The sequence below is a fragment of the Anarhichas minor genome, unplaced genomic scaffold (genome assembly GCF_050575085.1).
Source record: "Anarhichas minor isolate MPS153535 unplaced genomic scaffold, ASM5057508v1 ptg000003l, whole genome shotgun sequence".
In the NCBI taxonomy this organism is placed as follows: Eukaryota; Metazoa; Chordata; class Actinopteri; order Perciformes; family Anarhichadidae; genus Anarhichas; species Anarhichas minor.
The window spans coordinates 6,849,745-6,921,144 of NW_027466449.1; the positions used below are offsets into that span (position 1 = coordinate 6,849,745).

The window sequence follows — 71,400 nt, forward strand, 5'->3', positions numbered from 1 at the left end:
TTGGGGCCCCTGGGCAGTTTCCTAATTCCTAATCCAGTTTTAAGTAAAATATTCTGGTAGTTTTTCCATCCTTGCTAGTTGAAAAGGTGAAAAATCTTTACACAGACTTTTATTATCTTGCCAAAAAGTTAAGTTGAACTTTTTTCAGTGTGTGAACCCAGGGGATTCCCTAAAGGGGCCCAAGATCCACTGGAAGTTTAATGAGAGTGAGGGTAACGTGATGAAATTGTGCAGCGCTATTTAAGTTAAAAGTGTGTGCGTGTGTGTGTGTGTGTGTGTGTGTGTGTGTGTGTGTGTGTTGTGTGTGTGTGTGTGTGTGTGTGTTGTGTTGTGTGTGTGTGTTTCTGCCAGTGAGACGCCAGGGGGAGCAACAGTTTCGGTGTGTGTGTTTTTTCTCTGGGACGCAGTGAACTACCGTACAGGCGAGGTAAAGGCAGTCACGTGACCCCTCGTTTCCCATTATGGCGGAGGGGCAAGCCGTGCGGATGGACCGTCTCTCCCACTCTGATGCTTGTTTTGTGTCTTGAGGGAGGGCGTTGTATTTTTTATTTTTTCTACGGGCTGCTTCCTTTTCAACCAGACGGCACTCGTGTTTATCGGCAAAGGCATGGCAGACCGCGGCGTGGATCTGTCCGCCCTGCCCAAAGAGGTTAGAGACCAAGTGGCGGAGTTGGATCTGGAGCTGTCTGAAGGTAAAGGAGGGAAGAGGGGGGCTGATGTGTGTGTGTTGGGGGGGATGCTATAGCAGATTTTCAAGCTAGTTATGTGTCTCAGCTGCCTGGTGCTAACCAGCATCGATTAAAGCAGTACATTTCCTCCCTTTAGTCTACTTAACAGTGTTTAATACTTGACTGAGAGCTCACGTCAGGCTCGAGTCTAAAGCTAGCTCATTCTGTGCTAACACGGGATGTGGGCACGCGAGCTAGCAGTGCATGACAAGCAGCAGGAGGAAGAGAAAGGCTCCCATCCATTTCCTCGTGTCTGCTTTATCTCAAACCATTCAAAGCAAAACGTCGATTTAAAGACTAGTTTCTGTACCACAACTCCACATTCGCTTACTTATTGAATGTCAAAAACCAAAGCTCAGTGTGTGTGTGTGTGTGTGTGTGTGTGTGTCTGGATGGCTAGAGGCAAGGTCTGGCCATCACTGCTTGACCCTACTCCTGTCATCTTGGTTATACTTCTTCATATGGTGGGGATTTTATTCATCTGTGAACACTTGATGGCTTCCAATCTGACATGATTTACTAGCTTTGTACTTGGCATCTGTGTTCAGGTTTCAGCTGAAAAAAACAAACAGTTTTATTGCAGTAAAAGCTGTGAGTCACTGTGACCAGTGTTGAGGTGTAATGACGGGGCTCTCAGTCATCATCTGCTCTGTTGTCATAGAAAGATACAGACTGTTATGAATGACTGTCAGTAATTAACATGGCGCGTGACTTCAGTGGTCAACGAGATGTACACACAGACCCTTACACGCCTGCGTGAACCTGCTATAACTGGAATTATAGGTGTACCCACGTGCGCTGCTAGTCATGGGTTTCACTACCCTCAAACCTGTGTGAGACCTGTGTCAGGTGTACGCCGTGTCTGCTCTGCCCTTGTGGATTTAGGTGAGTGATGGATGTGTTTGTAGTTTGCAAATATCTCAACCATTCATTCATCCAAAGCATAGCGCAATCAAACCCCCCCCCCCCCCCCCCCCGGGGGCCAGCTGTTAGCCCCTGTCCTGCTCTACACCCACTGTCACATCCCAATGACAGCATCCCCCTTGTCCCCCTGCACAGCACCTGGGCTACATTCTTCCTGCTCGGCGACCGCTATGTGTCGACTTATCCATGCTGATGGACGTCTGGTTATTTTAGGAGTGTGATGTGTTTTCTGAAACTGATACCCAGTATTTGATATTCATTTGTGCAACACTCTTAATATAAATGCAGATCAAACATTTCAACCATGTCTGTAATGAGACGGTAAGACATGGTTTGTTTGCAATTGAGGGTTTTGTTACGTGTCGTACTTCCATAAAAAAAATATGAATGCATATTCACAAGCTAATTACTGTTAATTGTAAGAATAATAGAGTGGGGCCATTGATGCCTTTTTTACAGCTTATGTCAGCAAATATTGGAAGCTTATGTATTGCTTTTGGGATGTTTTATGCCATTTATACAAAGGGTTTAAACTTACAGGCTGACCATTTACCACACTTGCATCATAGGACATTATAAAGCTTATATGATTTGATGTGTGTGTGTGTAATTTAGGTAGATAGATTATATATTGTCTGCTGTGATTTTGTCATTATTATACTGTAGTAACTTTCCCTTTAGCATCGCTCATAGTATTGTGGCCAATGATGACTTTTGCCATACTGTGAAGAAGGTATTTAATTAGCTGGATTAGCCAGAAAAAGACATTTCTGTCAAGTTTTTTTTTTTTTTTTTTTTTTTACTTTTAAACATTAATACTTTGTCCATTTATTTTTCCAGGGAATGTATTACATCACAATCCGTAGGATTTTGTCCACCCCTTTGTTAATAAGCACATATTTTAGATTCCAACCAGGCACTAAGAGGCATATTTGCTGAATATGTATGAACTGAACTCAAAATGTGCTTGTGGTGATAGATTACAGTAAAAAACATCACTTTTATTTTTGGCAACTCTCATGTGGTAATGTAGTGTTGAACAGGAACTCTTCCTTGTTGAGAAACATATGAGACTTGAGGCGGCCATGTTTACTCATTGTATGTTTTCCACATATTGTCTGACGACATAGCCGCTGAATGCTTTCTGGATTGCAGCCCGCTAGTATTGAATGTAGTTGAGTACATCGTTGTCTCACCTAGCAATGATAGCCAAACATTTTAAGGTTTGCAATATTTTAAATTCATGTGTATGTAAGCCAGCTCTCCCCTTCAGGACTGCGGCATGCCATCACCTTTATGCGCAATTTTTCTGGCTCCATAACAAGCGCTCCTCTGAACCAAGTGGAAATGCCTGTTCCTGCGTTGCTCGAATAAGAACACAGGCCTGCCAAATGGCCTCTTAAAAAACAACCCAGTTCTGCTAGCCCCCTGTGACCATGGGGACACAATGAGGACCATTCAGCTGGTCTGAGCCGCCGTGGCCAGGAGCTCCGCTGCCATTTAGGCCATTCAGCTGAACCCGGTCTTTGTGTGCACGTTGGAATTAGCTGCCTTTTTTATAGGACGAGTAGGGAGGGGCTGGTGACTGGTCATACTTGACAGGATGACGTGTAGTGTGTGTGTGTGTACTACTGAGGGAAGGGGGTTCGCCATTCTGCTGAGCCAGCCAGCGGTAGAAGGTCATGTCTGGTTCTACCTGGTTAACATCCCGCACCATGTGTCAGGCATGTTGTACAGTAGTCTGATGTTGCTGACACAAGCAAAATTCAACACAGTTTAGTTTTTCATCGGTGAGTTAGTAGCTGGTGGTCATCGGCAAGTTTTGCCATTAAAATACAACTTGAAATGAAGTCTTCCCAGTCGAAACTTTTAAAACTCAGGAACACTGACTCTGGTGCACATGCTTGCCTGTGTCTATGAACAGATACAGTTTTACTCTTTGTTTGCATCTGGGATCAGTATGTGCAGACAGAGAGACCAGATTGTTGCCAGTTGCTTCCGTTCTAGGCCAGTTAACCAGCCAGCCAGCTTTCAGATGCAACAGAAGCAGGCGTGTCTCAGTTTTGTATGAAGCGAGCCGGCCCTCAGCAGAGGATGACGGCACGGATATGGACCCAATCTGTATCAGCCATCCATCTTCCTGACCCGAGCCACCAGTGATGACGTGCAGGACAAGGCCTGATGGATCCTTGAGGAAGACTTTCCTCCCAACCAGGGAGGAAGACTGTGAAAGGGTATCTTGTATCTCTCGGTGTTAACAGGGTACGCAGCAAACTGTTGTTCTGGTCAATAGTCGGGCAAAGGGCTTATTTTGAGACCGATTTACAGACGTGTGATATACTTCCTCAAACTGGAACATGTAGTGCAGAGCTCTTGTTTACAAGCTGGGGGTCTAAAAGAGGAATGAGGGCCTTTTACACTGATTGAAAAGCTGAAATCCCTCCTCAGATTCAAATCATTTGGCAGCATTTGGCTCTTGCTGACCTGAAACAACATGCTTTGTTTGTTACAATCTCTACCAAATGTTAGAACACTTCACCTGCAAATACAACTGGGCAATATGTACAAAATTGACATTGTTAGAATGACAGCATTATCGCATCAATATGTTAACAATACGTTGTCTGACTAAAGACTGTTAATTTGCGTTTATTTCACTTTGTTGGAGAATTGACCATCTAGAAACAAGTGGAAAGGGGACGATGACATGCAGCAAATGTCCCCAGACAAAGCAAATGGGGAACATCACAGTTAGAGACTACTTGACTACTTCCTGTGTTTTATAGTGTTTTTCTGGAACACAATGCTGTAATAAAAAAAAAAAAGGATGTTCTTATGTCTTTAGACATGGCAACAACTGTGAGCCATGACACCTCCTCATGAGCGTTTTCTAACATTATTTTAAAGATTGATGATAGACAGTAAAATGAATTTGTTTCCCAGTCTTATTGCAAGACAACTTAAAACCTGCCACTATAAGTTCTCTCTGCATTTAAATGAGCTTTGAGCAGTGTGTTATTTCTCTGTTATAGAGAGATATAGATATTTGGGTGTTCTTCTGTTGGCGCCCAATAGGTCAGAATCCCAAAAAATGGACAAATCATCTTCCTTGTAGCTGCGGAGCCAGGGCCTCAGGTCCAAGCAGATGGTTGTGTGCTCTTGGCAAAGGTCTTTCTTAATGCGTGTTAGTGTGTGTGTTTGTGTTTGCGCGTTCAAATGTGTGTTTCGCATGTGTTGTAATACTGTTATACTGTGAATAGTTAATGATGGCTGCATTCCCTCTTCCTCCTCCAGACCTGTTGTAGTCTGAATTATTCACATGCTCTCATTAAATATCAGGACGCCCTCACAGAGCGCTGTGGGTGTGTGTGGTTGGTAAGCGTGACTTCTTTACGCTGCCCTGGTAGAAGTTGAGGCATGCATAGGAAGAATAAAAAAAAAAAAAAAGAAAAGCCAACCGGCCTCCTTTTAGAATTAGAGCCAAGAGATGCATTGACATCCCACTCATCCCCCCCCCCCCCCCCCCCTCCAGACCTGCACATCTCTCTCTGCTGTAGAAGATGCTCAACTTGTTGAACTAGCTCACATGTGGTGTCAGGCAGGGCTTGGCAATATGGCAGCTAGCGTATGGTAACTGTACGCAGTATTACATATAAAACCTTCAGATTGACGCTCCATGAAATGAACTCTTCCACTCTTATGTATTGAAGTTCATCTGGTAAAACCAAACTATTCTTATTTGTTTTTAATCACATTTACACACTTGTGGGGGGGGGGGGGGGGGGGGTAGCCAAGTTAATGTAGTTACCTACAGTTTATTACACTCAATACTATCCTTCATCTATTGGCGTGATATTGTGGCCTACCTATGGATCTTGCAGTTCGTTGTAAGGTGTAACAGTTTCCGTGCTTGTTGTAAATCTGTGAGTCACTGCGGTTAGGTGTGTCCTCTCCTCTCAGGGCACATCCATGCATCACAAAGTGAGAGAACCTGTTTTAGCCTCTTGTCTCACCGGGCTGTTTACTCAGTTTTGATGCAAATGGTGACTCATCGGAAGTGAAGAATGACTGGGGATTTTGTGGTATCAGACCCTTTCTCCCAGTGTGTGTACAAGAACCACCTTGATTCACCGCTTGACCGACCCCGTAATCCCAGCTGGGCTGATGGTGACGCTTCCTCTCTGACGTTGCGTTGCACAACCGCTCTGAGCTTTTGTGGCCTGCAGTCATTCAGTCAGGGGCCCAGGCTGTGACACACCACACAATGTTGACTGATTTATAGCCTCATAGGCTAAAATGACGAACTCATTGATGGCAAAACAGAAATCTTGTTGTCTTTTTGTTGCTGTCAGACAGTGGGGAGCCGATGCAGAGTCCCTCCAATGTATTGCCAGGGCTATCCGCTGCCTGGCGGGCCATGTGACTGTGTTAATGCTGAAGAATGCTCTTGTGAATATAAATAGACCTGGCTGGCAAGACAAATTCGTTTTCATGCCTGAGGAGGAGAAAACAAGCGTCTCTTTGACACAAAAGCACCGCCATTATTTGCAGCGGAGGCCGCCCTCTCGAAGTCCCAAGGAGTCAGTCCTAATTGTGTGCATTTCTCTCTCGCCGAGGCTAACGTTCCTGGCAAGTAGACAGGCAGCCGGTAGCAAACACTTGCGCATCCAACCGCTAGATGCTTTGGCTGCTACATGTGGGTCACTGCTGCGTCCGTGGGTTGTGTGGGAAATACCGCGGTCGGATGAGAACGGCCCTTCTCCGGCCAATCGGCCGGCTGCCTGACCCAAAGGAGAAAGATGCTATAGGTCTGCTAATTGTTAAAGCATCATACCGGTGCTTTTAGATGTTCTTAGAATGTGTCCTACGGATTGTGTATGCTTCAACATTATTACTGGTGAAATAATGCTATGAGTTTAAGTACTTCATTTAAGTGAATATTTGGTCATGTTACTATTATGTGACTGTAAATGTCCACATGGTTTGTATTAGATTTAGAACAGAGGGGTCCTTTAAAGGAGGCTAAAGGGACGTTTCTGATATTTGGATCAATAAAGACTGTTTTTCCTTTTAGTTACTATGATTGGGTATATGTACTCTAAAAATGACCAGAGCTCTGACCATAAACCTGCTGTCTGTTGTAAATCAGGTTGCTCAAAGTCCCTTTCTGTCTCTTATTTGGGCTCTCCAGCTGATCAGCTGATCATTGCAGCCTTTGTAGAACACAGGGTATTTTCTCAGCAGCTGGTCAGTTTCTATATATGAGAGCGCAGGCCTGCGTCACAGGAAGGGCTGATGGGAAACCAGAGCTCAGGGGTAAAGCAGTCCTGCTGTATTATGTACAATAAAAGTTTCCAAAAGGTCAACGGCTCTCTCCGTCGGTCACTTATTGGCTAGTTGTATTTATTTTCTTTTGGATTCGTGCCCTGCATTTGAATAGTTCTCTTCCTTATTCTTGTGCGGAGCCAAAGGGTTATCGAAAAAAATACCAGCGAGTAGAAGTCCTCAGGAAGCTGATATGTAGCTCCACTCTTGGCCCCTCAGAACACATTGTGTTGGAGCTTGGCTTGAAGTCATCGCCCCCTTTAATTCAACTCCCTGGAGAAATGGGTGGGGCTTCAACCTCTTAATCCTCAACTGTCAATGTGTTGTATGTTCATAGCCTTTAGATTAACAGCTACTGGCCTGAGATTGAGATTGGTTATTTGCTGTTAAGTGTGATCTTTATAGTCATTACTGTTATGAGTATTGGGACTGAATTTAGTCATACTAGCATTGAATTAAACTCAGTTTAGATGGTTTGTGGAGCCTAAGATGAGCCAGTAGTGACAGTGTATCGACACACTCCTGTATCGGTGGGAGGCCTTCGATCTACAGCAGGTGTGTGTTGTGATCTACAGCAGGTGTGTGTTGTGCTACATGCTCCCACAGACGCTGACGCCACACTGATGACTGTTATTTGGATGTTATTATAATCAGCTGGCTGTGATTGTGATGAAACGGCCTTTATAATTAAAGTTGTATCCTAAGATTATCCATCAAAGCTTTCCCTTTTAAACTGTGTGAGAACGTCATGTCTGACTCTACACAACTATGTTCATACTACTGTACGTGTTGAAAGTTTACAATTCTGAACAGCATTTGTACATCATTTTCTAAAAAACACTCGACCATTTTGGAATAATTGTGGTTACATAGTTGCATAGCGTAGAGTGTGCCTGTAAGACTGCATTCCCTCCAAAAGAAAACATGGCGATCATTTATCAGTGTTTTTACGGTTCAAACTGTCAGACTTCCGTTTTTAAAGCATTCACTTTGCAGTGAGTTTTAAGATCTGTTTTTGGTGGCTAAGCTCTGACGGCGTGGTTTTCAAAAGCACCTGCGTTAGTGAAGATACATTTCTTTAAGTTGTGTCCGGATCAAACCCACCGTTAAGTCTCTCGCCTTTCCTTCAGTCAGTACTCCTCCATCTAATCCCCTTACCTGCCCGTGTTGAAGCGAGTAGCTTGTTGCCAACACCGCCTCACTAACATCCCCCTGTGACCTCGCACCTTCACTTCCACGTGAAGTGTTTTCACTGACGCAAAAGAGTTTGTGTATTCTAGAGCTTTGACAGGACAATTTTACACCACATTTTCTTTTACACTTGCTGAACGTCCCCACACTTTCCGAGCGGCGATAGATGCCCATCATGATGACAGGCTGTTTAATGACTGTGAGCGGTGGGCGGCGGTGGGAGGTCAGGAACCATGAGCTGTCTGGAGAGTGGAGAGTGCTTTTAGTGTCAGCTGCAGACTCAACACCTCAGGATGGGAATGTTTCTCACAGGCCACTCCCCTTTCTTGTTATGAGATCATAATAGTGATTTAATGAGTCAGCTGCCTGGTTAAAATCCCTCTTATATTAATGTCCTATTTTAACCCGTCACCCATGAGCAAGTAAGCAGTCAAGGAGCATCACTGGTGCAGAGATGAGACATAGACAGGATGTTGCTCAGCCAAGCTCAGTTTGTATGCCAGGTGTTGGACAACATGTGGCCGACAGAATGTCAATTCAGCTGATGTGTAAGTCTCAGTGAACCAGGTCTGTGGCACACTTCTAACCCCCGTATGTCTCTCAACTACAACAACACCACCACCACAGTACAACCCGATACCGCTGACTCACTTTCACTACTCAGCACACTCTGGAGACCAGCAATGCCCGAAAACACTGGTCCCTCATGCGGGTAACCAGCCAGGACGACCTCGGTGTCTCCTTTGTTCTTCCCGTTATTTACAGTGCGATGAATGAAGTCTGAGTCGACCTACTGACCTGGTTACACTTAAAATAAACGAGCTAGAAGAGAGAGTGACAAAGTGGCTTGCACAGGTCGAGTTATACAGCGGAATAGGCCTTTTTCCTCACACCAGACAGTTTAACTTGTCATAGTACAAAAAAAAGCACAGGTGCTACTAATAATATGAATGCTGACTACTTAATCCTATTATTACAGCTGTGCTTTAACCACTAAGGTGGAGAGAGAGAACGGTATGGAATGCAACAAAGGGCCCACAGCTGGAATCAAACCTGGACATTGCGGTTACATGACCTGCACTGTGACCACTCGGCCACTAATGCGCTCCAGTCGCTATTATTCTCGAGCTATTCTTTATGCACAGTGACTAGTGGTGTAGTGACTTTAGGTAGTCTCACTCACGTGTGCACCCACAGTAAGACATGCACTCTGCCAGCTAACAGCTCATTAAGGTTGTAGTGTGACTGAAGAACTAAATACTCTAACCTTCTACTGGTACTAACATACCACCCACTTGTGGCTGTCCGACCTCCGTTGTCTGACGTCTGCTGTGAACCGTCTGCGGTTGCTCACCGGTCTTATCGCTTTGATGGAGTCTTGTGCTCTGAGTTTCTATAAAACAGCGTATCGCCGCCAAGACTGTACATCATGCCTGTTTTTTGGGGAAATGCTGCGACCCAAATCAGTGTGTGACATTTTTTAGTTTGGCTTTCTCAATGCTGTTACTGAACCCCGGCTCACGACTCCACTTCACTCACACAGCTGGCTCAAGAGTGCCGTCTCTGCCAACATGAAATGCACAATGTGATAGAAGTAATGGAGGAAGTAGGGCAGTGCTCAGTCTGCACTTAAACAGAATATGAATGCTTTAAAAGCTTGGAAGGAGCATTAGTTTTATTTCTTTGGAAAAACAACTTCAGGATGCTAACCGTCCAATCTGAAGGTGGATGGAGCCCGGTCTTTATTTTGATCCTAACACAATCGGGCTGAAGTGTTTTCATCCCGTACAGGAAGGTCTGATGTGATGAAACGATTAGCTGTTTGAGTTGGAGTTTGATTTTAAAATCGGCCAGCGTGTGTGTGTGTGTGTGTGTGTGTCCGTGTGTGTATGTGTCCGTGTGTGTGTGTGTCCGTGTGCTTGTTTGTCTTACAGTGATGAAGGCGTTTGTGAGGCTTAGCTGAAGGAATATGTGATTGTGACTTTGATGTGTTATGTACTTGTTGTGAGTCTTTGTCTTTATCTTTCGCTCTAGTTTCCTCTAAGCCCCACCTTGCTGCTTTCCTACCAGTGCCTCTGACATGGATTCACTTTCATTTTTCGGTACCACTACACACCTTTTGTTACATCCTCTGTGCTGCTCACTCCCTTAACTCATTACCTTCTGCGATGGCGAACGCAGGTGTTACACATCTTTGATCGTCAGCTGTTGGACTTTTTCCACTTGAGCCGATCTCTGCCAACATGCAGATCTCAGTCGGCTTCTTCTTCTCTTTTAAGGTTTTCACAAGAAACTGTCTGTATAGTAAGAGGGGCAGCAATGTGATCTGGCACAGCAACAGATGGACAATAGAAATGATCCAATAGGCCAGTTATTCATCATACTTATCATACCACGAAAACAAAACGCGTTTGTCCCGGTGTCTGGTAAGATAGAGAAAACGAATGGTCTCGTTCATGTTTATGACAAACTGTATGATTGAATGTACATTTAGAATCAGCTGGGACAGTCACTGCCAGCTACTTCATCAGATATTTAGTAGTTGGACACAGTGATAGATGATAACTAACCACATGTTGCCCTCCTCAATCATGATTTGACAGTTCAGTAAACTGTTAACCTGATGAGTCCTCCCTTTATGCAACCAAATGCACACCACTTCCACTGGAGATTGTGTCGAGAGGAATTACACGCCTTCGGCTTTTTTCTCAGCTGGACGGCAGATTTCTTCTTCCATCTAGAGATTACTTCATCCTGCATGTCTGCCAGGAAACCCCCGCATGGGCTAACTGGGTCCCAGAGGAATTGTAGGCCTGCCTTTGGAGTGGAAAACATTGGTCCTGGAGTGGAGAGGCCTTTGTATAAATGTTTCAATCTCTTTCCAGACACGAACAAACGATCCCCTCGACTGAGACCTGATTGTTGCTGATATTTGATAACTGTGATTCAGCTGCTGAGTCCCCACAGACACAGTCAAGGCTGTGGATGCCTGTTCAGTCTGTTCTGGTCAGTATTATACTAATTAAAGTTCCATAGAGCAAAGAAAAAATGCTGTATTTGTTACGATACTGCGAGGATGACAATTGACAAAGCAAGTCTTAAAATGCATACAACCTGATCAAACCAGATTTTTCATGGATCAATAAATTGGCTTATTATTATCTTTAATAATAGATTCATAAAAGGCGTTATTTTGCTTGCTTGACTAAGACTCCAAAACCTAAAGATAATCAATTTAGTATCACCCGAGACAAAGATAAGCAGCGAATCCTCTCAATTCTGTCACTCGACTAATCGATTTATAGACTAATTGTTTCAGCGCGAGTTGAAAAATTAAAGAATAAATCCTATACGCGGATGCTAATCCGGGGGTTTGTGAATTTACTATTTTTCTTCTTGTCTTGACTGCTTCCATTGAAGAGCCTGAGCTATGGAGATGAGCTTGAAACATCTACTTAAACTGATGTCCAGGTGTCATGAAATGGCCTTAGTGTCAGACTCATTCATTTGCATTTCCTGCCGAGTGCTATTTACCCGTGTTGTCAGCACAGCCTGCTCGTTGTTGTTGTGTTTCTGCTCTATAAATAAGATGCTGTGGGGGACGTTGGTTCCTCTCTCAGCCCCTGTGTTTGTGTGTTTCGGTATGTAAATGTACGAACTGTGACTGTGACTGTGTGAGAATTTCTGTTTGTGGTTTTGCTCTGTGTTTCCTCTCGCTGTCGTGTGTTCACCAAGACCCGACACGAGACCGGCTCTCTCTTGTTGGTACCTCGTGAGATTGAGTTGTAACAGCGTTGCATTTTTAGCATCTCATTTATCACAAGACAATAAACCACTGATAAAACAAAGACGGCTTTGTGCAGATCAAACCAGTATCGCTGGCTAAAAACCCGACCATGACCTCAGAGATAGAAAATAGCTCTCTGTTACAGGCTCGGAGGAGAGCCTCACTTCAGACATTTTTCTCATCTATCCTTCTGAAGTCCACACTAATGTCCAGATGGAGCGATGTAATCTGTTAGGTTAGCTGTAATCTCAGATTACAGATAAGGATAAAACCCAAAAGTGTGAACGCTGGGAGATGCTCACATTTATTTATCTATCTGTTTTACTCTAGGTAGTTCTTCTCACTGACTTGCGTGTCTTTGTGTTCAGTCATGTGTGTTTCGGTAACCTGTGTGTGCCTGCAGGGAGAGGAACTGATACTATGAGGCAAGAGGAAATGGTGGGTGACAGAAACGGTCATGTTGCTTCCAACCGGAGCTGGATACCACCCGACTAATCTGACCACAGTAATTACAGGACTCCACCAGTGGGGGGGATAAATACGTGTGTGTGTGTGTCTGTGTGTGTGTGTGTGTGTGTGCAAGGAAGTCACAGTGGTCTTAGCTTGCTAAATTTACAGAAAGCGACAGAAACCATATTTAGTGAGATAAAATTATCCGTGTTGTTGCCACATCCTCACCAGAGAAGCGGGAACTGGCTCCGTGTCTTTGTCTTAGTATGCCCAACACACGGACACACAACACACATGCTGTACTTCACTGGCTTTGATCTGTTCCTGTGTGTGTCGGGCAGGTTGGTGGATGGGCAGGTGTTAACTGGAGTCTACTCTCTCTCCTGTCTGATGGCATCAACTGATAGCTCATCGTTCTGTCTAATGGAGGACACATTAGCCCAGCAGTGACCTCTGACTGTTATTGAAACCCCCCGGAAACCGTGCTGGCTCCTCGTTCGTATCGTTTAGCTTCACTGTTGGGAGTGTTTTCATCATCTGGTCGCCGGGTTGCTGGCGTTCGTATACTGCCATACTCCACTATAACCCAGCGCTATGCTTTAAAAACAACTAAAGGCTCTTTCACTCGTGCTTTTTCAAATTGCTGGTGGGCTTTTAATTCAAGAAAATGTCCTCTGACCACTAAACAGATGGAAAATAAGCATTTTCCAAAATTGGAACAGTTTTTCACGAGTCGAGTCGTATCAGTTAAGAAGTAAAAGGGACGTTGCGTCGCAGTAAAGAAGTTGGCAGCAGGTGTTACTCTGATTGAAGGAATAGCCGGGAAGCACACTGGCTTTGTTATTGGAGTTTTATGTAGACGTCTGAGACTTCTGCCAAAGTGCTGTTTGCTGATAGTGGCAGCTGGAATTAAAGTGTTCGTTCAGATTATTAACACCAACCAAAAACAATCCTTTCAAGTCCTCTTCTACTTCCAATATTCATTTCACACATTGCTGAATGACCTGGAGTCTTGCGTAATGTTTTAGGTGCTTCAGGTGAGGATTTGTCCCAGTTCATTTGAGTTTCATTGTATGTACCCCCCCCCCCCCCCCCCCCCCCCCCCCCCACACACACACACACACACACACACACACACACACACACAGTGTGTGTATATAACCATAGCCTCAGTGTTTCCTTCCAAGCCCTCTCCAACAGTGTGCTGTTCATTACTCATCATTTATTCACCATTGATGTGGTTTTGTGTTTCTCTGTCAGTTTGTTTGAGAAGAACAAATAGTCAGTCCGTTGTTAATAGAGACCTAAGAAACAACATTTTAAGTGTGTCAGCGAAAGCCAGCCGGTCGTATGATTCAACATGTCAGCTGCTTGGAGAAACCAATGGAAACAACTATCAAGACAATAACATTGGTACTTTTGAAGTACTGTGGCATCAGAGGGTCACTGTCATCTTGACTCGCACGAGCTCTGAAACGGCCCCGTTTACTCAAGCAGCTTGATGAAGAGTTTTTGGCCAATGGGCGAGCTGTCCTGTCCAGTTGGCCCCCTCTGTTAGCATGATGTTCTCCGATCAGCACATTCCTCCTTCTCCAGACAGACACAGGGAGACGATTTTGGCAGCGCATACCCAGGGTGGGGTAACGCTCATATCCTGTCCCCCGACCTCAAATTATACACACACACACACACACAGAGTCACTGTACTGTTTTACTCATGCTCGCACTCAAAACACCACATTCTTGCTCTCAAAACATACAGCTTTGCCTCTGTTTTGAAGCAGCTGTCACAGTCACTCTTTCAAACCCAGAGCCCTCGGTGTCTCTGCCCACTGCCGGCTACAAAGCCAGTGTGGTCGTGCCAGTCCACGCCTGTTGTTATGCCCTCACACCAATACAGACTCTGCTCTGTCTGTGTTAATGACCCTCCCTCCCTCCATCTTTCCATCCCTCCCCTCCTCCCCTCCGGGCACCACTTGGGACACCAGGACTAGGCTTGACAGAACCCCGTCTCCAACAACAATGACGTTCCAGTCCGGCACAATCAATCTGCTGCTGATTGCTGTATTTGCATGTCTGTCTGTGAGTGTTTTCCGAGCCCGTAGCCCGGGCCTAAGAGAAGGCCAAGCAAAGAAAAAGTGACTGGAACGGACATTTGCTGCTGTGTTTTTCATCCCAACTAAGTGTAAGGCCAGTGTGTGTACCCAGGCATGAAGGCAGAGCTGACTGCTGGTCACCCCATTTGAGCTTTCTTATGCAGAGAATGATGCAGGACAACCACCGCTTCACCCGTCTTTGTCGTGAATAAGGTGCTGGAAGTATCAAAAAGCACAAAGTGGTAGAAAACGCTCACTTAAATCCATGCATCTGCATCTGCATAGATGTGTGCGGATATCTATGCAGAGAATGACAAAGCACTCAGCATTTATTCACATGTGTGCGCTCTCACAAACTGTCTCTAACTTCTGCTGTTTTTTTTTCTTCTCTGTAAACAATGTGTATTCCCTCCGCTCCCTCCCTCTTCCCCCCCCCCCCCCCCCCCCGTTTCCCATGATTTCACAGTGTTGTGAAACTTCAAGAATTTCCTGTATGGGAAGGATCTGAAATAAAAGTCTGCTAAACTCAAACACAGCCAATCTACATGCTCGATCCTAAAGGGAGCTTCTTCTTTTTTTTGGATTCAGTTGTTTTTCCAGGCAAACACCAGATAGTGCCCAGAGTGTGAGAAAGCTCTAACACACACAGCATCTGACCCACACATGGGACTGCCCACCCCAGTGCCGGCTTATCCAGCCCACCACCCTCCAATCTGCTGTTGAACTTTGGCTCCCCCCCTGCCCCATTTTCTTTCCATTGTTGTTTCATACACTCACCGATCTGTGTTCGCTCTGGCTTCTGCCAGTGACTCTCACCGTGTGTTTATCACCTCATCGCCCACAGCCCTCTCCTCCCTGTTATCTTTGATTTCCTCGTCCTCCGTGTTGGCTGGTTTCCTTGTCGTCGCTGGTCAAAGTGTGGAGAAGGTGATTGAGACTGAGCGGTCCTTTGGCACATTTGCACTTGACATAGCATATGGTCTTATCACTGGACACAGGGGAAGAAGAATAACTGAGAGAGTTTGCAGTAGTGGGGTTTGTTTGTGTATGTGGTATGTGTGTGTTAGTGACCTGGATAAGGTGTGTCTTGCGTGCATGTTTGACTGTGTGTTTTGGGGTCCCGGTTAAATAGACTTTGTCTTGCCTCTGTTGCTCTCCAACAAACTCTGGTAGCAGTGGGAGTCCTGCCGGTCCAAGGCCGAATGAGGAAGGGGTGGGGCTGAGTGTACAGTGGGGAAACAGAGGGGGGGAGGTGGAGGAGATAAATCGTGGAGTCCCATGTGAAACCGGCTCACATGGCTTCCCTTTTGCTCCGCTCGCTATCCCAAATGTTCCCGATAGCCCTCAGATTTGCCATTGTTCTCTGCCACGCTCGGTTATCTGCTAGTTGCCGTATCATATTTGGGTTTCGTTGCCTGGAGGAGGTTTTTGTGCACTCATCATGTTTATTCACTAAGGCTAAACAATGGCGTTATCTCCTTGCCTGGTTGTAAATGGACTGAGCCGTCAACATATGTAGTTTAGTAGATCTGGTTTAAAGGATTATTATTATGACTCAACCCCGGCTCATGTATTAGCTAAAGCAGAGTGTTTGTGTGTGTCGGAGGAGTGTTGTGTGTGTACTTCATCTGGTTTATGTTTGTGTGCGCAGTTGTGCTGTGTTTGTGTGGTAATTATGACTAACATAACTGTGTGGCGTTGCTGTTCTCTCTCCTAGGTGACATCACGCAGAAGGGCTATGAGAAGAAGAGAGCCAAACTGCTGGTCCCCTACGTCCCCCATTTGCCAAGTAAGGCCAACTCTTCTTCTGCTCTTTGCTTTTCCTTAATTCACTTCTTCGCCCTCTTTCTCTCTTCCCTGCGTGATCTTCATCTTCCTGTCAGCATTTTTTGGGTGCTGGTCATCCTGAGATGTGGAAACTTAAAGTAATTGCATCACAAGTACTCATCAAGTCAAGAGTTCAGTAAGCTGGACGTATCATTGGAGCTAATGCTTCTCCCCCCCCCATCTGTATGGAGAATTACACAGAAAAAAACAGTATGGTTTAAGTTTTCCAGCATCACTGAATATCCAGTGTGACTGTAATTCTCTTTGTCCAAATAATCAGAGAATTTCTGGCTTTCTGTGGCACTCTAGTGGCTAAAATTGGAATTGCGCGATTGATAACAAAGCATAGAGTAACATCTAACAACTTCTCTAAAAAACTGGCGCTGTAGAAAACCCACAGAATAACGCAAAACCACTGTCTGAGCCTCAGTGGTGAAACTTGAACACAATGTGCTCCAACATAAGTAGAGAAGTACCAGAGTTTCACAGTCCAACTATGAGCCAGTCACCTCGTTGGTAAGATGATATGTTCAGCTGACTCACATGAGGGTGTGGAGCTTCCTCAGGAAGAATTGCAGCACATTAGCATTGGCACGAAAAGATCTTTCTTGATGTGTCGCTGTAAGCTCATTTTAAATATAGGAATACTTTAACTTCCTTTCCTGCTAGTTTAACCGTGGCCTGTTTTGGCTTGAGCTATTACACGATACATGTGAAGCGAGTACGCACACAGGGAATTGAAAAGGACTGCAGGAATCTAAATCTCATATGGTTCATTTCTATATTTAGTATTTAATTTAATTGGCATGATTGTTAGCGGGTTCGCCCTGGATGTCAAGGCAGGTATTGGGAAGCTTTGGAGCTGCTAAGGTCGCCTCCCTGCTCCTGCACCCGTCCCACCCGGCGTCCTTATCGCTCTGAACCATCCTCCACACGGGGACTGTGTTGCCCAGACCCTCTGAGAGGAGTTGACTAAAAATATATTTGCCTGAATCTAGCCTAGTTTCATGTGCTGCGTTAACGGTATAAGTAACATCCGTCAAGTACATGTCCTTATTTCACTTCATGCTCAGAGGCTCTGTAGCGAGGCTAAATTTAGAGAGCTTCTCTGAGTTTAATATAATATTTATGCCTACACGAAGCTGTAATGGCGTTCTGTGAAGCAAGAGTGTGCAACGTTCCGAAAGATCGCGTTTCTTTGTTGTTTATTAATGTCGCCCCACGTGTGTTTTCGTTGACTTTGCACATACCTGCTTCTTTTCCGTAGACGTGGATCTGTCTCTGCCAGATGTGCAGCTTTCCCCCGGTCACAGTGCCGACCCCAGCCCAAGTCCCGAGGCCCCGGGCCCCTCCACGTCTTCAGCCTCCAGACACCACCGCACACACCGCAGTGGAGGGGCCAGGGACGACCGCTACAGATCAGGTAAACGGCGAACATAAAAAACACACTTCAAATAAATATCAACTTACTCTTTTCAATATATTTTTGTCTTTCGTTCTGTTTGTCTACATCACTTATTTGTCCCTCTCTGTTTTTTTCTTGCCGTTAATATAGACATCCATACAGAGGCTGTGCAGGCAGCACTGGCCAAACACAAAGAAGAGAAGATGGCGCTACCCATGCCAACCAAGAGACGCTCAGCCTTTGTCCAGTCTCCCATAGATAATTGCACACCTCCAGGTAAACAACATTTATCACACGCAGCGGGTAGCTGTCCCTCTGGACAATTACGTGTAGCAAGACACTGTATCCCTGCCAACTGTAGGGATGCTGCTCTGTAGCTGACTTCTACCTATTGATACCCCTTTTTCAAGGAGGGCTAGACAATTATGAATGTGTTCTTTGGGGCTAAATAGTGTAAAAGACATCTAAATATTCAGGATTGTCTCTTCCCATCAGACACATCTTCTGCATCAGAGGATGATGGCTCACTGCGCAGGAAGGCAGCTCTCAGTGCAGTGCTAGCTCAGAGCCTGCAGAGCCCCGATTACTGGATCAACCGCTCAGTCCAAAGCTCCTCCACGTCCTCGTCTGCGTCCTCCACCCTCTCCCATGGAGAGGCCAAGGCCCAGCCCCTGCCACAGCCCCAACCTGCTGCTTCCTTGTTGGCCGATATACTGGCCATCACACGCATTGGTAAACGTCACTGATAAATAGCTCCAATAATAACAGTGTTTTGTTGGCTGTTGTTCCCAGTCATGACTCTCACCTTCTCTTCTCCTCCAGAAAACAGCGTCCCCCCAGATGTGACCTCCTCCACTCCCCAGGAGAGAGGGTCCAGGGTGGACCTGCCTCCAGCAGTCCGGGGCATGAGCCGTGGGCAGAGCCGCTCCAGCATGATCGAGACCGCTGACGGTACACTCACTCAAGCCAAGATGTTTATAAAAGTCTGGTGGTAGTATCGGTGTACATTTCCACTAAAGGAAAAGTAGTAACATCCCAGTAGTCTTCTACGTGTTGAACTTGGCTAGTGTCATCTGGCTATCGATCTTCTTCTTCAGATTGGAGGTCAAACCTATTTCATGTGCTAATTATGGTACTTGAGTGACGTTTTCTGTTTTGCGTTGAGCGCGTGGCTCACAGCATTGCAGTGACGAAACCGATTGGAGGGTTCAAATCAATAAACCATCTGCCCATGTTCAACATTATCCTCATTTCACTGTGTTGTGAATGCTGCTAATCACAGATATGTTTTGTTCTTTCTTTTGGGTCCATTAATCCTGTCCCTGTCTTGACTTTCATTTAAAAAAGGAAAAAGAAAAGGTAATATAAATCGGGGGAGGGGAAGGGGAGGGATGCTGAAGAGCCCCAAATCAGCTTGCTTTCCAGCCTGGCGTCTGTCTCGCTGTCTCTATATTTGTCTCGTGTCATAGGTTTAGACCTAGAGAACCTCCTATACTTGATTTCCCCTAAAGATGGTCCAATCCGTGTCTCCTACCAATTTCCCTTCTGACTCCTTCCTGCTGCTGACTCTGATCCCGACTGCGTGCTAGTGCCGAGGGTTCTGCCTGTGTGAGAGTGCGAGTGATAAAGTAGAATTGCATGTGTGGGTTGTTTCTGATTGTGGCCGTTGCCTTGTTGTTTGTCCAGGCGTGCCTGTCAACAGCAGGGTGTCCACTAAGATCCAGCAGCTGTTGAACACACTCAAACGGCCGAAGAGACCACCACTCAGCGAATTCTTCCTCGATGACTCTGAGGAAATTGTAGAAGGTGAGACGACAAAGTGTGCTTATGCATTCATGTTTGTCTTTTTGTTGTAAAAAAAAAATGTGTTGAACTGAAATAATCACAGGACTCACTTATTCACGTGAGCACGTTTATCAAGCTTGAGTTTCACCATCCTACGTAGTCTGTTCAACAATATCTCTATATTTGAACCCCCCCCTCCCTCTTATCCGTACCTCTGCTGTTGTCCAGTGCCTCAGCCTGACCCCAATACCCCGAAGCCAGAGGGACGTCAAATCATCCCGGTGAAGGGGGAGCCCCTCGGAGTGGTCAGTAACTGGCCCCCTGCCCTGCAGGCTGCCCTAGCCCGCTGGGGGTCCACCCAGGCCAAGAGCCCCGCCCTGACTGCTCTGGACATCACCGGCAAACCCCTCTACACGCTCACATACGGTGAGCACCACCTCCACCCATAGCAATGATAACGTAGACCGTAAACGGAAAAGTTGATGTTCACGATATTGTGTCCACGAGACAAGACATAACTCTCACATTCAAATGTGAGAGTTATTATATGAGCTGCTTTGAGTAAATGAATATGTGCTGGCTTTGAGCAGAATACCACCTACATGTGCAGTACATCTCCTACAGGAGCTACAGTGGGTTGTGGACTTGAACTATCCTGGTTCAGTTATACAACATGGTAAATAAAGGATATTTTAAAATCATCATTGGCTTTTCTTTTCCACAGGGAAACTATGGAGCCGCAGCCTGAAATTGGCCTACACACTGCTGAACAAACTGGGCACCAAGACGGAACCTGTCATACAACCTGGAGATCGGGTAAGAGTCTCTCAGTCGCCACTCGGTACGTTACGTATTAAGGAGTGCGGAAAATAACAACCTTTGTTTCCCAGGTGGCACTGGTGTATCCCAACAGCGACCCTGCCATGTTCTGGGTGGCGTTCTATGGCTGCCTGTTAGCCGAGGTCATCCCTGTGCCCATTGAGGTACCATTGTCACGACAGGTAACGATGACGCTCTTGTCAAGTGAATTCCTGAGAAATACAAATCAGTCTTAGTTATTCTGAATTTTGTGGCACTTAAACTAGGTCAATTGTAAATGAGCAGCTATTTTATTTACTAACTCCTGTATAATGCCATGTGTGTGCCTCTAATGGTCAGGTTTTATATGGTAAATACAATGCCTCATTGCTCATCTAGTCATATTTAAAAATAGATATCGTGACAGCTAGAGTGCATCTGTGGTTTTTAATTGCCACAGCATTTGTATACTAGCCCCTCCATGTGTGTCATACGTCTTTTGACCCTTGTCCCTCTCCATAGGATGCAGGCAGCCAACAGATTGGCTTCTTATTGGGCAGCTGTGGTGTAAGTCTGGCCCTGACCAGCGAGGTGTGTCTCAAAGGGCTGCCCAAGACACCTAATGGAGAGATCATCCAGTTCAAAGGTCAGCCAGCCCAAGAGCACCATTGTCATCTCTGCCTCTCATTAAAGGGAGTAACAGGGTGATGTTCACTGGCCAATTTAGGGCTTCAGTGTGTGAACGGGTGGATGTGTTGTCACTCTGCTTGTAGAGAATCGGCTCCAAATGAGTCTACCGAAACACACTTTCTTTTTGCGTTGTGTCAGCTCAAATATTTCTGTTTCTTTGTGATTATGTTTACCAGGATGGCCGAGGATGAAATGGGTAGTGACAGACACCAAGTATCTGACCAAACCGTCCAAAGACTGGCAGCCTCACATCCCCACCGCCAACACAGACACTGCCTACATAGAGGTACTCTTCAGAACACACAGTCACAGTTTTCTACTTTGGTTAGCCCAAAAAATGTGATTGATTGTCCTGCATCCGTCCTGCATGAGAAACTTGGGAAAGGAAATGACAAGTTATCTTTTAAACGACTTTGAAAAACATATAACCCCCTTACAGTTCAATGTTATCCCATGCGTTTTATTGCGCTTTTTATATCTCTACTATGATTTCTTGTATTAATGCCTTTCTCCTTTGTAAAGAAAGAAATTTGAAAGAAAGTGCTATACATGCAATTTATACATGAAATATATTTATGATTATTATTATTATTGGTTTGTTTCTAGGTATTATGCTCATCTAACTTTGCTGTGTGTGTGTGTGTGTGTGTGTGTGTGTCTCTTCCACCAGTACAAAGCAAGTAAGGAGGGAACGGTGATGGGAGTTGCTGTTTCCAAGATCTCCATGCTGACCCACTGTCAAGCCCTGACGCAGGCCTGTAACTACTGTGAAGGTCAGTGCTAGTAACTTCCACCACTGCTGCTTCTCTGCCTCTCCTACGCGAACCCTCTTTCTGTGCGTGAGGATGAGAAGGGACGAGTAAGGATGATGAGCTAAATGATTTTTACGAGGTTAACAGCGCTCAGCTCTTGAGCTCTTCAGCAGAGAGGCACTTCAAGGAAGATTAGCTGAGGATCACGATTAGGGAGAATATGCACTCTAATGGACCACAAATTTACATTTTTTGAGTTACCAAGATCACGCATCTTTCCCACAGTTAGCTGGCGATTGCACACGTCCTCGCTGACGTGTCTTTGTGTTTTCTGTCTTAGGGGAGACACTGGTCAACGTGTTGGACTGCAAGAAGGATATGGGCATGTGGCATGGCGTCTTAACGGTGAGCTGGATGCAACAATTTGTACTGTATACTCCGACTAGCTCACTTTTTTAACTGACATTGATAATATGTGTATTTTGTTCCAGAGTGTCATGAACAGAATCCACACCATCACAGTGCCATATGCTGTCATGAAGGCGTGTCCCATGTCCTGGGTGCAGAGGGTCCACATTCACAAAGGTTTCAGCCAATGTCAAATCTTACTTTTATATTCCATATATGTATAGTTTTATTATTTTATTGCCTACGTGATTTAGTAAATTTTCAAATGATAAAAGTAGCTGCCAGTGGTGGGCATTACCGCAGAATATGGCCAGATACTTTTTATAATTATAAGTGGCTTTTGTACTTACATGTTGCTTTCCATTGTTAATTACTTCATGACATGCATGTTAAAACACAGCACATTTTTCAAGGACAAATAACAAAAAAAAATTTTTATTGTAAATTGAAAGTGCAAACATGTATTTGTTGAAAACAGTGAATATATTGACAGCTTTGCTTCTAGTGACGACTACCCTCCGCCATCATCCACAGCTGTGAAATAGCTCAAAACATGATCCTCTTTTGTTCAGCCACCATGTGTTGGCGGTGTGAAGCAAAGAGTGCAACCAAACGTTTAAACGGACAGTTCTACTCTTTGATGAAACGCAAATAAGAAGAGAGAAACTGATTCATCTTTTTTAATCGGTTCTCTTGACGCTAGAATCTATCTTTAAAACGGCGACGTAGGTTTCTGTAGCATCAATATTTTCGGATCAATCCGCCCACCCTGGTAGACACTTAAACATGACGACTACGTTCAAGATCATTATGTTGAATATTATTGGAAAATAGCAGCAAAAGTCAAGCAGAAACGGTACACAAAATGTACACATAATTGATGAAACAAACTGTAAGTACACCACATATAACGTTCCTCTTCCCCTCTGACAGCACGTGTGGCCTTGGTGAAGTGCCGGGACCTCCACTGGGCCATGATGGCCCACAAGGACCAGAGGGACAGCAGCCTGTCCTCCATCCGTATGCTTATTGTGGCTGATGGAGCAAACCCATGTGAGTCGCATGGTCTCTTTGTAATATAGAACTACTGTGGTATGAACTTAAATGTATGACTATTTCAACCTGTCATGTTAATGTGTTTTATCCCATTTGTTTGTTATCAGGGTCCGTGTCGTCGTGTGATGCCTTCCTGAATGTGTTTCAGTCTCATGGTCTGAAGCCCGAGGTGATCTGTCCATGTGCCACCTCTCCCGAGGCTCTGACTGTGGCCATACGCAGGTACAACCTCTGCATACTCGCATGCTCCGGGATGAGGCGCTCTGATACTGTTTGCAGGCAAAACTAGTTTTGCTTTTCACACAATGCTCACCATTCAGTCACTTGTATTTAGTGGGTCTTAAAATTAAGGAGGGGGATTTCTTTTTGTATTGACATGGCATCATACCTTTCTTAGTTCATCTGTCCTTACTTGTCCTGTCTTGTTCAAGATAAAACCACTGAAACCACTGCACTTTGAGACTTGTTTTGTTTCTCAGCAGACTTCAACAGTGTCTTACTGTTCTGCTACCTCCCTGCTTGACCCATTATTATTGTTTCCCTCACACCATCACTTCTCTTTGTGCTTTCCCTGCAGGCCTGGTGCACGAGGAGCTCCACTACCAGCCAGAGCCATCCTGTCCATGGGCGGGCTGAGCCACGGGGTGATCAGGGTGAACACAGAGGACAAGAACTCTGCTCTCACTGTTCAGGATGTGGGCCACATCATGCCTGGAGGTTAGCCACCAGAGTTGACTTTAATTGGCATTGCGGCTGCCCCATTTACTGTACATTCTTTGTTGTCTTACCTTTAAAATAATTCAGGTACTTGCACATACATAATGCTGTGATCTGTTGTTGTGTTTCAGCTCTGATGTGCATCGTGAAACCCGACGGGCCTCCTCAGCTGTGCAAGACGGATGAAATAGGAGAGATTGTTATCAGCTCTCGGGCTGGAGGCACCATGTACTACGGCCTGCCTGGTGTCACCAAAAACACATTTGAGGTATGTCGGTGTGTGCTGGGATCAGCTTCTGTCCCACTACACTCTGTGCAGTATAAGCTGGTTTAGAAAATGGATGGATGTGAAAGAACACATGCTTAAATGATCCACTAGATGGAGCCACAGTTTTCTGTTGCATTGTCTTTATTCCGTATCCTCCCAATTATTCTCACTCGCCCCTGGGTGTATTTTTGTGTATTACTTTTAAAAAAAATATTTGTAGGCAATAAACCACTTCTAATCTAAACTCTTAAGTAGTATCACAATTATTAATGTAATTAATATGATATATTATGATTAATATATAATGTCAGGGTGAGTTTTACTGTATGCGGTTGAGTCTAATCTGTGATTTATCTGCTAAATTGTAGGTGATCCCCGTCAACCAAGCCGGAGCACCCATAGGAGAAATTCCCTTCTCCCGGACTGGTCTGCTTGGATTTGTAGGACCGGTAAGACAGACACACACACACACACACACACACACACACACACACACACACACACACACACACACACACACACTCGCACACTCACTGAAATAAAGACTTCCCTTTTAGAAATTTTAAAAAAAGAAATAAAGTGAGACTTTGGCTTTCCTCACTGAGTTGAACTGTTTGCTCCACAGGGCAGTCTGGTGTTTGTTGTGGGGAAGATCGAGGGGCTGCTGATGGTGAGTGGGCGACGCCACAACGCCGACGACCTGGTGGCCACGGCGCTGGCAGTGGAGCCTGTCAAAACAGTTTACAGGGGGAGGTGAGTCACTGACTGCTCCTCGTGAGCCAGTGTGCTCTGTGTTTGTGTACAAGTTCACCACATAATGGTTTATGTGCATGGATCAATAATAATGTTGTGATATTTAAAGATGGCTGCTGTGTTGTATATCCCTCCAAACTGAACAATCTGTTGCGGCCTCTCGCTGTGTGTGTGTGTGTGTGTGTGTGTGTGTGAGTGCTCATTTCTCTGTTGTCATTCATGCAGGATCGCTGTGTTCTCAGTGACGGTGTTTTTTGATGAGAGGATAGTGATCGTGGCAGAGCAGAGGCCTGATGCCAGCGAGGAAGACAGCTTCCAGTGGATGAGTCGAGTACTGCAGGTAAAATCACACGCAAAGCAAAGTTCCTCCTATCAGGACAGAGGCTGGCAAAACAAGCTTGTTCCACTTCGGTCCTTGGTTCTGGAACGATCTGCACGCCAAGCTTACACTTGAGACCTTTATCTCTTTCATGATTTTAAACTTGGAAGTGGTCACTGCTAGCTGCAGTTGCTACAATTAACTAGCAAGTGCATGACCACAATGCTGCCTTGTTAATGCACTGGATGATGTAATGCATTTTGTCGTATCGATTGTTTCTGCTTTGATCTGATGTGCTTTTCAAAGCCACGATGGGTAAAATAAGAGTTTGTAATAACCGTGTTGACTTTGCAATCACTAAACAATAACCGAACAATTTTTATTTCACAGGCCATCGACAGTATCCACCAGGTCGGCCTGTACTGCCTCGCGCTCGTCCCGGCCAACACCCTCCCAAAGACGCCCCTTGGAGGCATCCACATCTGTGAAACCAAGCAGAACTTCCTGGAGGGAAATCTGCACCCCTGTAATATCCTCTTGTGCCCGCACACCTGTGTTACCAACATGCCCAAGCCACGCCAGAAACAGCCAGGTAGTCCACCCTAGACCACATCTACGTTTACAATGTAACATCACGGCAAAGACTAATTCAATGCTGAAAGTATGTCACTGAACTTGTCTTTGATCTGTTCAGTGGATGTCGGCCCTGCTTCTATGCTGGTCGGCAACTTGGTAGCAGGGAAGCGCGTCGCCCAGGCTACAGGCAGAGAGCTGGGTGTGGTGGAGGACCAGGATCTGATCCGAAAGGTACTGATTGTAACGCAAACCTGAGCCACACTTTGACCTCACTGACCCTAGAATAATATTCAGAAGTTTAATAATGTAATCATGAAAATGGACCACTCTTTTGCAACAGTTGAAAACCTGGACTTTGAGACAAAATGTATAAACTTCATACTGTTGCTATTACTAGTCACTGTATGTTACACACAATATTAAGCAAAAAAGCCAAATTTGTGAAGTTTTTTCAACATTATTGTAAACTGAATATCTCCATGTTTTGATCTGTTGTTCGGACAAAACAAGACATTAGTAATCTTGGGCTCTATGATTTTATTTTTTTGTTATTTCATGATGTTTAAGATTAATCAATTAAGAAAATAATCGGCAAATTGATTGATTTTTGAAAATAATCTTAAATTTCACTATAGGTCACACTTATATATACACCGTATACGTTACTCTGTATGAAACACAAATCTATTTAAATGAAACTGTAAATTCTCTGAATGTGTTTACCAACTCAAAGATGACCCTCGGAGGAAATGGATGCTGATGTGTGATCCTAAATCTCTGTTGTTGTTCTACCTTTAACTTTGCTTGGGTTGGGCTTTAGCTCTGTATGTGGCCCACCATGATGGTAAGGCTCTATCTAGCCTGGCCCCCACCCGTCTTTGCTTCTCCTGCTTCTGTCAGTCAGATGTGCTTTTGCAGCCGCGACAGCCCAACGGCCACCAGCAGCAGCTTTGTCCCGACGCACAGAGATGACTGTCCAGGCTGGTTCCTTGGCCAGCAGGGGTCCACACACTTAAACTTAATATACAGAAATACACTAAGAATCAAGTTAAATGCCACTTTACATTCATCAGTGTCCCATAACAGACTCTCTGCTATCACCTTTTTAAGATGGGAGTTTGCCAGCAGCCTCTTAGCTTTACCAAACCTAAAGCTCAGCAGTAAATTACGTGACATTCATCTTAGTGAATGAAAGTTAATTTCCCTTATTTTTAAGTGAGTAATGGAGACTTTACGCAAGTGGTTATAAACAGTCTGCTACCATAAATGACCTTTGAAGAGCATCTTATCATGTACTGCTACGCATAATGATAATAAACCCCCATGAAAGGGTTAATTAGGAACATTGTCGTGTGCACCTCTGCTCGCTGTGTTCACTGTGATGCCCCCATGTGTAGCATGGCTTGATGAGTGCTCAGGGCGGACAGTCTGCATGACGTGACTCCTGATTCATTGTTGACCTGAGCAAGACCTGTTGTCTGACAGAGAGAGAGAGAGAGAGAGACCTGTTGTCTGACTGAGAGAGAGAGTGGCACAAAGGATGACTTCGGCCAGTGATATTAATATGACACCGCTGTAAAACGTCTTTGTTTGTCCAGAGAACTTTTTTTGTTACTTTAAGTGTTGGCTTTACTTGGCGTCTGCCTTTTAACAGACTTTCTTTACATTCACGTCTTGTCTTTTTCAATCCTGTGCACCGGCCAGTTCCTCAGCGTATTGAGACTACTCATCAAGAGGCTAATATTTAATTCAATCTTATTTCGCCCAATATCACAAATCACAAATTTGCCTCAGAGTACAATCTGTACAACATACGACATCCTCTGTCCTTGGACCTACGCATCGGATTAGGAAATACTCCTAAAAACACCCTTTAACAGGAAAAAGAAAAGGAAGAAACCCCAGGGAGAGCAACTGAGGAGGGTGCCATAGATGTCATGTGGTCAGAATGAATAGCACAATAAAATGACATAATAGTCGATCCATATGACAGAAATGATGCATCTAATGAGAGCAGATGAATACTATACAAATTATAACTACTAATAATAACAGCAGCAATGAATTTAGTAGAATGATATCAATAGTTAAAGCATTAATAGTAATCTGTATAATATGCATTTAGTATTTCATTCTAAAAATAGCTATTGGATTGTTCCCTTGAAGCACTAAAGGCACTAAAAAGCTTTTCAAAGTTGTCATGACCTTTTAGTTTTAAAGACCCAAAGCTTGTTGGTGGCTTGAGTTGCAGATGGTCTCAGCATGACGTACCTGCACTAACATATTCTATAGACGTACTCCTGTTGTGTGCCTCTGTGTGAGAGGTCACCGAATAGCTTTTCATTTCTCTATTCCACACAAAGTCTGTTTGAATTGAATAAATCTATCTGTTGTCACTGAGATCCCTTTACTTTTGACTGTTGGTTGGATCATATATAAAGAGCCACTGTGTTGACTTTTATGTGTTATCTGTCGGATCATTTTTAATGGATTATTATTTGCCACAGATGTAGCTTTTGTCTTGTTTTTTGTGTGCAATACATGTATTGAGTCAGTCCACCATTAATGTTTATGTGGTGACACACTCTCTTTACCAGCACCAGTTCTTGTCTGAAGCGCTGCAATGGAGAGCTCAGACTGACCCGGACCACGTCCTATATGTGCTGCTCAATTCCAAGGTACACACACACACACACTATACCTGAAAATACTTTTCTGTCTTTCTTTAACTTTTGATAATGGTTGTAGCAGTGATTTACTTTGTTGGGTGAGTTCAGCTGTGCGTCCTCTCTTTTCTCTGTAGGGGGTGGCAGTGTGCACCTCTACTTGTGCTCAGCTGCACAAGAGAGCAGAGAAAATCACAGCTACCCTAATGGAGAGAGGAGGCCTCAACACAGGAGACAATGTGGTGCTGCTTTATCCCCCAGGTACACACACACACACACACACACACACACACACATCCCTCATCATTTCCTTGTTTGTCTATTTGATATACAGGGAACAAGTAGCTGTTTAATTTGCCTGTGTTTCAGTTCACAAGGTTTCTGTCTTTCTCTTGCTCTTATTTCTGCAGGTATTGACCTGATCGCTGCCTTCTATGGCTGTCTCTATGCGGGGGTGATCCCTGTGACGGTGAGGCCGCCTCACCCGCAGAACCTGGCTGCTACTCTCCCCACTGTCCGCATGATCATCGATGTGAGTGCACACTGCTGGTTTTCTAATGAATGGTGCTTCTGTTTCACAGATTTTATCAATCAACCATTACCGAAGCACAATAGAGTAATTCATGTACAATTATCCAAGAACAACAAGTATTACGAATACGTTTGCATTGGTTCCATCTTATACAGCTCGTTAAGGGGAGACTCTCCAGGCAAAGATATTGTTTTTCAGGCACCGCTCTAATCCATTTTGAGATTTTGGGCTATTTCGTCTTTTTTTCAGCCTAGTGGAGAAAAAACATCCAAAATACACATTTAGGTGTTTATTTTACTACTTTGTTCTGTAGAGTTCTCCTAAATTCACCAAGACTTAGCTTTCGATAATATATATTTGCATATTGAACATAACATTTCCAAAACCTTACAAAACGTTATTGTCTTGATGTAAGTAATTAACTGGGGAGGTTTCCTGGTGATATATATTAGTTAAAGTTGTTACCCTATTCACCTGTAATGTCATTACATATATTTAAAGGGAGTTTTCTCAAATGTGTTTTTGTCATAATCTGAGCCAGAACACTCCACTTCATTTTCACTTTCATTCATCAAACTTTCCAGTTTCATTCCTAATTATATTCTGATGGTTTTTACAGAGAGGGTTTGTTCGTGTATCATTCACAGCCTGATTTATATAATATTTTACCACTAAGTACATGTCAAGAAAAAACAAAACTACATTTTGAACCCGGCGTTATCCAATGTTCAAATATCGGTTTTGGAAATGTATATATGTATAAGTGGCAAATATTTGATAAGATAATGCTGATTTGCATTTTCAGAAAACTTGTTATTTAGAAAATAATTGTCTTCATATAAGGAATCAACTGTGGCAGATTCACGGCGATATCTATTAGTGACATGTTTTACCGCTCTCATGAACCACTCGAGCGATCTATTATAATTGTCAAAGCGCCATAAAGAAGTAACTGAGTCCCAACCAGATCCAGTGAAGCGCCTCTGTTGTTGATGCCTAGAAGTGATTTCCCTGGAGGGAAGCAAATTAAATGGAATTTCACCTCAGGGATCAATAAAGTATAACGATGATTAAATGCCTTTTTATACGAGTGATGCCTCGAAAGGAGGATCTGTACCAGAGGTCACTGTTAAAAGCCTTGTATTTTACATCCTTGGATGAACTCCTTTTATATGTGTGTTTGGTGTTGCAGGTGAGCAAAGCAGCCTGCATCCTCACCACTCAGCCTCTAATGAGGATCCTCAGGTCCAGGGAGGCTGCTGCCAGCGTCAACATCAAGACGTGGCCCACGATCATCGATACAGGTGCTGGAGATCTGTTGAGATCTGTTCAAATAAGAATAGCTTGGAGGCATTAGGAAAGCCGTTAAGCAGCAGACCACAGTTGTTGTTACACATCTTTGGGAGCGCTCAGATTTAGCACAAAAAACATGAGACAGTAAGAACGGTGCAAGTGTGTGTGATTTATTTTGTCCAGTGAGAAAATAACAACAAATCCGCTTCCCTCTTCTCACAGATGATCTCCCCAGAAAGCGGCCTCCGAACATTTATAAACCGCCTACAGCTGAGATGCTGGCCTACCTGGACTTCAGTGTGTCCACCACCGGCATGTTGACCGGAGTCAAGGTAAATTACTCCCACTAATCACGCACATTGTCTGAAACGTGACGCATTTGCTTCAGCCAGAGGGACTTGGATAAAGCGGATCTGCTCTTGTTGTGTAGTCTGATGACGGCATACAGTGTTTTTAAGGGTTTATTTCTTGGTAGATGTCTCATGCTGCAATCAGCACTCTGTGCCGCTCCATTAAGCTGCAGTGTGAGCTCTACTCCTCACGCCAAATAGCCATCTGCCTGGACCCATACTGTGGCCTGGGCTTCGTCCTGTGGTGCCTCTCCAGGTAACACACGCACACACACACATACACACACAGGCTGAATATCGTAGTACACATAGGATGCTGTTCCTGTAAATGTGGTATTGTTTCTGTAGCCAGTGTGTTTTTTTGGCCCAGTGTTTACTCAGGTCACCAGTCCATCCTTATCCCTCCCCTGGAGCTGGAGAGCTCGCTGCCTCTGTGGCTGAGCACGCTCAGTCAGTACAAGATCAGAGACACCTTCTGCTCCTACTCTGTCATGGAGCTCTGCACCAAAGGCTTGGGAACCCAGACAGAGATGCTGAAGGTCAGAACCACACTCGTACCCCTTTGAAATGTCATTTCTGTCACTACTCTGATGTCAACACAGTGGCATTGGTTGCACAAGAATCGTTTCTGCTGTTAAGGTAACTCATAAATACCTGTCTAAACTTGAAAGTCATCGTTTTTCATTTATTGTTTGGAAACAAACCAAGCTGCAAGTCTTCTCACGGATAAGTTGCATACTTGATAAATGGAGTCTAAGTGTTAACAGATTGTAGAATTTTGTGTCTTAAGTCATAAATCTGGTACTTGTGGTTCAGCATAGCTCAACATCTCAATTCACTTTGGCTAAAAATGTCCACTGATGCCGAGTTCATGTTCGTGTCATGCTCAGTCTACACGTAACTGTTAGAAGTGTGAATAACCTTTTAGCCGTGCGTGTCTCCAGGCCCGGGGTCTGAACCTGTCGTGCGTGCGGAGCTGTGTGGTGATAGCAGAGGAGCGTCCTCGCCTCATTCTCACGCAGTCCTTCTCCAAGCTCTTTAAAGATCTCGGCCTTTCGGCGCGAGCCGTCAGCACCGCCTTCGGCTCCCGGGTCAACCTGGCCATCTGCCTGCAGGTTGGTTTCACACGGACATACACCGAGTTATCTAACTACTTACTCCCTAATTCAACTAATCCAAGGGTTGAAAAACGTACTCTCCAGTTATTTTTGTCACATTTTTACTTACCATGTGCATGTTTCTTTATTCCACGCTACAGAAATATGTTTTTTTTTTTAATCAACCATATGTATTACTGAATGATAAATGAAATGTAAGAAATCTGCTTTTTGCCCCAGAGTATTAATTTTCCCCCTCTGCATCCTCAGGGCACTGCTGGACCAGACCCCTCCACCGTCTATGTTGACATGAAGTCGCTGCGACACGACAGGTAAGACTGGAAACAACTGCTATTGTCACATGATCCGACATACGTGAAAACGTGCGTGGTGTGTCGGTCAGATCGAACAGAATCATTGACGGGCTGTCTTTTGGCCTCGTCCTTTAGGGTGAGGCTGGTGGAACGAGGAGCGCCACAGAGTCTTCCCCTCATGGAGTCTGGCACTGTAAGTATTGATTATTGGCTAAAAAGACTCACAGGCCACAGAGAGATATTGGAAGTGGTTGCATTATCTCTAAAACTAAACTCTCCCTTTATGTTCTCCTCTTAGATCCTACCAGGAGTGAGGGTCATCATAGTCAACCCAGAGACCAGAGGACCGCTGGGAGATTCACATCTTGGGGAGGTGAGTGGATGTAGGCACAGAGGATCATCGGATGCTGACATTTTGGATTTACTGTGAAACTTACAAACTTTTTGTTTTGTGCCGGTTCAGATCTGGGTGACCAGCCCTCACAGTGCCAGTGGCTACTACACCATCTATGGGGAGGAGAGCCTGCAGGCAGATCACTTCAACACCAAACTCAGCTTTGGGGAGCCCCACACGCTGTGGGCCAGGACGGGCTACCTGGGCTTCATCAAGAGGACCGAGCTACTGGATGCGAGCGGAGGTGAGAGGACATTTGAAACGAGTGGACCTCATTCACTTCCTTTTGGCCTTTCTGTCTTGAGGGGGGGGGCGATATCGATAACATAAGCTATCATTATGAATTAATATTTATATAATACAGTATATGTTTTCATATTGTCTAACCCTAGTCAGGTCCATAACTATAAATGGTCAAATACCTTTGTTCTTCTCCACAGATCGACATGATGCCTTGTTTGTGGTGGGCTCTCTTGATGAAACGTTGGAGTTAAGGGGGCTACGCTATCACCCCATCGACATCGAGACATCCGTGTCCCGAGCCCACCGCTGCATCGCAGAAAGGTGAGGTTCTACTTTCACCATTATGTTGTTCTTCTTCTCCACTCAATGAGAACGCCCGTAGCCTGTAGTTCACCCAGTAACACAGAAAGCATGTGACTGAGCACCTCCTTCTCCTCAGTGCTGTGTTTACGTGGACCAACCTGCTGGTGGTGGTGGCGGAGCTGAGCGGCTCGGAGCAGGAGGCCTTGGACCTGGTGCCCCTCGTCACCAACGTGGTCCTGGAGGAGCACCACCTCATCGTCGGGGTGGTGGTCATCGTGGACCCCGGGGTGATCCCCATCAACTCCAGAGGAGAGAAGCAGAGGATGCACCTGCGAGACTCCTTCCTGGCAGACCAACTGGACCCCATCTACGTGGCCTACAACATGTGATTCACCGACTGATGAGAATGCAGAAAACTGGGCCAGGCTCCGAGAACGGACGTGAGGGAGAAGGACCGCGGGGCGCATTCAGCAGAAACCCTGATGTTAAAGCTCAGATACACATTCACAACACCAAACAGTGAGGGAATGCAAGTACAGTTCGAGTACTGTAACGAGAACGCGCTTCCCCTTCAGAAACCATTTCTTCTTTGCTTCCACCTGCTCAATCGCTGCAGCCCCGGTTCACTGAGATCTACTGAGGGGGCGGATATTTTCCGTCCTCCTGATAGTAAATCCACTTGTCGAATGGAGGAAATTTGATCTCCATTCTCTCCGTGCATCCCACTTCTCCCTCATGGCTCCAATATGTTTTTAAAGACGTTTTTTTAGTTCCGTACTTTCACCCTCATTCCTTGGTTTTCATCCTGAACCCTTCATCCTCGTGTGCTTCTTTTTAAAAAAAAAATTTTTAACCCCCCCCATTGATTCTTGAAGGCAGGACGGCGCACTGAAACTGTTGAGAGGAGCTGGAACTTTCATCCTCTTGCACTTTAAGTCCTTGCACCTCTGAGTCCGCTTCCTGTCTCAAAGGGACCCCCCCCCCCCCCCCCCCATGTTTGCTGCTTTCATGAGAGCAAATCCACATCAGTATTAAACAGTGCCACCAGTGAGTGCAGCCCTACGGGGGGGTGGGGGGTCCTGACAGATTACCTTCCTCTACCAGGTGCACCGTGGCTCTCCGCTCCCATCACATATTGGCAGTCGCACGTTACAAAATGTCCTAAAAAATACACTTGAATCCTTTGTTGGTGTGGGAAAAGAAAGACTTTCTTCTTAAACATACAAACCCGGATATTATCGTTGATGGACAGAAACATTTAGGTGCGAGTCAGTCCGTTAGATAGTTCTTATGATTGTGAAGTACTAATGCAATTTCTTAAATGCACAGATTTTAAGAAGAAGAAGAAGAAGCTATACCTGGTGTTTAGGTGCGCATGCTCATTTTGAATGCAGTCAATGACTATGCAGGCCCAAAAAAACAAAAGAAAACACCCTGTAACAAACCATGGAGTCACACAGCAGTGGGTTGGTTAGTAGTCTTAACTAAAAGGAGGAGTTTGTGCGATTATCACAGACTAATGAGGACTGTGTGATACAAGTGAAAGCTCCAGAACAGGCGAGTGAACCGTGAGTTGATAATTTACCAGTTTCCTTACTGAAGTGAGCCGCTAGCTTTCAGTCTGTGTGTAGTTTCCCACGTTAAAGCAGAAGAGCATCTTTCACTTGTTAGCGTCACAGTCGACGAGATAAACGTAGATCATCAGAAGGCAAGTCAGTGCCTTTTCATCACGGTGACATTAACGATCACGGACGCCGGTCCCACTTTGAATACATAAGATATCAAGAATGAGGACAGAACTTTGCCTTACTAAACTTGTGGAATTCAGTACTTTTTATGTTTAATCCCTCATTTTGAGCTGTACTATTAGTGTATTTAAAGGACTATTCCACCATTTTTCACTCGTGGAATCGGACGCCAGTTTATAACTCATAATACACTCTCTCATGTTTTAGAGAGGGGGGGGGGTGTCTACTTCTTTTTGCAAAAACCTTTGCGGCCCTGACTTTCTCATTTCATCATTACCATTTAAACCAGTTCTTTCTGAATGTCTGTAACACTGAAATAAAACAAATTAGGAATTAATCAATAAGGAACCCGTGGTTTAAAAAAAATGGCCGAATCCTCCTTTATCTATAAACTCTGGAGGTAATAAATGAGGGTGATGATGTTGTCTGTATACTGTATTTTAGAGGTCAAATATTACTGGTGTTAATGTGTACATGGATATGAACTTTGTCGATAAAAACTTGACTGATCATTCATACTTGACAGCATTTTTCTGCATTGTTAATTTAATGGTATCACATTGCAAAAGAGAAAAAAAAAAAAGGTTTCAGATTATTTTGGCAGGAACAATGTGCACTTTTCCAATTTCATGTGTGTGTGCGCTTGAGGGAGGGGGTGTGTGAGTGTGTGTGTGTCCAGTTCAACAGTGATACTTGGATTTACTGGTGCAACAAGGTTTGTCTTTTGTAAGAAAATGATCCCAAAATAATGAACTATTTTTTTTTTTTTTCTTCTTTTTTATGTCGCCACCACTGTATTTTAATTATTTGGAATCAGATATGTTCTATAGAGGTTTCATCAATATTTTCCTTAAAACGGCACAACTTCTGCAAACATTGATTTTAAAGCAGCTTTGACACGAAGCACAACACGTCAGTAAACCACTTTTCATCAGTGGCGCACACTGATGACATGCAGGCGAGCCAGTATTTGGGGCACATGAGAGCTTCTGAGCTGCTGTGATAATTGCTTTGTTGCTACTGTTTCACAAGTTTTAATAAAGTTTTATAATGTCATGTTGGCCTTCAAGCCTTTTTTGATAGACGTTGGTGCTATTCAATAAGGGAAAGTTTACTTTTGTTTTTCCTCCAATGTCACAACGAAGAAGTTTTCTTCCCGAATGCCCTTTTTGTGTGAAAATAAGTCGTTCTTTTTCCATGCCAACATTTCACTCACTGCTCGGTTCTGAAATGGTTCATCACCACCAGTTTTCATCAGCTCTGAGATCTGATGAAAACCCTCTTTAACAGGCAACTCAACATGGACAAAGCAACTCGACATATCCACCATTTTAATATTTATTTTAGTCGTCCAGTTGTGAGGAACGGCGTGCGTCTCAAACCTCCAAAGTTATTCTAAGCACAAACTGTAAATGTACATGTGAGGTAATGGAATTAGGATCTTTCACACAAAAGAAAACCTCAAGGGCCCACAATGTATACCTCAACAACTGTCTGATCACTATGCATCGTCGCGCTGCAGCAAAGACATTCTGAACTAGTCAATGGTGCGATAACTTCTAACAACATGTCTTACTTGACAAAAAACACTGTCACACTGTCATTGGATGTGTTTCATGTCAAATAAAAAAAAAAATCCTTTGTCAGAATTTCTTGTGCCTTCTTTCTTTCTTCTTTTCCCCCTCTGAACATTTCTGGAAGCTTCAGGCAGCAGCTGCTGCATTAACAGAAAATGGTCTCTTCCCTCCACCAGGGGGCAGTCTCACTGCTTCATCCGATTGACTCCCTCTGTGAGGTCACCACAGCACAGTTCATTAACATATTAAACATAGCTTGAACTTGAACTTCATATTTTAATAAATAATGGAAATTGTCCTTAATACTAGAAGGTATCTTTATTAATTGGCTGACAGGTTCTTCACAACATTAGTGGTTTTGCATGTTTTATTGATCCTATTTACGACAAATCAGCAACAACTGTTTGTCTGGCTGAAAATGTGACTGTCTTTGCTCTGAGTTTGTACATGTTTGCAGTACCTTGATGCTTGAGTTATTTTTGTTTAGTTAAATTTTTGTCAGTTACAGATATTTGCTCCCGATGTATTAAATGTATTGTATGGTGATGATACATGCTAAATATGTTTATATTTAGATAAAACCAGCATTGATTGGTGCCAGCCTCCCACATGTCTATAATACATCCCATCTGAAGAGTCCACTTCAGATGGCTGTGAAAAATACATTTGTCTGGTATCGATTTGGTAATAAAGCAGTTATAATACTTGGCGATCCATTAATAAACATTCGTTGGTTTCTCACTTTCTAATGTGCCATGCAGTCGGCCGTTGTTAAAAAATGTTGGTCTAGACGCTCTGAAAACAGCCCATTGAAGGGGTATTCTTATTTCATTTAAAGCGCAAAAAGACAAACTAAGTCCTGCTTGAGAAAAATAAACACACACCAGAGATTTAACGTCACAACCTTGCAATCTAAAGTTATTCTTATAATAACTTACAACTGCCTACAGCTTAAAGCCTATTTATAAACCATCAAACCCTTTATTAAGGAGGCCTTAATAGAAAGTAACCAATAATACTACGCATAAATAAATTCATTTTCAATGTGAAACAATTACTTTTGTTCAGATTTGAATTCTGCATGGCTGAAAACATCTAACGAGCTTGATGTTTATGTATATTTATGTGTGAATGTTTTAGAGCAGCATCAGGGCAGCACAGAGCAGATCCACGATCAGTCTCGTGTTCAGTCTGTGTGTAGTGGACGCTGATCCTGTCACCCGTCTTCTGCAAACCTGCTGGTTCTGGCGTACACCCCCGGCCTGCGAGGAAGTCCGCACATGTCCCCAAAGCTCGTCACTCCAACCACATAAAAGCTGTCCTCGTCCTCGCTGTAGCACTGCAGGGGGCCGCCGCTGTCACCCTGAGGCGCACACACACACACACACACACACACACACACACACACACACACACACACACACAGAAGTCATGTCCTGTTGAAATGAAACCTGCAGCCAGTTTAAAAAACATTGAAAGTATCGTCACCTGACAGGAATCAGACGCCCCGCTCTCCAGCCCGGCGCAGATCATGTTTTCAGTGATCAAGCCATCGTACCAGGTGACCAGGTTACAAGTTCTCCTGTCAATAAGCTCCACCTCAGCTTCCTGCAATCTGTTCATCATCCAACCTGCGGTTTACCAAGATGGTACTTTAGGCAAGAATATATCTATTTACCATTCATAAGCAGTCTATGAGTATTTTCTAAATGACAATATATACAAGCAGATACAACTATGACTCCGCTTGTGAGCACCAGCACATGGAGGCTGGTGTAAAAACAGATGAATAACAATATTGTTAAACACAGTTGAAATAATCTAAAATGTCTTCATAGGAGAAGTTACAATGCTGCACATTAATACAACACTTACAATGACCTTATATCTGCTTACAACTACATTACAGTTAAAAAAAACCATTCATTTAATGTGTGTACACTACTGCAGCTGTACAAAATCTGCAGTTGAAAATGTTGGTACGTCATTAATAAAGAGTCACAGGGTTTTCACTCTAAAATAAGATGTCGACCCTTCATGTTTCAAATGTCTTTGGTTTATCAAGAAGTTGTTTTTGGGGCCGCATGTTCTGCAGCTTTCTTATAGAAGAAGGATCATTTAAAACGATTACTGATCTGCAAAACATCAATAAAGGATTAAATAATCTGTAATAAAGCCTTGATAAAAGGCATTTGTCTAAATAATGAAATTGCTTTTTAACAACTGTCCTCACTGATTACTTTAACTTGATTTCATATTTATATAATTATGGTAACTTTCAAACCTTTGTAATCGTGCTAATATTAGCCAGCTCTACGGAGACAGAAAATGGAACTGATGAAGTCTGGTTGCAAGTTTTGGGGAGAAAACAGTTGTACAAAGCCTCCTGTGGCTCCAAAGGGAGCTGCACAAATGCACAAAAAAAAGATTTAGATTCCAAAGGACGTCTTGGTTGAGTAAAGGTTAATGTGTCTTGGTTGAGTAAAGGTTAATGTGTCTTGGTTCAGTAAAGGTTAATGTGTCTCCTTCCCAGTCAATCTGTGTTACTCACAGAACCCGGCAAGTTTTTAAACCAACCTCTGTAATAGGTGCTCCCCCATCCAGTGATGAAACAGTGGCTGAAGTTGAGGATGAACTCGTGAGTCACGTTATGAGGAGTGCAGACAGGCTGGACGTGGTCAGTGAAGTTGAAAGGAGAACTGAGGATCAGGAGTGTCACGTCGTTGTCAGACGTGACGTCATCGTAGTCCTCGTGCATTATGACTTTGCTGATGGAGCGGATCTGGGTTTGATGTCCTGGAGCGGATAACACATGAAGTCCTGCCACCACACGGAAATCGCTGGTACTTCTGGACACAGAACAGAATACATCTGACTGTTTATGATTTTACAAACTAAGCCAGCTGTCAAACAAACTGTGAACTGCCATCCTTTTAATGTAAAATGTTCGTACTGTACTCTACCTCTTGTTCATGTGTGGTGTGAAAGGAGATGAAAAACAACTGGTATTTGACAATATATGTTTAACATCTTGATGGTGTTACACACTTACACTCTCTAACACGCACGTTGAGAGAAGGACAAAATGTCAAACATGAACACTTCTGTAAAAAGAAAAAAGTAAATAAATGGAAATCACACTGCTACAACGCTGGGTGAAACTAGGCCGAATCCCAGCAGCATGTCTTAGTCTGAAACTCTAACTGTGCAGTTTGTTCCAGGTCATTTGTGATGTGCACACCAGCTTCTGTCTGTCTGTCATTACATTTAACACACGTTTTATTGCTTCTTCACAAAACCTTCACTGTTAAAAATACTGAGCTTGAATCTGTCTCAAAATAACACAATTAGACACCTGCTCACATGGACCTCTGGTTACATCCAGGACACACATCAAATCAAGATGAACCTTCACGTGTGATGTGTGCGTCACATCCGTGTTCCCTAAGTTTTTAATCTTGTGACCATTGTTCCTTGTAGGTTTGTCTGTGTTTAATATTTGTTATCATGACCTCCAGAATGAGTTATATATGTGACTGTGTGCAGGTCAGTCAGAGCAGGTTGTACTCACAGGTATTTGTGGAAGCAGTGTGTTGCAGTGAGCACCGCGAGGCTGCTGACAATCGTCCCGCGCAGTGGTGCTTCGACTGGATCTGGATGCTGACCTGCCAAGGCCAAGCCCCAACAGGAGCCTCCCGGCCCCCTACTATACGAGACGTACCAGGGGGGGCGACCAGGGGCCGCTGCCCACAGCCTCACAAACACACACACACACACACACAAAAATTAATTCCATGTAATATTTGAAATTACATCCTGGTTTTTACTTAGTTGGGTGCAGTGGTGTGATGGTAGCTGCATTTGAGGTGTGTGAGCCTTCTGACAGAGAATGACTAAATTAGTTCTGATACAATTAGCCAATTAATCAAGTAGTCCATCAACAGAAAATAAGTCCACAGCAAGGAAGAAAATGCCCCAAATTCTCCGGTTTCAGTTTCTCAAATGTGATAATTCACTCATCATCATTATAAAAAATATATCTTTGGTTTTTAGACTGTTTGTCAGACACAACAAGGAATTTAAATACATGAATTGAAGTTGTGATGATGTGATTGCCTTTTAATAAAAGTGGCTGTACATACCAGAAACCAAAAAAAGATGAGGCAAATATGGGCACTTCCACATGGGTAAACTCTGTATTTTTAATTTTTTTGTTTAATGACACAAATTAATATTCTTGTTTCTCACTTTGGCTCTGTCGAGGACAACAAGCAGGAAACAACAAACATGGCTCCTGTCTGGTATGTTTACCTCTTGTTTTACTTTCGACCTACAACCTTTCAACATGTAGCTAGCGTAACACTAGCACAAGTACAGTCATACAACCAGCACAATAATATGTAGCTAGGCTAACTAGCTCTACTGTATGTTTGCTAACATTAGCTTCCATTAGCTACCAACAAGGCTGTTTTATTGCTAATGAATTCAAGTTTTCCTTTTATATTTGGATGTTATGTTCATTATATTTTTTAAAGTGTCACTTTAAATGTTAAGGTGAGTTACATTATGGACAATGTGACATCTTGACCAGCTTCATCCATCTGCCTGACAACCAAGTGACCATGGCAGCATAGTATTACACATTCTGTAAGCTAGCTAACGTTAGCTGTTAGCTACTCTGTAACTGTCGCACTTTAACAACGTAGCTGAATACGTCATTTAAATGAAAATAACGTTATTAGTTTAAAGGCTACAGGATGTATTCCCCAGCTGGTGTTGTGTACTCACTGTCCTGTGGTGAAGTATATGCACTCAAACACAGAGCAGTAGCAAACAGCACAAGCGCTTTAAACTCCATTTAGTTTAACCTAAACAAAAACAAATTATTTCTGTTCTTTCAGGCCAATGACGTCATGGGCAGGTGCGTCAAAAAGTGAAATAAACTTCGCAGAGATCCTGACAAAATACAACTTTCCAAATATATAGCAATATAACTATTTTATTGTAGCTTAGATACTATCCCAACAGAAACATCTACAGAATTACAAATCTCAGTTAATTTTTATTCAGTTCGACTTTTCATTCATTTACACACTCACACACGCGCGCACGTGCACACGCGCACACGCGCACACAAACACGAGAACAAAAGAAATTAAAAGCTGCCTATTTGCATATTAATTTGTTATATTAAAGAGCAGAGTGATGCAGAGGCTAAAACATAAAATAGTTGGCAATTACTTTGTTGTTTCAAAATATGGAATCAAATTATAGTTAACATTGTTATAAATGCACTTGACAAAGTACACGTTTATTCTTATTTGCAGTCGCTTACATGTAATATGATTTAAATTATGATGTATTCAAAACATACATGTCAGAGGTATCTCGTGGAAGTTGTCTCTGACTGAAATGCCCAAAAGCCTGACAACAAAATGCTTTACAAACTCACCACACTGAACACAAAGTGAGCCGATGCGTTTTGTCAGAAAGAACCTCGCGCATTTCTGTGCACAGTCTCATCCACGCTCATCTCCGAGAGAGATGGTGAACCAACACGCTGAGTTTTAGAGGCTGCCGGCCTAAATTACCTTTACGTTTCTCACGAAACGCTCTTACCGACACTCTCTTACATTCTGCTGAGAGTCATCAATTTTGCAGGGAATCAGCTCGCGCTGAGGGGGAAGATAGCAGCAGCAATATGGCGACAACCGCAGTTTCTCCCCAATCTTTTCCACATCTGCACTTCTGCAACGGCTTTCCTGATTTATTGTAACGCATACAAAGTGAGTATCCTTTATTCATAGTCGTTTCAGAAAACGCTTCATATGTTTTTTTTCGGTGACAATTTCTCGCTGTCGGTATCCTTGCGTAAATGTCGCAGAGCTGCACACTGCCCCGCATCTTCTTCTTTTTTTGGGGGGGGGGGGGGGGGGGGGGGGGGGGGGTCTGCGCGTGCTGAGCATCTATCCGCTGGACCAGAGCACGAATGCATACACGTATCAAACAGTTGATGTCGATCGCAAAGGAATTTATTGGATTCACTATTTTGTCGAGCATCAGGGGCATCATTGCTTAGACCTTTGATAGAGAACATGTCTGGTAGGTTAGGCTTCAGGTAGGGTGCCGTCTGACCGTCTGACTGCTCCAGCCCCCCAGCCCCCCCAGCCCCCCCAAAAAAGCCACAAAACTAAAGATTTTTTCTTCTTCATATTTTGGTCTCTATTTTTGGTTTTATATAGTCTACCCTCTGGATTACAGCATGGTGCTCTTGAAACACCATAAGGCTTCGATGCTATGTGAGTAGCCCGATCCTTCCTTCCACCATCAATTACCAAGAAATGTACATTCCTCCAGGTGATTTTTGGCGTGGCAGCATCGTAACTGTTCTCGAATTGGTCTTATTTGTAATGTTCAACCTCATTTTTTAGACCGTGTGTGTGTGTTTTTTTATGCCGGTGTTTTGCTCCATACTCCGGGGTGTCTTGTGCACAGATAGAGCCGACATGGCTTCGCGGGTGTGGTGCGAATCCTTTCAAGGCAACGCGCAAAAAAACGCACCGAATATCTCCGAAAGAATCTTATTTGGCTTCTTTCTTGTTTGTTTGCTGAATAACAAGAGCGAGACAATGCTTTGATATATTTGGATACATCGACATCACACTTGTGACTTTGACAAATCCACCGTTGCGTTTACCACAGCGTGACAATTTCAACATACAAACCACCCACTGCAGCAATATTGCTTTGGCAAATTTGGTTTGAACTACATTGAGAAACAAAGGCACGCAATGGTGTCCACGGGCCCTCCTTCCTAATTAGCCCACCCGGTTCGGTTAACAAGTCTGTATCCCTGCGTCTCTGAAGATGAGAACTGAAAAGATGCTAAAAATAATAATATGTGCCTGTTTGCGCGTGAATGTAAGTAATGTGCAACCCACGAGACTGAGACACACCAAAGACGAGTGTTGTCACCATGACTTACTGACAGTGAGGAGAATTGAAGGATAAGCTGCAGGCCTATACGGGCGTCGAGGGGAGAGCTCAGCTAGAAGGTTTACATTTTTGGCAAAACGGTTTTCCAGTCAGAGCGGGTGTGTTTCTCTCTCTCTATCAACCCCGCGTGTAATGCATTCGTGCATATGCATGTGTGTGTTTGTGTGTGTGCGCGCGCGCTCGTGTGGTGCTGAAGTGGACAGCGCCAGCAGAGCAACAGAAGGCTCAGACACTGCGAGGTTCCGGGGTCCATTTTAAAACAGACGTCTTGGCTCCCTGGCTGCATGTTTTCATGTGTTTTGTTTCCACCGATATGGAGTGGAGTCTTTGCTGTGTGATATCTGCTCTACATGTCGCGCGTGTTTAATTATGTTGTGTTATGCAAGCAGGGAAGTGACAGGCCTTGTGATTCAGATATGGGTGATTGTTGCATCCCCCCATCACCTTAGGCTGAAAAACAAAGGTCTGTGTGTAAGGACGAGGGGATTAAGGGTGAAATAGGATGTTGAAAATGTCCCACAAAATCAAATAGCAGCCATCTTTGAAATAGTCAATGACTAAGTTCAGGTGTGGCTGTGTTCCCACTGAACTCCTCTCAGCTCCCTCGTCTTTCCTCCAGCACTGCCTCACATTAGTATATTGACCCTGAAATGTCCTGCAGCTTGAACAGTTGTCATGTAACCATCATACCCTTTTACATCTAAGTGTGCTGGGAAAAGGCTCCACTCAGTTATACATCCATTCGGTACGCTGGGACTTCTGTTAGCGTTTCAACAGCTATTCAAAAAAAACCTTAAATGGGTTTTTGTTGTCAGAGCTTAAAAGCAGAACCTATACATTGTTTCAAACATTGGGGAGGAAATGTTGGCTAATAATTAGTTACACCTTTACTATATACTGTTGTTGCCTCAACATAAGACCTGGCATAACTGATGAATGTCTCAGATATGTAGAATACATACATTTTGCTTTTATTCTAAGTCCCTGTAAGAGCTTAAGATTCACATCAAAACAAAAATATCTAGCAAAGAAGAAAATATAGCAACAAGGAACATGACTACATCATTCTTCCCAAGTCACTGAGCATATGCTAAGCTGCCGGTTAGATATATCATATCATGTATCACATGTATCATTGTTCTGGTTTTTCTCTGTTGATGTTGACGGATCATTAAACAAGAAGTCTGTTCATGTTTTACGTTGACCTTAACTGAGGTAAAGGTCAAGGGAGGAGGAGACTGTAGGATGACATAATATCATGAAAAAGATATTCCACTTTACTATTACTACCGTAGCTTTTCGCTTTTGGTAGCCTGTTATTTAAAGAGTGAGCGAGACATTATGAATACTTGTCCATAGGTGGCGAGTGTTGGAGACGGATTGAAGTGAACATTCCACTCATTGGCTGCTGAGCACTTCTCGTGGATTGACAAATGTACAAACATTGTAGAGAACACTATCATGGTGTTCTCAACTACCCAATCAGGATGTCTCTTTGTTGTAGTCCTTTGCTCTGGGCTGCTATTTATCGCCTGGGTTTTGTTATCGACATTCATTTGGATAAAGGAAAACCAAGCAATTGAATAAATGGGAGCAGCCACTTTTTGTAGTACTTTAGGTTATCTATTGTCATTTTGTTAATATTCTGAAACAAGTGGGATGACATATTTTGCATATACATATTTTGGATTTTCTCTACTTTTAACACCAAAACTTCATAACAAAATCTGTAAGCGTGTTTGAGTAAACATGCATGCATTTGTTTGTGACCTGCCCTCATGCATTTGGTCACTTGTTCCAAACATCTTCCTGTGCTCCAAGAAAACATTTTATTGCTAAATTTAGATGATAGCGTTCACTTGTTCAACATCCCAGGTGATAGGTTTTAAAAAAATATATTGTGGAATTTTGGTTAACATTTCCTCTCGTCTGCACCTCCTGCAGAGCTGCTACTGTGGATGGTACAAACCTAAAGACCAGGTAGCTGCAGGATGAAAACATGGCTGCACCCCTTATTCCACCGCCAGGACCTGGCAGCTTCAAGAAGTTTACTTTGGAATCTTTTGCGACTATTGAGCTGCGCATCATTGAGGAGAAGAACAAGAAGCCACCCAAGCAGGACAACAGCTACCGCGACGATGATGACGAGAACAAGCCCAAGCCCAACAGCGACCTGGAGGCTGGGAAGAGCCTGCCCTTCATCTATGGGGACATCCCTAAGGGACTGGTGGCGGTACCACTAGAGGATCTGGACCCATTCTACCTGAAGTCTCAGAGAGTGAGTTTGCAAACACACACACACACACACACACACACACACACACACACACACACACACACACACACACACACACACACACACACACACACACACACATAGTGATGTTATCAACCCACATGTACTAGAGTTGTTTAAACCAAAGGATGTTTCTGACTAGGACTGGGTGTCAAACCTCACTACTTTCTATTAGAATCCAAAATGTAGTAAGAGTATCAAAAGCTTGTGTCAAGCTCAAGTCTTGTTTACTTATTGTTTAAATTACATTTTTTTTCACATTTTCTTTTACAGGCAGCTTGTGGTTGGATAAAGTTGATCTTTTAAGAACTTTGGCCTCTTTTGGTCACTGAAAAAAAAAATGGTGTACAAAGAAAATTATCTATATTTCTCAAGTATTGGCATCACAACATTTGCACAGATACCCAGTCCTATTTACGAATGCTATTTGTCCCTCTAACTCAGGCGTCCAAACTCTCACATTACAACTGTATATGTGCCAAGCATCTCTAATACTAGCGCTATATTGCCAGAATAGGATTACATTGTATTCCATCACAACTCGTCTCTTGTGCCGCTCTTAATTTTGATAGCAAAGTCAGCTGAGGTGTGGTTTTTCCAGATTTGGTCATTTCTGTTTCAGTCATAGTTACTTATTTGCTTGTGTGGCATCTTGATCGATAGCCAAACAAGGACATCATTTAGAACATATTAAGATCAAGATGGTTGTCATTGAAATGGGACGGCAACAGGAACAAAGTGCACATGTGATCCTGGTGATAGTTTCCCCTATAATTGGTCAGCACACACACCAATTTTGATGCTTATGCAGATAGACAGGTGTTCTACTATATGAGTTGAGTCCAAACTAATTAATTTCTCACACAATGGCCAGTAGATGACGTAGCCTCATGACGTAGAGGTGAATCATACTTTATGGCTGGAATTTACTCAGACAAAGAGGAGACGTTGTTTGGTTTGTGACGGTTGGCTTACGCGTGTGCTGTGTTTACAGTTATTTTTAATTTCATGATTAGGTTGCAGGATGTAATTATGTTTTCCTACTTGAAGACCTTTGGGGAGTGTGAGAGTCGTCGAGCTCTCGAGCTGTTGAGTGGGCCGTTGCTGTATCTCCGATGTGCTCGCAGGGCTTTGGGGAAAAGGTCAGAAGCAGTAACTGTTGAAAGACCGTTGTTCCACACGACAGACTTTCCTAATTGCTAAAGAAATTAAACTCGTGGCAGGAGAGAAAAGCGGCAGCAGCAGGCTGAGAGGACTCTGGTTGTCTTCGATGAGACGCGTGTCTCTCTGGGGTTCCTGTCAGCCCTGACGCTCAGTGTGAGGACGGCTGGATGACTTTGAGAGTCCCTGGATATCCCCATCATGTGTCCCTGTCAACCAAAACTCGACTATATTTATGTCAGATCACTGTGTCTTGCTCTTGTCGGACCAGTCGGCCTCTGAATAAAAATAATAAAACCGAGGCCATTACTCCCAGATATTGATGGAGGGCGAAATTAATTCTCAGGAAAGTTCAAAACTTCCTTGAAATTTGCAGCCATTTTGTAAAATCTGAGCCATCTATGCAAGGTAGTGCTTCTGTATTCTGTGTTTAACAGTAGGAACCCTTTTGTTTCTTTAGAAATAAGCAAGAAATATTATCATAAATGGCCATCTTTACTTAGGCATTAATTCATTGCTAAGTGAACTGAGGTCAGTTTAATGCTGCTGTGTTTATAAACAGGACTGAGAGTAAGGCCAAAGTCTTCTACCATGGAAACGTCATTTGGGCTGTATTTGTAACAAAGAATTATGTAACAAAATTGGCATTTCTATTCAAAATGGTCTCCGCCAATCACATATTCTTTTAAATACTGCTGCACTTTTGTGGTGTTGTATAACTCAGTGCCTGTCCACACAGAGTACATTCAAATATAGCAGGTCCTACACACAAGCTTGTGAGAATCTATTTAGTCATCATCATTAGCTCAACGGATTTGTTTGATATTGTGTGTGTGTGTGTGTGTGTGTGTGTGCATTCAGGTACACAGTATCTGTCTCTCCATCTGCTTCTGTCTCGTACCTCCCTGTCTTTACACCGTGCACGCAGACTGTTATGTAACCCTCCAGTCCAGAGCACAAGGAGGAGACACGATTCAGATGACATAAACATTTCCATCGATACGTGGGACTGTTAACAAACTCACTGACTGACACACAACTCACTTTTTCTCCACACACGTCCATGCATTACTGTCACAGATGAATGCGAGTCATGCATGGCTCTTTGTGCATCTTGTGTTTGGCTCCTTGTCTCTGCTGCGCTTATCTCTACCAGCAGTCCCGTCAGCTCTCAGCTTTAGGCAAATCTAATTATGGCCCTCGATCTAGTCTTGTTCTAATGCCAAAGCGAGCCGATTCTTCTTTGGTTCTGGCAGCTTGAGCGGCCGTGACGTCAGATCAGGTGATGGCCTTGGTGGAGGAACGTTGCTCTGTATGTCTTTGTCACCGAGAGGCGGCGGGCCGGTTCTGGATGCATTTCTCTCAGGGGAGGGCGGGGGAATAACTGTAAAGGAAAGCAGTTCATCTTCCTCTTCACAAATGTTCAGTTGTGGCTCCTTTAGATTGTCTCATAGCTGGTACAGAGGGCTGGCAGGCTGGCAGGCTGGCAGGCTGGCGTTCAGCCCTCCCCACTTGGCTGGTGGTCGGAGCAGAGCCATGCCACGCTGAGCTGAGCCAGGCCACATCGAGCCCTGTGTCAATGTACAAGGCCGGCGGAACAGATAATTTTCAAGGAGAAGGTGACGAGAGATAGGGAGGGAGGGAGGGAGGGAGAGATGAAGTGAGGACAGGAATGAAATGGACGACTTGTGCAGGGATGCATGAGCACACTTGCTCTCCTTTTTGCTGTAGCCAGGCTCTCTGAAATGTGTTTTTGCTGGGGGAAGACCTGAAGGTGCAAAAAAAGAGCTTCACAAGATGTGCTAATATTTTTTGTTTCGAGTAAAATCGGGGACATGAAAGCTTTTCCCCACCAGCGATATCTGCTCATCATGACCTCCTTTGTGTGGATTAAAGATGAATAATTACACTGTAATTATTACAGTGATATTATCTCAAAAGTCAAAGATGAAGGACCATGATAAAGTAATGCTAGATAGCGCATTTAATCTTCAAGAACATGATATGTAGATCGTGGTGTAGGGAGCATATCAGCATGTATCCAGATCGTTGCACATAGAAAGTCATATTTTCTCTCACAAATATACCAGACTTTGTGGATGTAAAATGTCAGTAACAGGGAAAACATGAGCAGGTTGGCAGCTAGCACGGCAGCTGAGCCCTATGCCACAGCTGTATTAATGTGTGTGTGTGTGAGACTCTCGGGCCATAAAATGCACTCCATTTACCATTTACCACACGGGTGGAAAGAAGGGGGCTCTTTGAATTGCTGCTGTGGCCCTCGTGGATGCAGATGCTGCAGCCATGCCTGATGGCTGGAGCGTCTGTGTTGAAGCCGCTCTCTCTCCCCCTCTCTCTGCCTCCCGCCCATCCCCCCACCCACCCTCTTCTCCGTCTTCTGCCCAGCTCCCTCGCTCTGGCTCCCTCTGCCCTGCTTCTCCTCAGCCTGCTGCTGCCACAGTTGTTGCCTGCCTGCCTGCTTCATTCGCTCTCCATCTCCCCCGTTTCTCTGCCTTCCCTCTCCTCTCCTCCGCTCTCCTCTTTGCTCAGCTCTGGATTATGAAATTTTCAGTAGCTTTGCAGCAGTTTAGTCATGCGTTAAAAAAAAAAAGACTCCCGGCATATATAGCAGTCATGTGTGTGTGTGTGTGTGTGGATATAAACCTAGCTTGTTAATTTTTGAGCTTCGTGTATTCTGGTTTGTGTGCACATGTGTGTGCTTGTGCATGGGTTTATGTGTATATTTGTCATGCATATGTACACAACATCTGTGTGAAATGGTTGTATTTAACAGAAACATCATGCCACCGGCAACTGGGACACATCCATGTGTGTCATTACGGGTGACCATGGTGCAGACTGGGAATGTTTAAAGTATATTTGAGAGTATTAGCACTTGGGAGAGGCTGCTGCTCTGACCTATAATAGTAACGAGAGAGTAATATCTAGCTTGTACTGGCTTGTTCTGAGTTGTCAAATTAATATCTGGGAGGTCATGTGACAGAACTGTGTCTCGTCCTCCGGGAAGAAAGCCTCCTCGTTTCGGTTCCATGCTCCTCTCTTAAGATGTTTACGTTTCTTGTTCACTACATTTTACACATGCGCCTGATTCATGCCATGCAGTCATGTGACCATGAGGCCTCTTACTGTACGTCTCCCTTCCCATTATTCCTCCTCCTCTTCTCTCTTTTGACTCCACTGTCTCCAGCCTTCAGCAGTGAGTTGGCAGCTCTGCGGGGCTTAATGTAGTGAGGGTTGCCTTGTTAAAAGCACAAGGGCCCATATCACTTCTGCAAATGCACACAGTCTCATTAAAGTTTCATGCAAATTGACATGTTTTATTTAAACAATTACGAAGTTTTTCCACAGAAAGAGGCTTGTCAGCCTTTCTCGGTTTTGCTTGTTTCCTCCGCTTGAAACCACCAAAGCTGTAATGTGCAGGGCGGCGCTGAGTGACTGGGACAACATACCAACATCAGAAACATCCTGGCAGCCATTTTCAATCTGTTCAAATGTGTTCAGATCCTTTTATGTGACAGAACATGCACAACTTACATTATGAGCAAATGCACATATTATCTTTTACATATTATCTACATACGTATATGAGTAATGTATACTGACATATATGTATGCAGAGAAGAAGCTTGCTATATATAAAAATGATGACATTTGTTTTTGAATCAAATGCAGTTGCTTTTGGTAAATGTATTAGTGATCTATACCAATTGTGCATTTGCTGAAATGTGTATTTTTATCTGACTGTTAAGTGATTAATACTCTCTCTCTCTCTCTTTCTCTCTCTCTCTCCTCACAGACATTTATAGTGCTAAATAGAGGGAAGACAATCTTCCGTTTTAGTGCCACATCTGCCTTGTACTTCATAAATCCTTTAAATCCGGTTAGGCGAGTAGCTATTAAAATTTTGATACATGCATATCCTTTGAAATGGTGTCTTAATGGCAAAGACAAAAGAGTTTCCTGTTCATGTGTTTTATTCATGATGATATGTTCTGTCTTTCTGCTCATACTGCAATTGATGTTTCCTGTGACTGTAACCACAGGAGAGGATAAAGACTGGTACGACGTTAGGTCAGAACTAATAGCATGTCAACAATGCTATCGTCAGGCTTTACAGCTACCATGTCCAACGTTAAATGAATGACAGCATAATCTACTTTTACCACAGTTGAGTCACAACTTGAGTCACAGTGAAACGGCAGATAGCATCCGTTATGTGACGCGTATCCAGGACGAGGGAGAAACGGATGAATTAACGCTAGACCTCAGCCATATTCTGAGATCCAAACACACTCCTCCTACCATGATGTAGTTCTGCTAACAACTAACGTTACCGCCCCCGAGCTAATGCTAATGCTAGGTCATCAAAAATATCATAAGTTTAGGATACAGGAAAAGAGCAAAAGAGAGAAGAAGAGCAGGATTTTGATACAAAAACACCAAGCGACAACACATTTTTGTTACAATAAAATCACATATTTATTCGATGCATGTGCTGTATGTTTGTACACACCAGCATTACCTTTATATTCAAAGATTACTTTATTTCAGCTGACATTGTCTCAGTGTATATCTTGTTAATTACGGAAATTACACTACAATGTTATAAAATATCAGAGCATACATTAAGGAAGCAAAAAATATTCAAGAGCAATTCTTGTCCAAACATCCTCAGAACAATAACTTTCAAAATGTGGAAGTATAACAAAAGAAAGATGTAATAATGTGGTGACACATTTTAACAGCATATTTGCTTTCTCCACCTCCCACCATGATAAATGTACATTTATTTGCAATGTAGATATTTGCCCTTTGTGACTGTTGGGGGAAACAGCAATACTGATAACAAAAAGGAACCCCTTCTTTTACTTTGAGCAATGCTTATTATTGCTTTGTCCCTCTATTTAGCTCATTTCCTCCTATTCTTAGCCACAAGCCACAGCTATTACCAACCTCTGGCTTCATGCAGGCTTAAAGCCAACTGAGGCTTTCCTTGTTTCCTCTCTGCACTGAAACACTCGCCGCTTTAAAACATCTTATTGCTTTGTTCATGCCATTGTATTTCCACTAAATATATACCATAAATATTTCATGGGTAAAATAATGGCCCATGTGGTTGCGAGCACACAAAACCAGCTCCTGTTAAGTGCTATGAGAAGGTTTTACGACATTAACACTTTGCATTGAGGGATGTTGAGGTTCACTGGACCACAGACATCACATTAGATACATGCTGAACTGTAGATATTTTCTATTGCTGTTTTACATTTCCAATGAGGTTTGATGAGGTTTGTGATGTTTGTGATTGCTTCTATAATCCATATTTTCCTTAACATGCTCCTCACTCTTTTCAGCATGATCATTATGTGTACTATTTTGACCAACTGTATATTCATGACCTTTAGTGAGCCTCCCGAGTGGTCAAAACAAGTAGAGTAAGTACACATTTAATATATATTCACCCAACACATTAAATGCATGCTAACTGCCAAATGCATCCTGTACTTATCCACATTTTTTAAACAGCCTCAAAGGGTTCAGACTTATAGATGTGAGTGAGCTTTGATTCAGCCTGGTGAACTGATTCTGTCAACATCTCTTTCCTCGCAGGTACACATTCACAGGAATTTATACATTTGAGTCTCTTGTAAAAATCTGCGCACGAGGATTCTGTATAGACGGGTTTACATTCCTTAGAGATCCATGGAACTGGCTGGATTTCATGGTCATTTCGATGGCGTGAGTATTTCTCTTGTGATTCAGATTATAGAAATGAAATCACGTGCACAAATATTGTCATTGTTTTGTTAAAGAGGGTGGGTTAAGAAATTGAGCTTTCTGTGCTACAGATGACTGTTCATCTTTCTGTCTTTCTTGCTTTCCCCTTTCTTTCTGTCTGATAACCCATCTCCTCTGTTTCCTCCATTGATCTGAGATTTTCTCTTTGGGAATTTGAAGGTTTCCATCCGACACTCTGCGGCCTCACTGACAACACCCTCACCTCAATCCCATTCATCCGATTTATCTTCCTCTTGTCATCAAACTCTCCCTCTCATTCACCTTTTCCCTTTCAGTCTGCAACATTCAATTTAAGGCCCAGAGTTCCCCGTCGACTATATATCACCCAGTATTTATAATACAGATTTACCTGCCTCTACATGAGGAAATACATACCCATTACTGATCCCCACCATGTAGAATACATCTCCGTTCTTTGTAGAGCTGTCACATAGCCCATCTGTGTGTGACTTTACCTTTCCACCTCATATCTTCATGTAAATAACAAGCTGTTGTAACTGTGGTTTGATCCTGCAGGTATATAACAGAGTTTGTAAACCTAGGCAATGTCTCAGCTCTGCGCACGTTCAGGGTGTTGAGGGCATTGAAAACTATTTCTGTAATTCCAGGTAAGACAGGATGGGGCGGGGGATGGTTGGGCGGGGTCGGTGTTAGGTGTGTGTGTCTTTCTTTCCTTTTACCTTCCACCCTTCTCCTCAGTGGACAGGCTCTGTGAGTGGCGTCGTTTCCTCCTGGTTCGGTGGTGTTGTGCTCTTGGCGTGTGTGGTTATTGTCATCGTGTTTGTTCTGTGTGTGATCCTTCCCCTGTTTCAGATATGTAACAGAGTTTGTGGACCTGGGCAATGTATCTGCGCTGAGAACATTCAGAGTTCTCCGAGCATTGAAAACTATCTCTGTCATTCCAGGTGAGACTCAGTTTAAACACTAAGGCTGATCCTCTCACCCTTTCTTTTCTACTCACTATTATTATGATTACAATTATGATTTAAGCAACAACAAAAGAATTGGAGACAACCATTTTTTGATTTATTTTTCCTCCAAAATTATCAAAAATGGTACTAATACATTTTTGATAGGCTTTGCAGTCTCCTCTAGGGCCCTCCAAAGTGTCTGCACTCTCTGCTGCCCCAGTAGCACTCTCATTATGAGGCCCGTTTCCAAGGCAGCTGTGTTTCTCTTCGGAAATAGCTTTAACTCACTCCTTTATCACCAGCTTTAACAATATGCAAATGCCCTGTTCTGTAGCAAAGACAACTGTTTGTAGAATCCTCTCATTTTAAGGACAAAAGCAAAAAGAATCAGGTGAATATACATGGTATATTTATCAGCTAAGAATAGATCATAGCTTCTGAAGCTTCAAATTTGCCAGAAATCCTTCAAGTGAAATTAAAAGATCAGTCATTTTGTTGCATATTTACAACTAGTGATTTAATTGGAAATAAAGGATTCCATGTTTTTTGGGATAAAAAACAAACCTTATACTGTACGTTGACGTTCATATGAGAAATGGCATAGCTCTTAGAGAGATCCCACAGAATACAACGATTATTTATGTATGAAGACTGCCAAGCCTAGCTTGTGAACATATCTCTTATGCTGCATGATGCTTTTCAGTCACTTGCTTTTACAATATTAGCCTACCAAGAGCTTGGCTGACAAATGGCATTGAAAGTTTGATTTGCCTTCTTTGTTTTTTAGTTTGATTATTGATTTTCTCTTCATCTCTCTTATTTACGACCTACTTGAATGATGTACTGCACAGAAAAAGAAACCGAGTGCTCACATTGCAGAGGTTGGGGAAGCAGATGGGATGGTTGAATGACCTCTTGACCTTTTTGAGTGACACTGACCACACATCTATCTATCTGTTGATAGAGGACGTGGAACATATGTCGTGCTTACTCAAAAGAACCACCGTGGATGGCTTTTTTTTAACAGCATATTCATTTGGAAATATGGAAAAGGAAATCCTTTAAGTGCAAACAAAAAGGGGATGAAATTTGGATTTGAACTGTATTTAAAGGAATAGTTTGACATTTTTTGATATATGTTTACTCGCTTTCTGGCAGATAGTTAGATAAAAAGATTGATACCACTCATTTCTGGATGGTTAATATGAAGCTATAGCCAGCTGTCGCTTAGCTTAGCTTAGCACAAAGACTGGAAACTTGAAACAGCTAGCCAGCCTATGTCCAAAGGAAAAATCCATCTACCAGCTCCTTTAAGATTCAATAATGAACATCTAGTTTGTTTAATTTGTACAAATACTAAAGCGTCAAAATGTCAGTTACCCTTTTAAAATGGGTTATGTGCCGGACTATATCTTGGCTCCAGAAACACAAAGCACCCTCTAAAGCTTTGAACTGCTGTGTTTACACTTCTGTTTTTGTATGAATTACATACAAACAACATATAGCGCGTTCATTTGTGAGCTTTTGATGTGCTGTTCGGCTGATTTTGTTGCCTTTGGTCAGAGCCAGGCTTAATGTTTCCAGTCTTAATGCTAAGCTAAGCTAACCAACTGCTGGCTGTAGAGAAATGTTTAACAGACAGACAGAAGAGTGGTAACAATCTTCTCATCTAACTCTCTGCCAGAGGGTGAATAAGCGCATTTCTCAAAACGTTGAACTATTCCTTTAACTATTCCAATAATTCATGAAGGACTGTAGCACCGGAGTGGAGAACAATGTAGCTTTTATTAGGAAGCTTTAGTTTGTCTGAGAATAGTTCATGTGCAGGTGAGGGCATGATTTCAGAAGATAAAAACGAGTTATGTGGGCATTTTAATATAACACCACAATTGATATTTTAATATACTTTGTTAATTTATTTTGCTCGATGAAATCCTGTCATGTACTTCTAGATAAGAAAAGTTGCTTTTGATTTCAATGCTTTTCTTAGTTGACTCTGCCAAGCTAATTTAGTTTTTACTTAGATTTTCCAAATGTGTAATCCTTTATAAATAGTTTAGATAAGAAGATACAAGAATGTACAGCTGGTGAAGCCCACTGTACCTGTAGAGAGCACGTTTGAGTTCCTTGTGGACCCACGTAAACACTGCCAGAGCGAGGATGCCTGTTCCAGAAGGTAAAACTATTTTGTCTTAGCGAAGGTGTGAATGAGACAGACTGCAGGGTCATGGCATGGGGAGTCAGTGCTTTCCTAATGACACCTTATACAAGACAGTTCAAGAAAGTGCCCTCACTGGCACTGGCATTGAATAGTTCCTGTTCAGCCTTGGAGTTTAAATGACCTGCATGTGGTTTCCAGCCCCCCTGCCTGTGCCTCTGTCCTTCTCATGGCCCCTCTTTGTGCTGCTGTGCTCTCTTCCTTATGGATTTCCTCTCACTTTTCTACAGTCTTCCCCCTCTTGTTCACTTTGTCCATCATTGGCAATGAAATACAAATTTTCTTCCGTTAAACAGTCTTTTCGATTTGATATCTGTTAGAATATTTTCTGTCGGGACAAATCTGAAAGGAGTGGGAAGGCTCCTAAATATTTCCTGTTTGTTTTGTTTCTAGAGATGTTATGTTTGTAATCTGATGTTTGTCCAAAATGTATTACTACCTATATGTAAAACAATTTAAATATTAAGTTGAATTCATAGATTCCCAACCTTTGTTCAGATTGTAAGCACAGGAAGTCAATAGAATAACAAATAAATGTAAAATCACATAAAAAATGGTTACAAATGTAATAAATATATATTTCATAATTGAATACGAAAGCAGGACAGTTTTGCCACTTCCAGCTTTCAACCTCAATCCAGTCAAAACTGGATATTTCCCAGTGATAGATCCCTTAAAGGGATTAACATATTAGCAGTATTAGTTACAAAATGTTGTAGTAGAAGTAGATACTCTAAAGATTCATACCTGTGGTATCAGCATCTCCTGCATCACTGTGTGGTTTATGTACGTGACTGTCCTCCAGGCCTGAAGACCATTGTGGGCGCTTTGATCCAGTCTGTGAAGAAGCTTTCGGATGTGATGATCCTGACTGTCTTCTGCCTGAGCGTCTTTGCCCTCATTGGTCTCCAGCTCTTCATGGGCAACCTGCGCCACAAGTGTGTAATCTGGCCAATCAACATCACCACCAAGAACTTCGACTGGAAAGAGTACATCATGAACGACAGTAAGTAGAGACCAGGCTTCGCTGATGGTGAGCTGGCGGCGATCTAAGAGTATGAGTCAGCCCATATGCTGGACCGACAAAACAATATGTCATTTTGGCACCGGGTGGACAAAAAGGGTTGGTTTTAAATGAACTGCGCTGAATTAAAAATGTATGTGCAAACTGCAGTCAGAAATTGGTCTGAATGGATGTACAGACCGTTGCAGAATAAACAACTGTGGCTGCGTCAGAATGTGAGCGAAATGACTCATTATGGCTGTTTGTTTATTCCCCAGCCAATTTCTACTTCCTGCCCGGCCAGTTGGATGCTCTTGTCTGTGGGAACAGCTCCGACTCTGGGTGAGTTGCCTTCTCTCCCCTCTTCCGAATGCTGCTGATCCTCACAAAGACCTGCTGTAGCTCCTCTATGTGCCTGAATTCAGATTACATGATAAGTAAATAGTGCTGAGTCATTTTCGGGCTGGGTGCCCCGTTTTCTCTCTCTCTCTCTCTTTTTTTCCTCTTCCGCCACCCCTCAGCCGCTGCCCGGAGGGCTACACATGCATGAAAGCTGGGAGGAATCCAAACTACGGCTACACCAGCTTCGACAGCTTCGGCTGGGCCTTCCTGACTCTCTTCCGACTCATGACACAGGACTTCTGGGAAAACCTTTACATGCTGGTAAAGCTAATGTGTCAAAAAGTTCAGCTTTTTCATAGGAGGCATATACAACATATACAAGTTCTCAAACACCACTGCCTTTAAACAGTCATTTTGCATAGGGATGCTGAAATGATTCGTTCATTAATTGATTGGTCGATCAGTAGAAAAGCAATGAAAGTAAGGGATTTTTATTTTTAAGCAAAAATGCCAAATATTTGCTGGTTCCAGCTCTTCAAATGTGAAATTTGCTGCTTTTGTTTCATCTTTGCTTTATATCACTGCAAATTGAGTAACTTTCAGCTTTACACAGACAAAACAATTTCATTTGATTTCATTTACAATGGCCAAAATCACACAATCTGTCCAACATACAACACCCGCTAGTCCTAGACCTTCCATTCAAGCTATTGGAGGACGTCACATTAGGTTCTCACAACTTGTGATGCTATTTTCATTATTTTTTGACATTTCGATCAACTAAAAACACACTCTATAGATTAATCAATAATTAAAATTGTATTGATTGCTCAGTCATCATTGCAGTTCAGAGCGAGGTAGTAGAACTGCACCTTTCAGACAGAAAATGGTGGATCATTCTGCCTCTAGTTTTTCCCGTGTTCCCACTTTGAAGCACCTCATCTGCATACAGTAGTCAGGCCACTTCTATCCTGTCTGTCAGCCTGTTCCACACAAAGTCTGTGGACACATCCTGCCTCCACATACAGAGTACATGCAGAGTAAAAGGAAGGACGTATGAAATATTAACAGCTCAGGATTACAGTATCAACTGAGGACTTTTTAACCTGCCAACATGGGATTTGTTGTGGGACTAAAAGACAATCATTTTGACTCCTCTTGGAAATGTGTTGTATACACTTCCCATCACTACATGTTAACTACATTCATAATTTATATTTAAGATAAATTCACTTTTCTATCCCAGTAGGCCCTCTCTTTTTTGCTCTGCTCCCTGATGACAATAGAACGGGGAACCAAAGGAGGCCCGTGAACGATCAAATGAAAGTTTGGGATCCTTCTGTTTCACTAAGGACCTATTGAATACTTTTGTGAATAAAACAAAATGAGGAACATTTCTATTTACATGTAGATTCATGAACTAAACCTGCATTACAATGAAGGTTACCATCATCTACTAACAATAAAAAAACACAACATTTTCAAGATTTTTTCAGAATGTTCTCATTTGTTCTGCCGTGCCTCTGCAGCTCAGGCTTCTCACTTACCATCTCTACTGGGGATAGCGTCCCAGTCCATGGAAAGTGTTTGGCTGTGCACTGGCTGGCATAGTGGCATATGGAAAAGTAGGTCAAAATGCATATGTCATGGCTCTCCCTGATGAACAGCACAACCTAGGGCTCATGCCGAGAACCTTAACGAGCACAGGGTACAGGATTATTCCCGTGTGGACCAAGAACAGATGGTTTTGTATCGATTCATCATTGTACGAGATGATAGCCTAACTAATTTCGGCACATTAGCACTCATATAACAGGCATTTATTTGTAGGAAGTCACAGACGTTTACGCTGAGTTGATTTTTTTTTGCACCCAGAAATGCCCAATCAGGCCTTTGTGCCTTTTCTCTTTTCCCCACCAACAGCTGACTCTGTTTATTTCTGATGAGTCACTGTGAAAGATGTGCTTGACTCAGGGGTTTAGGTTAAGTCATGAATGTCTCTGCTGTTCTATCCCCTCTACCCTCACGTCTGCTGCACTGCCTCCCAACAGACGCTGAGGGCGGCAGGGAAGACCTACATGATCTTCTTTGTGTTGGTGATCTTCGTGGGCTCGTTCTACTTGGTGAATCTGATCTTGGCTGTGGTGGCCATGGCCTACGAGGAGCAGAACCAGGCCACCATGGAAGAGGCCCTGCAGAAAGAGGAGGAATTCAAGGCCATGCTGGAGCAGCTCAAGAGACAGCAGGAAGACGCCCAGGTCTGCCCTCTGCAGAACGGAGCACAAAATGATTCCTTAGTCATGTTATGTCTTTGTTCTGACTTTCTTCATGTTTGTTTCTTTGCAGGTGGCTGCAATGGCAACCTCTGCGGGTACAGTGTCGGAGGACGCAGTGGAGGACGATGGAGGAGGGCGTCTGTCGTGCAGTTCCTCTGAGATGTCAAAGCTGAGCTCCAAGAGTGCAAAAGAGCGACGCAATCGTAAGAAGAAGTGGCGGCAGAAAGAGCAGGAGAAGGAGAAAGGCGACAGTGAGAAGTTTGTCAAGTCAGAGTCGGACGACGGCAGCAAGAGGAGCCGCTTCCGTTTCCCTGATAATCGGCTGGGTCGAAAGTCTTCCATTATGAACCAGGTGAGGAGAACAAGGATAATGTGTCTGGATGTGTTAAGCCTTCAGCATCATGTGAAGGGTCAGTTGAAAAACACTTACACAAACATCTATTCAGCTGTTTGAAGTGCAGATCATTTGAAAGTTCCCTGAGTCGTTTTCTCTGGAAATACATCCTATTGAGTTTTTCAGTGTGCTTTTTGAATTCTTTGAGTTCCACACATGGAATTGTACTTACTTCCAGAGCAATTGGTTGCTGGCATAAATCTCACAGACAAAACCCTAAGCAAATAACTATCTGCATGTGTAGATACCACTTATAGTTTAGGTAAACTGACCCTTTAAGCTTTTTGAGGCTCAGTGATAATTACTAGTGTCAAACACAAAAATAAACCAAACAAGATACCATCATATCACAGCCACAGAATTGGAATAGAGATGCTTTTTATCTCTATGAATAAAAAATAAATGTCAGTGAAAGAATGTGGCTTTAAATGTGACTGTGTACGTTTCGACTGTCAGGTCAGGAATATTTTAGATTGAGAGTGCTGCTATTGTACAGTGTGGTGTTGCACAAACTCACTAATAGAGGAGCATATAGTGGCCAGAGATACAGAAACACATGTCCAGGTCCTGAATTATTCACAGTGATTACATGAATGTTTCAAAGGGCGCAATCCTGCAGCTTTGCATAGGCCCCACTAGGGCTCCACTGGCTCTTATAATGTGTTTTACAGCGCAGGATTTACCAAATATGATAAGGCACACTGGCCCTATTAACAGAGGAGTGATGTAAAAAAAAAAGGTGATTCCAATTTAGCTAGCATACTCTGTGTGCAGCTAGAATAATATTCGGATCAATTCTAGCAGCAGCTCAGATTGATGTTGTCACGACTCATGTTCCTCTCCATGTTGTTTCAGCTGCCTGTATCTCTGTCCTCTGTGTTAGGCTATCACTGACCTAATTACGTATTTTCCTCTTGTTTATTAAGTCACATGATTGCTCCAACGGAATATGCCTCCTTAGGGAAAAGCGTCCTGGTTGAATGACATTTCCCACAACCCACAGATGTTGCCTTTCATCATGACCTCCAGAACTGATGACAAACAGCATAAAAATGATGCTGCAATCAATTGTGATTCAGAAACACACTGTGCTACATCAGTCACACGAATGTCTCCTCTCCACATCCTTCTTCTACCCCCAGTCCCTCCTCAGCATACCCGGCTCGCCTTTCCTGTCCCGCCACAACAGCAAGAGCAGCATCTTCAGTTTCAAGGGCCGCAATAAGGACGTGGGCTCGGAGAACGAGTTTGCCGACGACGAACACAGCACGGTGGAGGAGTGCGAGGAGCGCCGGGGCTCCCTGTTCAGCCCTTATCGGCGGAACAGCTACAGTGGCTTTCACGGGAAGAGGAACAGCACGGTGGATTGCAACGGCGTGGTGTCGCTCATCGGCCCTGGGCACGGTGGACGCCTTCTGCCTGAGGTGAAAATAGATAAGGCAGCTACTGACGACAGTGTAAGGAAGTCAATGAGTAGACCTGACTAGGCATGGCCCCCCTCTCGTCCGTTTCTTTTCTTTCTTGCTCTCTATCTTCTACTCTGTCATCTTTGCAAGTTCGTATGTATCTCTTGGCTAAGCGCTCGCGCCTCCCCTCCCCCAGCAATGTATGCTGCCCTCCGACAGTAGACAAAGGATGGAAGAGAAATGGAGAAATAGATAATGTTTTACAGTGAATATACTACAGCCAACCTGATAGTTAGTGAAACTGGGTCTATCAGTGACTTCCAGGCAATTTTGTTGTTTGATTTGAACGATGAATGTTAATGTTTTGAATGTTCATATCAAATTACTTATTGATACATGCACCCTATTCACACTTTTACACAGGCACTAATTAAACAGACATGATACTGTTATTCCTTCATGCATTGGCACCTTAGATTTTGGCACACACATCAAAGCTTGACTAATATGATACAGAACTTCCTGTGTGGTATGTCATCAAGTTCCTGTTTAACACACTCTTGTAATGAAACACACTTTTTGTGAACCAACAGCATATAATGATGAGTTAACATGCTCTAGTGTGTTGATGTGTTCCTCCTCCAGGCATCCAGGTCCTATGCTAGCCTGTGTGGGTAGATCTACAGTAGGAGGCCGAGGAAACAGAGGGGACCAGCACTATAGAGCCACAGACATTTTATCTGCTTCACTTATACAGATACACACGTAACACTCATCATCCTATCAGACCGTAGACATATATAATTCAAGAAAAAAAAGGAGGGCTGCTGTCCTTGTCTGTCTTTACCTTTCTCTGTTTTCCAAAGTCTCCCTGGTCAACATTAGTGAATTAGTTTTGCCTCATTTTACTTAGCATGGTCGATTTAAATCCAAAATTAGAACAAGCATGACATAAACAGTAGAACAATGGCTCTGGTGTCTGTAATTTCCTCTCCTTCTCTTTGACTTGGAGCATGCTCATGCATGACAACTGGATGGATCTGAACTAACTGCCCCCATATGATCTCTTTACAGTGCTCTTGACTTGATGGTTGCAATATAAGTTGTATGGTTTCAAAGTAGGAAGATACAGTAGCACCAATTTGCAAGTATCATTATAATGGCCAGATTTGGGAGACCTTTTTTATATATAACCTAATGATTATATTGCAATGGCAGCAAAGCCTCCATTATTGCATGTCAGGACTGAAAATGCATTCATGCAGAGGCAGTTCTCCTTGCACAATATCGCACAATCCATTTATTATTTAATCGGGATGAGCTAACTACATTCAAACACAATTAGGTCAAGTAGCCCGAGACCACTGCTCCCACTTTGGCTGAGACCTGCATGCATTTACCGCATACACACATCTTCCTTGAAACCAGCATTGATATAGAAAAGATTGAAACATGCCCCCACCCCAAAAATCTGATCATCAACTACTTTTTCCTGCCAATGCTGTTGTGCACTTCCCTCCGCCGGCCACCGGTGATGATTCGGGATGGTGTTCATGTCCTCTCCATGGGTGCTTGATTCGTCCTCTCCCCCTGACAGCCGACTACTGAGGTTGAGGTGAAGAAGAAGCTGTCGGGCTCCCTGATGGTGTCTGTGGACCAGCTCAATACCTCCTTTGGGCGGAAAGAGCGGGCCAACAGTGTCATGAGCGTCATTACCAACACACTAGTGGAGGGTACTGCCACTTTAACCCAGCTATTTAACCTGCTCTCTCATTATTCTTTAACTAGGGCTGCTCTCATTGGTTGATTAGTTTGACATGAATTTCCTGCTTATCTGCTTTGCATATCCAACAGTACCAGATACATACAATGCATACGATTTTGTCTATAATTTGATACCATTTGCATGTGGAATGCTCAAGCACGCAGGTATGTTTGGTTTTGATGTGTGATCCGCGCTATGTCTTCAGAACTGGAGGAGTCTCAGCGAAACTGTCCGCCATGCTGGTATAAGTTTTCTAACACATTCCTGATCTGGGAGTGCTCCCCCAAGTGGATTAAGATCAAGGAGATTGTGAACCAGATTGTCATGGACCCCTTCGTGGACTTAGCCATCACCATCTGTATCGTGCTCAACACCCTCTTCATGGCCATGGAGCACTACCCCATGACCCCCGACTTTGAACACATGCTGTCTGTAGGCAACCTGGTGAGTGGCAAATCTTTTTGTTCAGTTTTTTTTCTGATTCCCCGGTTAAGAATCTCCTCTGCTTCTTCTTTGCAGCTCACAGGGAGCTGTTATTTTTAGGACCGTAATTGGCAGCTCTTTCATTGCTGATTCAGAGTTGAAAGGAAAAAAAAAACATTCTCAAACCCCCTGCTGTTTTCTTGCATCCCTGCATTTCTCATTTCTTCACACACTCATGTTCCCTTGTCTTCTCCTGCTATCTCTCTTTCTCTCCTCTGGTTGTGTTGAGCTGCTGTTTGTTTCAGTGGGACCAGCCTGCCTCTCTGCTGGTTTGCTGACTAGTGGGAGGCCTACATTAATATTTCATGGAGCTTGATCGATGAGCTGCTCTAAAATGGGGCCTGAATCATGGCTTGGATAACGCAACCTGGCCATTTTCACTTTAACATTGAGTAAATCTCAGCTCAAGTTTACTTTTCAGTATCACATTTGTTAATATATGTTGTTCCATTATCCTAAAACGAGATGTGTCACAAATGACACAAGTCTCAATGTGTGGTAGTGTGTGTTTGGATACACACTTTTGGAAAGGTATTAATTTAATCAATAATTAAAGCCATTGTGTGGCACAGGTGGAAATGTGTCTATCACTTTCATGCAATGAGTCATTGTCTTAGACACACAACACACACACACACACACACACACACACACACACACACACACACACACACACACACACACACACACACACGCCTCTTTGAATAATTTGATTTATCCAACTGGTAACACATTAGCATGCAGTTACCATAGGGACAATTTACATGTTTCTTTAACATGTATAATGCACACAACTCAGATAATGGATCTCAATATCTATCACAAATCTCACCACCCATCATATTTCACATTCTCACATCTCTTGTGAAATATGGTGTTGAGCCAAATCCATTTGTTCAAATCTGTTCCCTTTCCAACCTGCCAGGTATTCACAGGGATCTTTGCAGCGGAGATGCTTTTCAAGCTCGTGGCTATGGATCCATATTACTACTTCCAGGAGGCCTGGAACATTTTTGACGGTTTCATTGTGACGCTGAGTTTAGTGGAGCTGGCTCTGGCTGACGTCGAGGGCCTGTCCGTGCTGCGGTCATTCCGATTGGTAAATGCTCATATTCGTTCCTCTCTTAATAAAGAAAGCATGTGGAGTTAGCATTTTAGCATTTGGAATATGCAAATTGTGTTGCTTAGAGTTTACTTGATTCACTGTGTGTGCTTGCAGGCAACATATCTGTATGTTTGTACTGTTTTTACTTCACTGATGTGAAGCAGCAAGCTAGCAAAGCTAAAATGTTGTGTGACTAATTCATATCCCTCGTACTCTTTCCACCCACCCCATTCAGCTGAGAGTGTTTAAGCTGGCAAAGTCATGGCCTACCCTCAACATGCTGATCAAGATCATCGGTAACTCTGTGGGAGCCTTGGGGAACCTGACTCTGGTGCTGGCCATCATCGTCTTCATCTTTGCTGTGGTGGGCATGCAGCTGTTTGGCAAGAGCTACAAAGACTGTGTGTGTAAAATCTCTCTTGACTGTGAGTTGCCCCGCTGGCACATGAATGACTTCTTCCACTCCTTCCTGATCGTCTTCCGGGTGCTGTGCGGTGAATGGATTGAGACCATGTGGGACTGCATGGAGGTGGCGGGTCAGGGCATGTGCCTCCTTGTCTTCATGTTGGTCATGGTTATCGGTAACCTGGTGGTGAGTGTCCAGACTTTAAGGGTGTGCATTTAATCTTTTAGAGTAACAGCAGACTGTTAGCTCTCCAACCCATCTTTAAATAATTATGATGTGGTCAGAGATGGAAAAATTAGCACTCGACATCCAGTTATTGATTTCTCATTTTGTGTCCAAAGGTGTTGAACCTGTTCCTTGCCTTGCTGCTGAGCTCATTCAGTGCTGACAACTTGGCTGCGACAGATGACGACGGTGAGCCCAACAACCTGCAGATATCCGTCAAGCGTTTCAAGATAGGCATTGCATGGATAAAAGTGAAGATGCGGATATTGATGGCCAGTCTGCTGAGGAAACCACAGATGGAAGACGAGCAGAAGCCTTTGGATGACATGTATGACAAGAAGCTGAACTGCATTGCTAACCACACCGGGGTGGACATCAACCGTGACCTGGACTATGCCAAGAATGGTAACGGCACCACCAGCGGTATTGGCAGCAGTGTGGGCAGGTATATGCTCGATGAGGACCACATGTCGTTCATCCACAACCCAAACCTGACCGTCTGCGTGCCGATAGCGGTGGGAGAGTCTGATTTTGAAAACCTCAACACAGAGGACTTCAGCAGCGAGTCAGAAAACGAGAACAGCAAAGAGGTCAGTTCAGACAGGCAATGTCTGCAGCATACTTAACAACAAAACTTAATAAATCATTTATTTTACTTTTAGAATACCAACATGTAGATATTGTTGTTATAATCCTCAACTCCTCTACACCGTGCAATTTCCTCTCTCAGGACAGTAAAGCCATGGGTGTGGCTGGCTACTCTACACTGCTCAGACATTCATATAACTTCATTACTCAATAGAGTCATCTAGTGTCTGGAGCAGGCAGGCAGTGCAGATGAAATGGATATCTGCTGATGTATGTCTTTTGATAGAATGCATTAAGAAAACTTTCAGAGCAGATGATCTGCCATTTCCTGACAGGTCCAGACTGCTCCTCATGAGTCCAGCTTTCTTCATAATTAGCGGTTCCTTAGCCGTGCCGTTAAAACTGATATTTTTCTGAATCACTGAAATGTCTTTCCTTTGTTTCTCCGTGTGTCTGGATCTGTGTCTGTGTGTGCTTATATGTCTGCATCGCTGCAGCTGGATGACACCAGTTCGTCGGAGGGCAGCACTATTGACATCAGGCCAGACGTGGAGGAGGTGGTGGTGGTGGAGCCGGTGGAGGAATACTTGGAACCAGAGGCGTGTTGGACAGATGGTGAGACCACTGCTCCCATGGCACCCATTACCTACACACCATAGCACAGAGACTCCCTTGAGCTCATTGAAAATGATAGGGCAATGACACGGGTAAAGGATAGTTTCTTTATGAAGGATCACTCACCCATGGAGACTCTTATTTATTTATTCCTCAAAAACCCATATATCCATTTAAAGACTTGAATTTGAATTCTAAACACAGGACTGTAACTTATCTAACCATATCAAATGCCGTTTCTCCTCCGTGTGTCCTCAGGATGTGTAGCCAAGTTTAAGTGCTGTGCCGTTGACATTTCTACGGGCTGGTGGAAGAGGTGGTGGTTACTGCGAAAAACCTGCTACCTGATTGTGGAGCATAACTGGTTTGAGACCCTCATCATCTTCATGATCCTCCTCAGTAGCGGTGCCCTGGTAAGGAGGCCTTCTACAGGTCTGTTTATAAAAGCATAAAGCAATATAAAATCCAAACTGGATAAAGATTAATTGAATACCTCTGGTTTACAGCACGCTTTAGGTGAGTGGCAAGACTCTCTCAAACACATGAAACAAACTGGCGCACACACACGTGTTGCGTGACACAGACAAGACACATAAACAGCGTGTCTCAATGCAGGAATCAGGACACCATAGATATCGTAGTTTAACTGTGGAATATTTCACGCAGAAAAGATTCATTTTATTTGTTCGGTAAATCCCCGTTAGCGATCAGCAGTGAGCGGACTGTCGTGCTGTATACAGTTTCATGAGTGGAAGCATATCAATAGGTGTAATATTTCCGTCTTTGTCGTGGCTGACAAATGTTTCCTGTTTCTCTACAGGCCTTTGAGGATGTGTACATCGAGCAGAGGAAGACCGTTCGGATCATTTTGGAATACGCCGACAGGGTTTTCACCTACATCTTCATCCTGGAGATGTTGCTGAAATGGGTCGCCTATGGTTTTGTCAAGTATTTCACCAATGCCTGGTGTTGGCTGGATTTCTTCATTGTGGATGTAAGTCCAGCTCTTGTTTCCTCTATTGTCTGAAGTAGATTAGAGAAGAAGAGCAGTTATTTGGTCTTCCACCACACACTGGTCCAACAGCAACACACTGGTACAAAGATAAACGCAGTCTATTAAGCGGCAGAGCTAAGGCTAATTTCTGCTGTAAGAATTTGTCTTTTGCTTCATTAGATTGGTAATAACCACGTCAGATGCAGTATATGGACGCAGGATATGATGTTGTTATAATGCTAAGTGTTGCCTGTTGGGTGTGGTTAGGTCTGAGTGGTCAGGGTAATAATTGAATATCGGCTTAATGGCCTGTTATTAGGTGAGAGGGCATGTTGCTTACAGTAAGAAGCCTCTTTGTTTGGTTCACTCATGCTATAAGGACAGTGTTTTACAAGACTGAACTTCAGTCTGCCTATTTCAAGAATGAGTCAATCAATAACCAAGCTCATTGATTACAACCATATTACAATATTCAAGTCATGCTCAGAGTTAAAGGTCTGTGTCTCTGACCTGTAAGATGTTGGATATGTGCCTATGTCCTCTCTCTCTGTGTACTTCTCTGCTCCTTGTGTCATTCAAGATTGAAAGACTGGAATAGGAAAAATTCTTCATTCTATTCTTTGTTAGTTATATATATATATCACCACGTTTTAATCTTATTTTGACTATTTTCAGACAACATAACCTTAGACTGGAAACAATTAGAGGACCATTTTTGTAGCTATGAGCTTAAAGCAGTTGTATTTTACATAAATGCTGGCAAAATTGGGATAGAATAAGAATTTCCCTGATTGCTGTCTTTCTCCTTGAACTAACCGCCTCTCCGCAGTGTCCAACACCTCAGCCAATACCCATGAATGGACTCCTATCAATGGCCAGAGGTTGCCATGTTGATGTATTATAAGCTCCTTTATCCCAGACTCCATGCAGCAAACATGCATTCATTTATTACACACCATAGACAATGTACATTTTATTTTCTACATTCACGCATTTCGATATTTTAGTGTTTTTTAAGGCCTACAATAACACAGTCGTTTATTAAGACTTCCGAACGATTCAGTACGCAGCTATTTTTAAACCATATTGTCACGGCTGACACATACAGCACACATAGAGCCAGTAGCAAATAAGAAACACAGCACCCTTTGCTGATTCTGGTTATTGCCATTGTAGAATCCCTGCCTGTAAGCGTGTTGTCAAGCCCAACACTTGGGACAGTGCAGGGCGCCACGTTTCCCAAGTTGTGAACATGTTACGGAGAGTGACAACCCTCCTCGCCTCCTCCCCTCTTTCCCTGTTCTCCTTTCATTCCCTCTTGAAAGTGTAACCTCAGGTATGTGGTGACATTGTGCTGAGATGTAATGATGGTGGGTGACAGGCGGCCGCCGGTAAGTTTGGTCTTCACTAGCGCTCCCCCTCCAAAAAAAAAGCAAAAGACTTGTGCTTGATGAGTCTGGGTTGTGTTGTGGCCTGACTGCCTCTCTGCTATCCTGTGTTGTGAAATCATTGCCATGGACTCAGAAGGGGGGAGGGGGGGGGGGGGGGGGGCACCATCATTAGACCGGCCTGTATTTTCTCTGATTGTGGATGTGCCTGACTCTTTGTGTGAGTGTGTTCCTCCTCATTGCCCTTGTGTTTCTGTATTTTCTGTTACCCATTTGATTATGGCACATTGTAACGTCAGAGAGTGTGTCGTTCAGTTTACAGCATAGCTACTGGAGAACACAACCAGATATTTGCAAAGTAATATATTTTCAATGTTTTGCTTACATTGTAGGAATATAGGAATATATAGGAGTATTCATACCATAGATGGAACAGTCCATATGAATCTTATATTGGCTGTTTAAATCGACAAAATAGCTAGGGTAGTTTAATAGTGGTACTGAGGTGTGTGTTTGTGAACGTGATAGGTGTCATACTCCATTCATCTTTCTTTTTCACTCAGATTATTATCATTGTTTTGTTGTGTTTTTTCCTTTTATTTTATTTTGGTTTGTTTCTGTTTGGTCTGTGCTGTCGTCATCATGGGATCACAGCCCCAGATGTCATTGGCCTTGCCTTGCAGAGCTCTGTGAGAAGGACGTTGAGGCGCTGAGATCACTACCACACAGCTGGCCCAGCGGGGGGCCAGAGGCCAGGCCCCCCCTAAGGGGGGCTTTCCAAGGGGTCAGGCTGAAGGTGACAATTACCCCAAACACTGTAGCGTAGATCAAGGCAAAATCTTTATTTTACTGTCTCCCACCTGCGCAGCTGCAAACTTATTCGAGAGGCAAGGTTATTGATTTAAATTAGCGCTTTGTGCCAAAGAGTAAGTACTTGGAGAAATCTTAACAACATCTAATTAAAGCCCTGTCCAGGGCATCCTGGACCCGATGAACATTCACATGTACAGTAAGAAGTCTGAATCCATGCTGCCACATAGTTTTGATGCATCCCACCCTTAGATGGTTGAAAAGTCGGTCTCTTTTAATTCACGTGGATAATGGCATCAGTCAAAATGAAGATTTTGCCTGTTACAAACCTCCCTCCGTGACTTTGGTAAGCTTTGGATGTTGTGTACTTCTTGCGGTGAGTTTGACCGGTTGGTGTCGGTGGCTGGTTGGAGGTGCTCACATGTGTTCACTGTTGATATTTTTCCTTATTTGTAAGGAACTGGTACTCCCCCTGTTTAAGCCCTCCAGCATCCAGAATGGGATTGCAGTGAAGAAAAAAAAATGAAAAGACTTCGTGAGGATGCAGTTCCTGTGATCATGCACTGATTCTTGAACAAGCTAATTTCTCTCTATTTGACCTAATTCTAAATAACTGCCCAATCTTGCATTTTGCATCTAGATTAACCTGCATTCAGCCAAAGAATCCTTCATTACAAAGCTTCCCTGTGCAGCAGACAGTCTGTAATGGCCGTCTTAACACACTTGAGGTGACTTCATCAAGGCTACTTTCTTCCTGCACTTCTAACAACACCTTGAAGAACATTAGCGCAGTTTATTGAGCGCAATCCCCATCGTCCATTTCCTCTATTGTTAACAATGCAATTCTGTATTCTGTTCAAACCATAACTCCTAAATTGACATTGATTTATTATGGCGATAAGAGTATTGCATATTTACTATGTTGCAGTGAATGGTACTATATACAGTTTTGGGAATGAATGACATTATGTAAGGACTTAGTGAGTGTTTTTAACTAATGATAACACACTAGGAAGTGTTCTTTGGCTGCAGCAAGGCCTCTGTGGCTGCTGCCGGATGTGAGAGGGGCTGCACCAGTTTCTTTGAGGTTGTGTGCTGTTATTGTTAACTGTTTGTAACTCGACTGTGTATTTTTGTCCTTTCAGTGCCATCAAGTGCTCATAACTATATCCGGTGTGCCCTTAACCTCCATCCCTGTTTCTTGTGCGTGGTTCATGTGACTGTGGCTCTCCTACTTGACTCTAAATGTTGTGTGACAACTTGATTTGATGTCTGAGAAAGAAAATGACAAAATGACACACTTGCACATGTTTACTTGTATTCTTTCTCTTAGGTTCCATTAGTTTGTCTGTCTTAAATTATATGGGATTTTATGCTTCAGCCCAAGAGCGACATGGAGAGACAATGTTAGAGGGGCAAGGGTAAGGCTCTCAAGTCTGTTGGGTTTTTATCAGCTTCTACAGGTTAAACTCTCTCCTTCCCTCCCTCCCCAACTCCTCTTCCTCTGCTTTCCCAGTCCCTTCACTTGTATTTTTACTAAATCATGTAGCACTCTTTTCTGCCTAATGTACCCTCTATTTGAGTCTTATGTCTCTTATCTCCTCTCTTTCTCTCTCAACCACACATTTTCTTGCAGGTACAAAGGACTTTTCACTTCCTCGTCAACTGCCCCAAATAACAGACAAACCCTATGCCTATGCCCTATCCCCATGGCGCACTGCTACTAAAAATACTACACACATAAGACCTATACTAAACATTTACCTTCTCTCAGTGTATATACATGTATAAATGCAATATTATACATGCATATACATGCATAGATT

At 43.4% G+C, this 71,400-nt stretch overlaps 3 protein-coding genes across 8 annotated transcripts in view; 2 read left to right on the top strand and 1 right to left on the bottom strand.

Moving 5' to 3' along the window:
* The first annotated feature begins 442 nt into the window (after positions 1 to 442).
* Positions 443 to 35,851, top strand: dip2ba (disco-interacting protein 2 homolog Ba). Its single transcript, XM_076095262.1, has 38 exons — positions 443 to 692; positions 16,219 to 16,290; positions 17,596 to 17,751; positions 17,884 to 18,009; positions 18,229 to 18,465; positions 18,556 to 18,684; positions 19,420 to 19,539; positions 19,747 to 19,944; positions 20,243 to 20,334; positions 20,409 to 20,519; positions 20,839 to 20,962; positions 21,183 to 21,292; positions 21,677 to 21,779; positions 22,099 to 22,163; positions 22,250 to 22,343; positions 23,100 to 23,219; positions 23,330 to 23,444; positions 23,800 to 23,939; positions 24,071 to 24,207; positions 24,576 to 24,656; positions 24,833 to 24,960; positions 25,186 to 25,300; positions 25,670 to 25,871; positions 25,974 to 26,086; positions 28,453 to 28,533; positions 28,659 to 28,782; positions 28,932 to 29,053; positions 30,246 to 30,357; positions 30,569 to 30,678; positions 30,822 to 30,952; positions 31,067 to 31,235; positions 31,641 to 31,811; positions 32,064 to 32,125; positions 32,243 to 32,300; positions 32,406 to 32,480; positions 32,571 to 32,745; positions 32,942 to 33,065; positions 33,184 to 35,851. The coding sequence occupies exons 1-38, from the start codon at positions 608 to 610 to the stop codon at positions 33,434 to 33,436; spliced, it is 4,740 nt and encodes a 1,579-aa protein (XP_075951377.1). The 5' UTR covers positions 443 to 607; the 3' UTR covers positions 33,437 to 35,851.
* Positions 35,852 to 37,508: 1,657 nt separating this feature from the next.
* On the bottom strand, positions 37,509 to 41,230 carry LOC142960508 (transmembrane protease serine 11D). The gene is given in 7 exon segments (XM_076102369.1): positions 37,509 to 37,597; positions 37,600 to 37,735; positions 37,861 to 38,003; positions 38,950 to 39,221; positions 39,944 to 40,004; positions 40,007 to 40,126; positions 41,161 to 41,230. Coding segments are annotated over 7 exon segments (891 nt in total).
* A 4,137-nt stretch (positions 41,231 to 45,367) lies between these two features.
* scn8aa (sodium channel, voltage gated, type VIII, alpha subunit a) overlaps positions 45,368 to 71,400 on the top strand; it is a 33,758-nt gene continuing 7,725 nt past the window's right edge. For 2 of the 6 annotated variants that reach the window (XM_076095266.1, XM_076095268.1), the window contains exons 1-19: positions 45,368 to 45,646; positions 50,643 to 50,761; positions 52,192 to 52,281; positions 52,457 to 52,585; positions 53,162 to 53,253; positions 56,580 to 56,780; positions 57,056 to 57,119; positions 57,299 to 57,440; positions 59,171 to 59,377; positions 59,466 to 59,747; positions 60,932 to 61,213; positions 62,793 to 62,928; positions 63,166 to 63,404; positions 64,369 to 64,542; positions 64,784 to 65,140; positions 65,296 to 65,769; positions 66,265 to 66,382; positions 66,641 to 66,795; positions 67,203 to 67,376. In XM_076095266.1, coding sequence (XP_075951381.1) covers positions 45,368 to 45,646; positions 50,643 to 50,761; positions 52,192 to 52,281; positions 52,457 to 52,585; positions 53,162 to 53,253; positions 56,580 to 56,780; positions 57,056 to 57,119; positions 57,299 to 57,440; positions 59,171 to 59,377; positions 59,466 to 59,747; positions 60,932 to 61,213; positions 62,793 to 62,928; positions 63,166 to 63,404; positions 64,369 to 64,542; positions 64,784 to 65,140; positions 65,296 to 65,769; positions 66,265 to 66,382; positions 66,641 to 66,795; positions 67,203 to 67,376 — 3,714 coding nt within the window. Of the gene's footprint in view, positions 45,647 to 50,642; positions 50,762 to 52,191; positions 52,282 to 52,456; positions 52,586 to 53,161; positions 53,254 to 53,458; positions 53,551 to 56,579; positions 56,781 to 57,055; positions 57,120 to 57,298; positions 57,441 to 59,170; positions 59,378 to 59,465; positions 59,748 to 60,931; positions 61,247 to 62,792; positions 62,929 to 63,165; positions 63,405 to 64,368; positions 64,543 to 64,783; positions 65,141 to 65,295; positions 65,770 to 66,264; positions 66,383 to 66,640; positions 66,796 to 67,202; positions 67,377 to 71,400 lie in introns of all 6 variants that reach the window. The other 4 variants (XM_076095265.1, XM_076095267.1, XM_076095264.1 and 1 more) reach the window with 3 other exon arrangements.

Excerpts from the sequence above, each read along its gene's own strand:
- dip2ba (XM_076095262.1), top strand. The coding sequence starts at position 608 with ATGGCAGACCGCGGCGTGGATCTGTCCGCCCTGCCCAAAGAGGTTAGA. Across the intron at positions 17,752-17,883 it reads GGACGACCGCTACAGATCAG|ACATCCATACAGAGGCTGTG; the intron begins GTAAACGGCGAA and ends CCGTTAATATAG. Across the intron at positions 26,087-28,452 it reads ACCAGGATCTGATCCGAAAG|CACCAGTTCTTGTCTGAAGC; the intron begins GTACTGATTGTA and ends TCTCTTTACCAG.